At 36.6% G+C, this 72,089-nt stretch overlaps 3 protein-coding genes across 8 annotated transcripts in view; 2 read left to right on the top strand and 1 right to left on the bottom strand.

Annotated features, from left to right (window-relative positions):
* The window catches only part of LOC129266451 (ATP-dependent RNA helicase cgh-1-like), an 18,645-nt gene extending 3,481 nt beyond the window's left edge, over positions 1 to 15,164 (top strand). Inside the window, exons 2-10 of the mRNA XM_064103424.1 lie at positions 744 to 1,693; positions 2,814 to 2,874; positions 3,403 to 3,637; positions 5,019 to 5,162; positions 6,254 to 6,348; positions 6,996 to 7,118; positions 8,549 to 8,677; positions 10,319 to 10,499; positions 11,277 to 15,164. Of these exons, the coding sequence (XP_063959494.1) occupies positions 1,386 to 1,693; positions 2,814 to 2,874; positions 3,403 to 3,637; positions 5,019 to 5,162; positions 6,254 to 6,348; positions 6,996 to 7,118; positions 8,549 to 8,677; positions 10,319 to 10,499; positions 11,277 to 11,569 (1,569 nt within the window). The 5' untranslated portion in view covers positions 744 to 1,385 and the 3' untranslated portion in view covers positions 11,570 to 15,164. The remainder of the gene's footprint in view (positions 1 to 743; positions 1,694 to 2,813; positions 2,875 to 3,402; positions 3,638 to 5,018; positions 5,163 to 6,253; positions 6,349 to 6,995; positions 7,119 to 8,548; positions 8,678 to 10,318; positions 10,500 to 11,276) is intronic.
* A 6,229-nt stretch (positions 15,165 to 21,393) lies between these two features.
* Positions 21,394 to 37,905, top strand: LOC129272730 (uncharacterized). Of its 6 annotated transcripts, none has more exons than XM_064103416.1 (10): positions 21,394 to 21,613; positions 24,034 to 24,179; positions 24,942 to 25,014; positions 27,382 to 27,806; positions 30,164 to 30,367; positions 30,956 to 31,197; positions 32,197 to 32,331; positions 33,256 to 33,421; positions 34,355 to 34,502; positions 35,535 to 37,905. In XM_064103416.1, the coding sequence occupies exons 2-10, from the start codon at positions 24,056 to 24,058 to the stop codon at positions 35,791 to 35,793; spliced, it is 1,776 nt and encodes a 591-aa protein (XP_063959486.1). In that variant the 5' UTR covers positions 21,394 to 21,613; positions 24,034 to 24,055; the 3' UTR covers positions 35,794 to 37,905. The 6 variants fall into 6 exon arrangements, with proteins under 6 accessions (XP_063959486.1, XP_063959490.1, XP_063959488.1 ...); XM_064103418.1 differs by having other exon boundaries at positions 21,442 to 21,613; positions 24,034 to 24,183; positions 24,946 to 25,014; positions 35,535 to 37,189; XM_064103417.1 differs by having other exon boundaries at positions 21,446 to 21,503; positions 35,535 to 37,765.
* On the bottom strand, positions 36,661 to 48,546 carry LOC129266449 (3-oxoacyl-[acyl-carrier-protein] synthase, mitochondrial-like). The gene is made up of 12 exons (XM_064103422.1): positions 48,304 to 48,546; positions 47,145 to 47,261; positions 46,072 to 46,136; positions 45,559 to 45,666; positions 44,766 to 44,837; positions 44,056 to 44,142; positions 43,313 to 43,464; positions 42,219 to 42,333; positions 41,378 to 41,444; positions 40,488 to 40,625; positions 39,640 to 39,791; positions 36,661 to 38,236 (listed from the first exon to the last, which is right to left on the bottom strand). Exons 1-12 carry the CDS (start codon positions 48,425 to 48,427, stop codon positions 38,054 to 38,056), a joined length of 1,380 nt encoding a protein of 459 aa, XP_063959492.1. The 5' UTR covers positions 48,428 to 48,546; the 3' UTR covers positions 36,661 to 38,053.
* Positions 48,547 to 72,089: the final 23,543 nt, after the last annotated feature.

Here is a 72,089-nt window from a genome sequence, read left to right as displayed (position 1 = left end):
TTGTATCTTCAAGATGCCTTGTAAATCCAAACAAACTACAGAATAAGTCAACAGCATTGAATTCACAGATTCTAAATACACATGTATACCGTAATCAATTCTTCAGGGTTGCCTTCATTCGAAAGGGGTTTTGGGAGTGAATAGCTGCTGCATCTCCGTGCACCGCAATTCAGCTGCTCTTGCACACATTCACTTTTTAACGTGCGATGTGCCATGTCAAATCATGGCCGTTAAAATGAAACGTGGCAATACATCTCAATGCTCGTATTCTGATGGCAGGTTTGATTTAGACCACGGTCTAACTCAGCGAAAATTATGAGTAGCCAAAAATTCTGTTTATATTGTATATTTTGTATGTTTACTATTTTGTTTCCTTTATACTTCAAACTACTTCAGTTATCATTCCCAGACAATAATGGACAATTTGAGTGTCAAATAAGTTTAATGAATTGAATGTGTACTGTTAGGGAGTTGTGCCCCAATTGGCTATCCATAGTTAAACCACAACTTTAAAGCAGGGTTGAATTTAAATATGAGTTCAGAATTCAAGACTGAAGTTGAAAATGAACAATGCAATTAAAAATAGACAATTATATTGGTAGCATGTCAGGTGGTGGTCCAATTTCGTGAACAGGAAATAATGGTTTGGAGAGTAGAAATTAAATGCTAATCATGTGATGTTTATTCACTAAACCCTCCTTTGGTTTATTGAAAGTTTCTGTTCTCTCTATTTCATTTTACAGAGAAGCTGGTTTGATGGCATTCCTGCGATAGTCAGGATAGCGTTTGGACAACTTTACATTCTTTCCTTTGAACTTATGATTCTACCAGATTTATGCAAACGTCATTGAGCTATACACACATGTGAGTGAACGCTGCAAGCTTGAACAGTGATCTATCACCTTTATAGACTCTCCGCACGAGAAGTTCAAAACTTCTGCGGGTCCTTAGCCATTTGTATTGCTGCTTGATTCCTTCCTACCAAGCGGACAATCTGAATTTATAATTCAAATTCCTTGTGACGCCTCTCTGAGAGGCTTCATTGTTTATAGCAGAATATATTATTTGTAAAGGTCGTTTTATATATTAATGTATATTTGTATATTTGCCAAAGATAATTTTTTCCCATTTTGTATGGGCAAAGTTGAATGGCACTAACTTGCCTTTTTTTGTGAACCTGTACTACTACATTTCTGACAAGTTATCTCAGGAATTATCTTATCTTTAACTGAAATGTTCGTATGGACACCTGATGCAATTTTCATTGATGATTATTAAAGAGACGTAATACAAGGAAAGTCTAAAATCACCCATCGATAAGGGTGGAACTTGGAAGAATTTGCAAAAAGGGAGAACAAATACTGTGAAAAAAGACACTGTTTGCCATGGCAACGGCACCACCACAACTCAACCGCATGATGAACAACAATCACGGGGCAAGGAGCCCGAACAGAGGGCAGAACAACGACTCCAGGAGGGGCGATGGTCACCAAGGAAATCACCAAGGGCGGGGAGACAGGAATGGCCCACATCACAGAGACGGCCCAGGAGGTTACCACAGAGACGGGCATTACGGAGGGTACAGGGGAAGCGGGGGCTATGGCGGGAGACAGTATTCAAGACAAAAGGATTTCGAGAGGCCAGCACCAAAAGCAGCTGCACCAGTACCCAAGCCGACACCGATAGACATGGAGTAAGTACTGTTTCACCTACTCTCGTCATTCAGGGATAATTATGGTCGTTGTGTTCGGAACAAACATTTTTTAATTGTTGCTTTATTGGCTAACTTGTACTTTTGGGGAAGGAAGCGTATATGTGGAAATTAACTGTTATTTCACAACAATTTGTGTTTGATTTCGTACAAAAGTACTTGGCCACTGAAATCCAGTTGTTTCAGTGATGGTGTGCTTAGCTGCTATTGCTATCGCTAGCGACACTTCCGAGGGGGGGGGGATGTAAGTTCACATAGAAGGTCTACAAGTTGTTCCTACATATGGGCTATTCCACGGTTACCCACGTTACATTTGGAGACACCTTGACTCATACTTGGAGCTGTAACTCCATTATTATTGATAGGAACTAAACATCTCTTATCACAACATAGTACGCACTCTGACTATCCTTTGTATAAAAACAAAACTTGGGAAATTTCATTATGCTCCTGGCAAATCTTTGAAATGTGTCGGTTACTCATGTTAGATGATTTGGACATAAATGAAATGAAAAGTGGACATAAGTGAAAAGTGTCCTCATACAAGGCTTTTATGAAAGTTGATTATATCCATTTCAAAGAATATATAAAGTATATAAGGGAGACAAATTTGTATATAATTCAAAAAATAAAGAACACATGGTTTTTACTAGGGTGCAGATAAAGTGGTTACTCACGTTACGGTTCAGATGGGCTTTATGTACAAAGACACATTGAGCTCATGTCCACCAACCTATGGAATTGCCCATATGTAAAGTGTAATCCTCCTACTCATGTAATGTAGCTTTTTTTGCAGCTAATTACAAGATTCCAAAGTCAGTTTATCAGGGTAGGAAATAATTTTTACTTTTAATGGCTATCTTTTTTCCACATTGGGGCGATTGCAGATCTTGGGGGGACTCTAAGATAGATTGTCACCCCAAAGCATGCATTTTGGGGGAATTTTAGGGGCAATTTGGGCTGTCATGAGGCTGTAATCGCACGTCGCCCTCATGTATTTTCTATGCTACGGTTTATCAAAGGATGCTGGATCTTCAATAAAAACGTTTATGTGAAGAAGTGTTTCATTTTGTTTCATGTTTTCTAATTATTCATTTCACAGTGATCCAGACTGGAAAGAAAAATTAGCAATCCCAGAAAAGGATAGAAGAATTAGAACAACAGTAAGTATGGGATTTGAAAATGAGAAATTATCTTGTATTTTCAATTTTATTATTATTTTTTTTTGGGGGGGTAATTTTAAAGACGTTTATTTACATGTATATCTTTGAGTAAACAATTTACGTTTTTGTTCAGATAATTCGAATTAGAGGTCTGTCTATTGAATTTCGATAGATAATTTCCACATGTAACTGTAGTAGGGCACCTTACCATTAGTCAAACGTCGAATCTTGAGCTTGATGAATGCACTTAGCATTTATCACAGCAATTTTTTTTTTCAAATCCATTGATTTATCTTTGATTAAATGTGAAGATAGTGATGGAAAGATGCTTTCTTGCAGGAAAGAGGCAGCGCTTACTTTTAATAAGGTTTTTACAAGGGCACTGTAAGGAAGTGTCATTGATTAGTTACCATGATACAAGAAGTTCCATTCATGACGGAGGTACAGTCTCAGGCGATCAGACTGTTACACGTTTTTATGTCAGGTTCTTGATATTGCCATTGATCTGTGTGTTGTATCCTCCAACAGGACGTCACAAATACCAAAGGAAATGAGTTTGAGGATTATTGCCTCTCTCGCCCTCTATTGATGGGCATCTTTGAGAAAGGATGGGAGAAGCCATCGCCGATTCAAGAAGAGAGCATACCGATCGCCTTGACCGGACGGGACATCATGGCTAGGGCCAAGAACGGGACAGGAAAGACTGGTGCTTATACTATACCCCTCCTGGAAAAGACAAACCCAGACAACAATTTCATTCAAGGTCAGTCGATGAATACAAGGAGACCTGTGTCCCATTTCATAAAGACTTGTAACAAATATCTGTAACAAATTTACTATCAGCCAATCAGATGGAAGGAGTTCATTAGCTTTTAACTTCGCTCGACTGGTGACCCTTTCTCGTGCTAAGCATTATATTCCTATGTAGCGGCCTATAGCTCCTAAGAACAGGTCCCCGTCGTACGTAAAGACGCTGAGAACTTGCAAACAATCTCTATGAAATGCCCATCTTCATATATCTAAATTAAAACCATTTCTGCATGTATTTAATAGTTACAAAGTTGTTTTGAATCATGGAATTAAAAGAGCTCTTAGCAAGCACAGTTAAATATATAAAAGCTGTATTATACAAATTATGGTTGTTTATATTATTAAATGAATTCATAGATCTTGATCATAGGAATATTTCACAGTGTTAGTTTGATCTGAAAAGAGAAAGATCAATTGAATTTGCTTATTTCATTAGCTTAGATTTCGAACAGTATATGATTTAAAAAAAGTGATAATGTGCAATAATTTTGTAGCACTTAGTTCAATGTTTCTAAGCACTGCATAAGAACGGCTTCCCTGATCAGGTGGTCAATCATTCAAAGTATCCCTATGCATACATATCTATTCAGTTAAGTGGCAAATGTAGATAAATGCCTTGTCAAACTGACTGATAATTAGTTTATGAAACCAAGCCTACCTGGGGGGTGTTTCACAAAGATTTAAGTATGACTTAGAGTCGCACTTAAATGTCTATTTGCGCGCGGTATAAAAGGCATGACAGCATTGGTCAGATCATGCCAAGAAGACGCGCACTACTGCGTATTGTCCAATAAGATTGCGCGTTGCATATCATGTGCGCATTGGCATTTAAGTGCGACTTAAGTCATACTTAATCTTTGTGAAACACCCCCCTGGATTGCCCCAGTGTTGCTGATCACTGTGTATGTCAGTGATATCAGTGTCAGAGTGGGCATAGAGTAATCCCCTTGTACGTCCTGTTTTCACTGGAAGTCCTGATATTCGGATGAAGGATTGAGAGGGTACAGTTCATGAGATGGCATGATTATACAATGTATGTACGCCTGTTAGTTAAAATATGTGATTTCATGTCCTGGGGCCTGTTTCATAAAGGACTTGCAACTGTTGTAACTTTGCCATTATGGCAGCTACCATGGCAACCTTGATTCTGATTGGCTGCTGAGCCCTGTTACCATGGCAGTTGCCATAATGGCACAGTTACAACAGTTGCAAGTCCTTTATGAAACAGGCCCCTGTACTTGTGCTGGTACTGGGGTTTGAAGCACAGTTTGAATCCAGCTATCACTCGCCATTTACTAATTTCAGAATATGTTCAATCTGTTCCTATCCTACAGCTTTAGTCCTAGTACCAACGAGAGAGCTGGCTCTCCAGACCAGTCAGATCTGTAAGCAGCTATCAAAGCATACAGGACACAATGTCATGGTCACAACGGGTGGTACTAGTCTCAGAGACGACATTCTCAGACTCGAAGATCCTGGTAGGTACAACCTTCCTCTATTTGTTACCCCTATTTTTTTCCTGTAATTGGAGTTGTTATCAAGACCTTAAAGGTCGATGTGACTGACCGTAATCATTTTTCCAGGTGGGCAGCTGAATTTTAAAGAAAATACTTAGCCAAAAAATGTGATTGAATACCAAAGATGATTAAGTATTTTACCTAAGCAAAATACTGAATATGATACTTAACCCTATCTAGGCCGGGGGGGGGGGGGGGGGGCCTCCGAGGCCCCCCCCCCCCCTTCAACGAGTCGCGCAATATTTTCACCGCGCAAATTTTTTTGGCCGCGCTGCTCGCTGACTTTTTACTTTCAAGTCTTGCGCAACTTTTGAGACCAATTTTGTGTCACCCGGGTACGCGGTTCCGAAATTACGCAACGTTATGTAAGTGCATGTCAGACCAAAAATTGCTCAAAAACGTGATTTCGTGTACAAAGTCAATGTAAATTGTGTTTTCAACCAAAAATCATAAATGTATCATTATTTTTTGTTTTGCTGGTCTAAATCTATGTATTTTATGCTGTTTATGATCTTAGAAGAGTTCCCAACGAATTTCATTGAAAAAACAATGAAAAACAAAGGGTCCAAAAAACAATGAAATACATAAGAAATTGCAAAAAACAATATAATACATAAGAAATTGATCTGATATCACAATTTTTTTCATGTAAACTTGCTAAGAACACCACAAAGAGTTTCTATGCCAAAATTTAGAACATTTGGAGCTTTATTTATGAAGTAAGAGGATAAAGTATGATTTTGCATACGAATTACGCATAGATTAGCATAATTACTTAATAACAATTTGCATGAAATAAATTACGATACAATTTTGTAGATTATATCCCAGACAACCTGCATGCCAATTTTCGGCGCGATCACGCGGTCGACGGCCGAGATCTCAAGGGGGGCCTGGGAGGCCCCCCCCCCCCCCCCCCCCCCCCCCGGCCATATTAAATCTCAAAATACCCCGGCCTAGATAGGGTTAAAATTCTGTCTTTAGAATACCTTAAAGGCACTTATGTAAGTTCCTAATCATATGAATGTCATGTTTTATTTTTATTTCACCAGTACACATTGTGATAGCCACTCCTGGGCGTATCCTGGATCTTATGAAGCAAAGCATTGCCAAGATGGACAAGTGCAGTGTGATGGTATTGGACGAGGTATGTTAACCACGGTCCCTATTTCATAAAGACTTGTTATACACACTTTCTATGACAAGTTTATCAGCCAACTGAAATGTATGATTTCAGTAGCTTAAAATTGTCATTGAAATTTTTTTATTATAATAAGTTTCATGAAATAAGCCCCTGGACTGGGTAAGAGAAAACAGATGCAGAAAATTCTGTTTTCAGGCATTGTTTCGTGTTAAAATTTCACTTATCAAAATAGTTCATACAAAAGAAAGGACCAATAAAAAGTTTTTTTTCCAGTCATGCAATGAGATTTAATTTTAAATTGAGATTGATAAGAAAGTGGTTGAATTCTTGAGATAAAAAGTCTTTGTAACTCGCTATATTTTGTGGAGAGAAGGGTATTTAGCCATGAGAAGATTTGGATGAATCCTGCACATTTTCCCATTCGCATAGGAAACTGTGGTGTGAAGAACATTATTAGTGAAAGGTTGAAATAAATTTGAGAATTAAACTGGAAGTTCCAGATGTTTTAAAAATGAGATCATTAAGATTAAGTATATCTAAAGGTGGCAACTTGATGAGTAAATACATACACAGGGCTAGTTTTTTATGTGACCTTGTATTTTTGCATGTTCTGTGTAATGGTTTTTGCCTCCCATCATTTCTCATGCTAGGCTGACAAGTTACTGTCTAAAGACTTCCAGAACATGCTCGATGACATCATCAGTTATCTTCCACAAGACAGACAAATCATGCTCTACTCGGCAACCTTCCCAATCCAAGTAAAAGACTTCATGGTGAGTCTATAGTATTAATATTAGACTTTTATATTGCACTGAATACATTGAAACAATGGCCCGTATTCTGAAGTCAGGTTTAACTTTAACCCTAATTCTCCCGGGAGGGGGGGGGGCATAAAATTGCTCATAAACGTGATTTCATGTACAAATCCAATGCAAATTGTGTATTTAGCCAAAATTCATAAATGTATCATTATTTCTACTTTTACTGATTAAACTTAATTAATTTTGCCTTGTTTATGATCAGAATTAAGTCTGGAACGATTTCCATCGAAAAAACAATAAAAAAACAAAAAGTAAAAAAACAAAGAAATACATTAGAAATTAAAAAAAAAAAAAAATACATAAGAAATCGGTTGTGGTACCCCCCCCCCCCCCCCCCCCCCACTATATACTGGTCCGAAATAGCCCAGTTAAGATAGGGTTAAACCACAACTTTAAACCCCAAGTTTAAGTTAAACCTGACTTCAGAATACAGGCCAATGTCTCTATAAGCATTTTACAGGTACCCCCGGTATATTGATCTATGGTAATTGGATTCTTGCTAACCTAAGCATTATCCATGCACATTCTCCACCCCCTGGGGAGCATTCCAGTAAGAGTAATCAAACTCCATAGTCAGGCATGATACATTGGCAAATACTTACGTGATCTTGTTTCTATGAATATAAGATATGTGTCAAATGATTACGGTCGAAAATGTTTAATTGTTGTGAAATGAGCAAAATAAGTGTGGCAATGGAGCCAGGTGACTTTTTTTCCTCCATAATAATACACTGTCCCACATGTGCTAATTTGTGTAGGCGATCTTCAGTGTGATTATTCAGCTTAGATTTTACAAGTACTGTACATTATACATAGGTAGAACACAAATTGAAATCTTGTACATTAATATGAAAGTCAAGTGTATTTTAATGTACCAGGGACCTGTTGCAGAAAGAATTGCAAGTAAACACAAATATGAAATTAAATGCTACATGATTTTCAACCAGACAGAAGCGCACATTTTGGATTTGCGCATGATATTTTGACTTTCGTTTAAATGCAACTCTTTGTGCAAAGGGTCCAAGATCTAAATTCACAATGATATGGTGACAATTAACCTTGTGGGGGCGTTGTAGTCTAGTGGTTAAGACTCTCGTCTTACAGTCTAAGGGACGTGGGTTCGATTTCCCAGCCATAACATGTTTTCCTTCAGCAAGAAATTTACCCACATTGTGCTGCACTCAACCCAGGTGAGGTAAATGCGTACCAGCCAGAAGTAATTCCTTAAAAAGCACCGAAATTTGTAGACCAGCATAGCCGGGGTAAAATAGGGAATACCTTGAGGAACTAACAAGGTGGATATGTGTGCTTTACGAATCCTATATTGTTATTATCGATTTTAAAGAGGTAAAAATCTAAAATATATATTTTTCCCCCTGCAGGATCGTTACTTGACGAAAGCATATGAAATCAACCTGATGCAGGAACTAACCCTGAAGGGTGTCAGTCAGTATTACGCTTTCGTGGAGGAGAAACAAAAAGTTCACTGCCTTAACACACTCTTCTCCAAGGTAAGGAACATCAATGGATTCTTGAGAAATACTTGGGGGGCAAGGGTTAACCCAATGTAAATTTGCATCTGAATATGAAATATTGATTGTTAGAAGAAGAAAAAAGTGTGTAATTCAGCTGCTTGGCCCTCGGCAGTCCCTTGTTACAAGCATACTTTCATTTTGTTACAAAAAAATCACTGCCTTAGCACTCTCTTCTCTAATGGGCCCAGGGGCAGCGATGGGGGTATTTTGATAGGGGGTGGTGGATGCTGGCAAGATGTCCCAAACATTACCATTATGTGTACATCTTACTTGGCATCTTTTCTTGTTTATAGGGACAGTCCCTATTTGTGTCAAGAAAACAAACAATATTCACCCATAATCACGCTGTGTCCCTAATTTTGTGAGCGTTTGTCCATAGGGTTGTGTAGAAAAGTGAGATGTGTCCCTATTAATGTTGCCCCTGTTACTGGACTTGCAATGTGTACGGGTATATTGCTTGGCTTAGTCCCTTAGCCTAATTCTACGAGTATACTTTTATTTATGTTCTCATCTCTTTCCCTTCCCTTTTTATAATACATGGAAAAAAAATTGAGGGGGCAGTTTATGCCTCTCTATAGACACCTTCATGAAGAAATTCCACCTCTTGAGGATTTGACTTGGGGGGGGGGGCAGTTTATGCCTCTCTATGGACACCTTCATGAAGAAATTCCACCTCTTGAGGATTTGACTTCGGGGCAGTTTATGCCTCTCTATGGTCCCCTTCATGAAGAAATTCCACCTCTTGAGGATTTGACTTCGGGGCAGTTTATGCCTCTCTATGGTCCCCTTCATGAAGAAATTCCACCTCTTGAGGATTTGACTTGGGGGCAGTTTATGCCTCTCTATGGACACCTTCATGAAGAATTTCCACCTCTTGAGGATTTGACTTGGGGGCAGTTTATGCATCTCTATGGACACTTTCACGAAGAAATTCCACCTCTTGAGGATTTGACTTGGCAGTTTATGCCTCTCTATGGACACCTTCATGAAGAAATTCCACCTCTTGAGGATTTTTACTTGGGGGCAGTTTCTGCCTCTCTATGGACACCTTCATGAAGAAATTCCACCTCTTGATGATTTGACTTGGGGGCAGTTTATGCCTCTCTATTCTATGGACACCTTCATGAAGAAATTCCACCTCTTGAGGATTTGACTTGGGGGCAGTTTATGCCTCTCTATGGACACCTTCATGTAGAAATTCCACCTCTTGAGGATTTGACTTGGGGGCAGTTTATGCCTCTCTATGGACACCTTCATGAAGAAATTCCACCTCTTGAGGATTTGACTTGGGGGCAGTTTATGCATCTCTATGGAAGCCTTCAGGAAGAAATTCCACCTCTTGAGGATTTGATTTTGGGGACAGTTTATGCCTCTCTATGGACACTTTCATGAAGAAATTCCACCTCTTGAGGATTTGATTTTGGGGACAGTTTATGCCTCTCTATGGACACCTTCATGCAGAAATTCCAGCTCTTGAGGATTTGACTCGGGGGAGGGCACTGTCTTTGTTTGTTAATTTCCTATGATTGGGATTTTTCTGTATTTTTGTGTGACACTGATTAATAACTTTGGTAAGTTAAAATTTAACAGTTTATATATCATTTATATTTACTTCAGTTACAAATCAACCAAGCGATAATCTTCTGCAATACGACCCAGCGTGTGGAACTCCTTGCCAAGAAAATCACGGAGCTTGGTTATTCCTGTTACTACATCCACTCTCGCATGCAGCAGGAGCACCGAAACAGAGTATTCCACGACTTCCGCAACGGCGCCTGCAGAAACCTTGTCTGCACAGGTACGTTCCCCTGTAAATGATGCCAAGAGGGTGGGGGATGGGGTTGTAAAATGTCAGTGTAGTAATGAGGCAAATATTTTGAAGAGGCTGATCCAGATAAAACGGCAGCCTTTTTGAAAAATTTGCTACTGTGCGAAGTACGGGAACCTGAACATCAACATGAGTGAATTTACTATAACCAAGGATTTCATGAAAGTTGGTAATGTAAAGTTACCTTTTTAAAAACATCTCTGTAGTGACAATGACGTTCTGTTTAACGTTTTAAGAAAAAAAGTTTAAAATCTGTGTTGGTTCTTGTTTTACCTTTGCACCATGTTTTTCTGTGTATATTTTCTGTGACAAAACAATTACTATTTTAGATCTAGGTTAGAACGGAATTACAGGTTTTCTGAAACAGAAAAGACCACTCTTTGCAACAGAAAGTCACTATGAATTTGGATTTAAGCAGTTTATTTTTTAGTTCATAAAAAACTGAACCTTTCTTATTCAAAACTGTTAGTGTTTATTATGCCTCATCTATTGCTATTAGTGTTTATGTGTCAGTAGGTTTTAGTTTGTGAATGCAAGTAACTACCTATTAGTTGACTTTTCCAGAAGTCTAATATTCACCAAGTCGAAGCATTTTTTGGACCAGCTTATTTGAAACGTGTTGTGTACCTCTTCCAAGTCTTCTTATCCCAAAAGCATTGATTCTGACAGATTTACCTATACACGCTTTTTTACTATAAATTCCATACCCATTGACTGTTAACGAGTATGGTTATCTTCTTCCTTTAGACTTGTTCACCCGCGGTATCGACATCCAGTCCGTCAACGTAGTCATCAACTTTGACTTCCCCCGCGTCTCGGAGACCTACCTCCACCGTATCGGCCGTTCAGGGCGCTACGGTCACATGGGTCTAGCAATCAACATGATCACCCACGATGACAAGGTGTCCATCTATGACATTGAGAAGGAACTATCCACCAAGATAATTCCTTTCCCGTGCAAGGGGAAGGAAGTCGACAAGAGGCTCTACGTTGCAGAGTTCCAGATGGAGGAGGAACAGCTAGGGGATGGGTCCGGCTAGACTTCCACAGACGGCCATTAGCAGTGTTACAGGACTTCGCCCAATCAAGACACATTTGAATTATAACAGATAATGAAAAATCTCTGATTTTATTTTATTTTTCCTCAAAAGTAATTGACAGATGAGAATACTTCAAAAACGGAAAAGTATTGCTTGGTTTATTCTTCAGACATCAATAGGAAGATGGGCTTCAATTTGATAGGTAATGCTTAAAAAGAAAAAAATTGAGAAAGAATCTTGAACTACATCAAAACAATGAGCATTTGGGAATCTTATTTTTTATGCCAAGATGAAAAAAAATCTTGATATTTTGACAGTACACCTTATTTGAAGATTTAGATCATTAGAGATTATTTAAAAATTTTCTGATACCTTTTTTTTTTTCTTGAATTTTTTTCATTGTGACTTCATGAGCTGTCTTGGATGGATCTTCCTTTTTACAAAATATGACAGTGCAAAGAATTGTAAGTCCTGTTTCACCAAACGCCATGTCAAGTAGCAATGTACAGTGATTATCAATAGCTACTGAAATCCATCTTTCTGATTGCTTTGAAGCCAAAAACAGATGTTAGACAGTGTCTGGGGATTTTTGTGAAACAGTTCTATGATCTCTTCATGTCAAGGATACACTCAATGGTGCTAAAAATGGACCCGGTAACACAAAGTTTTATAACTGATAATACGATTGTTTGAATGATCGATTACACGTCGGTGATCGGTGCAACTCGTCATAAAAACTATTCATGCAATCGATCGCCAGGTTTTGTGTTAATGTTGCCCTGACGGTGTGTTCTGTCTGAGAGCAGAGTTGAGAAGGTACAAGTTATTTTTGAACGTTTAAGAGATGCAAAAAAATTCATGAAAGAAGAAACAAAGGCGTAGTCTCTCATTTTATATCTTGACTTGTTTTCTTTTCTTTTTCCTTCCATTAACGATTCTGAAAAAAACTTAAACTGATATGAACCTTGTGCAATTTTATATTTTCTTTTAATTTTCTTTAATCACTTGTATTTAATTTGTCAAAGAAATGCAAAAAAATAAGCGTATTACGATGGACTAAAAGACGTGATGAAAATGTATTATTTTACCACGAGATATCTTTTCTAAAAAAAATGAATTTACATGAAAAAAAAGGACCAGAAAACTTGGTCGTGATGAGAGTGCCTTCTTAGCTCAAAACAAAAAGGATAAAAGGTGTCACAAATGTTCGTCTCCTACAGATAACGGTTGCGCTGTTAATGTTCTGTTTGGTGAGGTAGAGCATTTTTAACGATTGTCATATTTTGTTTCTTTTCTGTATCACTTTGTGCTGTCCTCCCATACCATATGAAACAACCTTGATAATTGTCAGATTTTGATTGTTTTGGATCATTAGAATGACTTATTCCAAAGATGGCATAGACAATATTTTGAAGGTTTTCATCTCACCGAGTGTAAGTGTGATATCTTTTTACTTATGGGATTATTCAAAGTATTTGCACCTGTTCCGTAATAGACAAGAGAAAGTTGGTTCGTTTTGAAAACAGAAACAGAGTCGCCAGTCTCGTATCACCACTCCACTTTACACATTGCTTGTAGTGAGTGAACCTGGGGAGTGTTTCACAGAACAAATTTTAGTGACTTTCACTTACATAATTGCCCTAAGCCAATCAGATGCAAGAATATCGGTAGCTTATAACATTTAAAATTATTGACTTTGTTTCTTGAAGCGTACCCCTTGATTTGGCTTTTGGAAGGGTGTTAGCTCTATTTACAAGATTTCAGATGTTACGCTTTTACTTTTGGTCGTGGTGAGGATTCCTCACTCCTGGGGAGCCTTTCAGTAATGACTCTCACCATCAAGAGTGTTCTAAGCTACAGAAGTCCTTTCATCTGTTTGGCTGAGAGCAAGTTAATAGTGAAATTCACTAACAAAGCTGTTCATGAAACACTCCCCAAGCCCCAAGGTGATCTTCCAAGGACCATTTCTTGCAAGCATCATCATTATTCCAAATTGCTGAACACACCATTGGATAGTGTTTTGTAGAATTAACATTGTTTCTGTAATACCTAAGGAGGTATGATGCTTTCCAGAAAAAGGCTTGCGGCAGTCTTAACCTAATCAACAATGTCAATGTTGTTTCATAATCCCTTGGTTGGTATCCAATATAAACATGTGATCTTACTCCGCTCAGAGCCTGGGAGAATGTGAACATCTCCTCTTAAAACCATTTGAAAAATCATTTCTTTTTTAGGTCACAGATCATAAGGGAAAATCTATGTCACAGAAATTCTTTGAAAGTTTTCCGGAATCCAGGAAACTGTCTTTGAAAAGTCTTGAAAATGGGAATACGAAAAGAAAGCACTGGCTAGGCATTAAAATGTTCGGTTTAGAAAAGACAATACTGGTATTTATGGATTTGAAAAGCATTGCAGAAGCACAAAATATGAAAGTTAAAAAAAATTGAGAAATAAAAATGCATTTGGTAGGCCATGGAATCAAGATTGCAACTTCTGGTGTAAAAAAGAAAGAGAATTGTTTAGTTATGGTATATGACTTGACCTTAAGTATAAAAGTAATGACAAAAATTCCCACGAGGCCTGATATCCAAGAACTTGTAGCGAAAAATGGTGTAAAGGGGGATTTTACTATCTCTTTGACATTATACAATTTTTTACCCCGTTGCAATGCTTTCGTTAACAGATAATGTGAATGGGTACAGGATGTCCAAGCTGCATCCTTTGTAGTGTTTGTAATGGGTTTCCCCAGTTCTTCTCAGGCTCTGAGCAGACATTATGTTACCTGATGTAATCTTGAATGGTTTATCCTACAGCACATCGCACTGCGTTGTACTTGAGATGTATGTGTACAGTGCTTTTATTGTTTACGCTGTGTATGTGTGAGTGAAGAGCAGGGAGAGAGAGAGAGCGTGAGAGAGAAAGGAGGAGATATGTGTGACTATGACTGAGTGTTTCTGATGTGGTTTCTTGTGGCTTCAGAGCAAAAAACACAACAATCAAGGGAGATCATAAGATTTTATCAAAAAGCATGTTTAATTCAATCATTTGGCATTCCTTTTGTTAGAACAGCTGCTGATTTGAAGGGAATAAACAGCACTTTGAGGTTGCTGCCACCAGCCCTATTACAGATTGAGGATTGTGCCCATATTTCATGCCATAATGATGAGGACAAACCTAGTGTTTCGGGACTTTCAATTGGGCATTTGACAATGTAAGCAATGGAGTTATCAACATGACAGGATTGTAAATTGTACTCTGTCCTCTTTCAAAGAATATGTTCTGATAGGAATCGTCACGAGGATGTTAGGGTTTTAATATCGTAGTTAAGATTGGACTGTGCACATATTCTTTCCCCTACCAAGAAAAAAAAATATGTTAAGAGTGGGGATTGAGCTGAGAATATTAGAAATGGTTTGAAAATTGAAATTACACAAGGTCTATGCGCATATTCTAAATCCTACAAAGAAAAGCATTGTTATAGTAGGATATTGTGAAGGATATAACTGTTTCTGAATATGGAAATTTTGTAAAGAATATGTACACATTCTAACCTATGCAACAAAGAAGAAATGGCATTCACGTTCCTGGAGGAAATGGTTTGATTCTTTGGTTTTGCTCTGAAGCTAATGAATGCTTGTGAGGTGTTGGTGTCATTTTGGGTGTGTGTGTTGGGGTGTCTATCTGTGTGTGTGCTAAGTCCATCCATTCCTCTCTGCATATCTGCGCGTTTTCAAAGAGCGTTGTATGCCAAAGCACTTAAGTTTGTTTGTGTGGGGACAAAAGTCTGTGAACAGACATACCTGCCCTCGTTTTGTACTCCCTTTTGGAAAAAGATACTTCTCCCCATTGTCATCTTTATGCAGTGAACAACGTTATCTAAGTGATGTTAAACTGATTATTGATGTTAAGATGGGTAATTCAGGCTAGTCCATGCTACTCTAGTATGCTGTATCAATAAAAGGTATCTCTCTCTAAGCATCATTTTGGATGAAGGGTACTACTTGAAATATTGTGCTGTGCACCCTTGCGCTGATTTTGGCAATCCCTCCTTGAAATAGGGCGTGCAATATTTTGTACTGTGTCTGCGTGAAAACAATTACAAAGTGAGCATCCGTGATCGAACATGCAGTCGACCGAAATCTGGAACAAACTCGATAGGATGGAATTCAGTTTTGGCATCATGAATGAGTGGAACTACCGAACAAGCTCCATGATACGGTAGACATAAGGAATCAGATTTGCTATTACCAAATCATCAAGGAAGTCTTGCATCGGGAAGAACATTAGTTGAAAACTTGGAACTGGATTGGAAGCATTGGATGGTGTCCTTAAAATGAAAATTGAAAAAAAATGTGTGAATGGAAGAAGCTATTGGCCAGTGATATTGACACTTAGAGAAGAAAAGGAAACAAAATTGGAAGGGAGCTTTTGGAGAAGTTATTGGAAATGGAACGTTGGCTGGACTTCAGTATAATCGGGATATAAGTTTGGAATGTTCGTGAATCGTGATCAAAGTACCGATGGACAAGTTGGACAACAATGGAAAAAAATTTGAAGAGCTTTCCTCCAGGATGGCACTGACAGACAAGCTTATTGTGACTGCACTCGTTGAATGCATCGTTAAACTAAAGTAACATTGCAAGTAAGATGAATGTTGCATAAAAGACGGCCAGTTTAAAAGCGCTCACAAACTAGTACAACATACTAGAGTGGCCAAGCCTTCGACAAGGCGTGTATTCCGTTTAACACAAATGTAAACATGTAAATAGAGAAATACTAAGTCTAATAATTCATCATGCCGTTATGATGTTACCCGGAATACAAGATTAGCCTGAATTACTTCTTATGTACTGTGTACATTTCCACATTGTTTTGTATCTCCCCCTTTTCACTTGTATTTCTGTTCTGTCCTACAACAATATGATGAGCCCCCCTCCCCCCCCCCCCCCTTGCTCCTCTCAACCACATAGGTGTGTGCGGAGGGAGGGGGGGGCTGTCAGATGATATACAAAATGGTACGATGCCTGACTTGGACATTCTAAGAATAAAAGTGCAAGATTGCTTTACTCCATTTCTGAGAAAATGCACCAAATTGAAAATGTAAGCAGATCGACAAAGAGTGAGGAAAAGAGAACAGGTGTCATATTGATTTTGTATTTCATATTGTGAATATGAAGACTCCAGAATTTCCCCCCACGTTTTCATGATGTATCAATCTGGGGTCTTTTTCATTCACCAGCATGAGCCCTATCTCCATTTCCCTCGGTTTACTGCATACACACAACTATTGCAATATTTTATGAAAAGGATGCATTCATTCATACATGTGTGGTGAGAACATGCTTGCCATTTTATGGATAGTTATCCTGAGGTGATGAAAGCTGGTTTAATATCATTGATGACCACTTGGTAATGATATGTGAATAAAAAGATATTTATATTGTCCTATTTGCTGTGTGTATGCAGCATGCATGGTCCATTCACACAGCAGCTAAAATAATTTGACCATGATAAATGTAGCGTAATGTGAATGAATCTCGTTTGGGGAAATGAACGATAGGTGTTGATTTTAATTTTTTTTTTACTAAGTACTAATTGTATACATTGAGGAACAAATGCAGTTGATGATAATAGGTAACACTGAACAAAAAGAGCTGCGTATTGCATTTTGAGTTTTGGAAAAGGAACCGAGTTTCCTCAATGTACATGAATGGTACTCTGTTGACTTCCGTAAAGTTTTTTATCTGATGCTTAAGATGAATATTTTACTGACTTTTCAACAAACTTTTACATTTTGATGGTATTCTCAACATATTTGTAGATTCTGGTCAAATGATTTGGGTTGATGCCCGTGAAGAGGTTGTGTTAAAAAGCCTTGACAAAGGAAAGGTTAGAAGTCGTTTGATGTCTGCAAACAAAGCTAAAACCATTTTCTGAACAAATATGTTCCGATATCTATCAAAATGTACTTTTGTGCTCGAGATGTCTCTCCTAGCACTATTTAGTGGGACTGGTGAAATTCCCATCTTCATTTCTGGAACGTGGTTGTACCTATGCAAGTCTGCGTACTTGCGGTGCTTCTTAACAGTGTTAAAAGTGAAGTTCACCAGTCTTCAACCAGTGAACAGTGAAACCAAAGTGTGCTGCGTAGTTCTATTCAGGGGAGCCATTCATGAAAGAATTTTCTCAGTGATTTTTATTGACAGATGTTCTAAGCTACTGTAAAGCTGGCATCTGATTGCTGAGAGCAAAATCACTGACAAAACTTTTTATAACATACCTAGGTGGCAAGCAACATGATCCATTTTATGAAGTGTTTGATTGCTAGTTGGTTTTGGTTTCTCTGTTCATTGAAGTTATCCTGTAGAGTATAGAGATCATTCTACAGGTTAAAAAGCTCTTATTAGCCATCAAGAGCTGCAGACCACACAACACTCTGTTGGTCAAGTACTTATCAAAGCTTGTCTTTGAACCTAATCTTAGTTTGCAAAGTTGCCTTCCGTCCTCGATCGCTGCATGGTTAGGGTCGCCTGTCACAAGGACTTGTGATCATTGGAAGCATTGAAACAATGATTGGTTGAAAGCATGCAATGCACATGCATCAAATGATTCTGATTGGCTTTGGCTATATTGTGATTGATCACAAACTTTTGTGGTGGAGCCCAAGTACATGTGGATAAAGTCTTGATCTAATAAAAAAATGTCAAATTTTAATAGGATATTCTGCTGAACCTTGCAGCCCTCGATTGTTTCATGCATACTACAACTAAGACCGTCATTAACTTCATCTTGAACATATGATGACAGCATCAAGGCAACTTTGCAAACATTGTATTTCAGGAGCAATACAGCATTGGCACAGTTCTGTATTGCTCATGATATTAACTGTAATGTGATAAGACTATCCTTCGTTTTCTGTTGAAGTTCCGGTTAAAAGGTGAAAATCTTGGTATCTGAATACCCTTTCTTACATGTTATTGTAGTACAGTTGTTTTTCATTGGATGACAAGGCTGATAAATATAATACAAAAAATTTCCAACACTTATTCATATCAAAGCATAAATATTACCTTCTTGGTCTATATCAATCTGATTGTAGATTTATATGATTTGTGCTGAAATGGAAGTATTTGCAATGATTGAGACGCCACACGATTTCTGCTGACTTTTTTTATTTCAAGAATATTTCACCTTATAGCTGGAATCAAAAGGGTTCTGTAAGGATGGTCTTAGAACTTGTCTTTTAATCCCAAGGCATAACTGTCCGGGCTTCACCGCGCTGACTAGAATGCCTTTAGAATGAGAGACAAAGTCCTACAAATGTTTTCCTTCTGGGCAGATTATGGTATACATTGTATCAAGGCAAGGTTTAGCATTTACTGGAGTGGTTCAGGCAACGGTTTGTTCCGCTATTCTGGAGTCCTGGCTAACGTGGGGCCAGCAACACAGGCAATTGATAATTATATGCTTGATTTTTATGATTGATTGAACATTGTAGTCAATGCAATCAGTCATAGATATTGTTCTACGATCATTGCTATACTTTGTGTTACTAGACCTTGACTCAATGCAAGCCTTAACACATTCCATAGAATGCATTACCTTGCCATGGTTCACTGGAGTTCTAAAAATGGTCACTTCATGTATGATAACAGTACTTTGGTGTCATTGACATTCAGCTTGAGTGCTGAGCAACCATCTTGTCTTCAATGTTTTTAAGGAAGAGTTCCATAAACGAGTAAATCATCACTCGGCTAAAGCTTTTGGTTTACTAATTCTGTGATGTTATATGAAGTGATCATTTTTTGTAACCATGCCCAATGTTGGATTTTATCTTTGTTCAAGTGTCAAAAATAGTGTTTTAAGTTTCATAATCATAACCAGAGTATTCACATACTGCACCATGTTGATCAAATCTAACTAGAATATTTTTATTTTCTAATTAAGGGGAACATATATACTGTCTCCATACTAATAACTTTTTGCAGTTGACTTTATGACTGTACAAGTCAGGTATTTTGTATAACTCTAAGTACATACCATCATTAACTTCTAAAGAAAGTGTTACCCGGTAATGTTCTTAGGACATGAGTAGATGTATGGAGGAAGCTTTTGGATCCACAAGTTCGAGTCATAATCACAATTTCAAGGATGTTGAACATTCTGAAATGGAGAATGACTTTTACTGGTCACTAAAATTTAAACAGAAGGATGATAGAATTATGATTTCAAACTGATAAAACATGGTGTGGTGTGTCATTACTCTGGGAGTGACAAGTTTTGAAAAAAATATAAAAATCGTAAGGAAAAAAAATGCAAAATTATCAAAAGCTGGTTCATTATTGAGTTGTTCGAGATATCTGTAAAGGTCTACATGCCAAACTTTAAACATTGCACTGACAAGTGTGAAGATTTGTAATATATGTTTTGTCAAAAGATCTTTAAAAATAACTTTCCTTTATATTGTTTTAACTGTCCTGTTGACAATATTTTAAAATATCAGCCAGTCCCCCCCCCCCCACCCCCGATAGTATCCAAATGCGAATAATTAAAAACAACAGTCGATATTTGTTTTATATACTTATCATTTTTTTTTAGGCAATAGTAAAATCTATTTCCCTGTTCGAATCAGGCCATTCAGTATCTAATTATTTTTATCTACCAAAGTTATTGGTGGTGACATTCATGCAAATTGCACTTTTCCCCCCTCTTTCTTTATGTATTTTGTCCTGTCTAGAAAGTCAATGTATTGATTTGTATATTCTCAGACAGGGTAGTTTTGAATTTGAGTAACATTCCCAATCAATTACAATGCTATATCTCGATTATTATTGCACAAGTAAGATTTCTTATAGCTTTTGAGGCATAATAATTGTTCTAAGATTGTCTGATTCATTATTACCTTGGTCAGGGTATTTAATCGGATGTACCCACTCATTCTCCATTCCCTAGGGAGTACAATTTCAGTATGGTCCCATAAATTACCCAATAACTCTTACACATTAGTTACAATTTCATTCACTTATAAAGTTGCTTGGAAGATAGATAATGTAGCATTTTATGAATCTCAATATTTCTGTCTTTGAAAGAAATGTATTCCTTGAAACGATAACAATTAAGCATTGCTTGCGCAGTGTGAGTGATATGAATTCGATTTAACATTTTGTTTTCCCATTATGTTCATACTGTGATATTCATTGTCCAACTTTCAAGTACTTTTCATATATGAAAAAAAAAATACCCTTGATGACCAATGTTTCAGACTTGGTCAGATTTCACCCAGTATTGTCATTCTTTATTCTAATAAACCAATTATGTAACCAGCAAATATTCAGTTTCTATTTTCTTCTTGTATGGATGTATAGGGGTGAGACTCGTGAACAGAGTGTTTTGTGCAAGGCTGGGCTGACTGAGCCAAGGGCTCGTCAAAGGAATTCAAGCTTTCAGAGCCAGCTCTCCAAGAAAGATGGGAAGGAAGGGAGAAAAATAAAGAGAGGGGGAGGGAGAGAGAAAGAAAGAGAAAGAAAGAAAGAAAGGGAGGAAGAAACTTGGGAAACATGCAGACAAAGAAGCTATGAAAAAGAAAATAATTTAAAACAGAAAAGAAAGTAGATTCTTAGATAACAAATAAATGAGGCAAGAAATAACAAGAACCCCGCCTGTTCTTTATTACCCTACCTTTATTTATAGTTGCCCCACATCTATGGGTCGCCATTTTCAGATTACATGCATTTATCATAACTTTTTGCATAATTACAATTCTTTATTTAGCTCGCTTCTCCGATTATTGAGTATAAATAATGAATTTTGCAGTTTCAATAGATAATGGTCACGTCATATTCATTACGATTCTATTAATTATTTTTAATTAAAAGTTCAAACGGCGCTTCATAACCGATCTTCTCCCTTCTGTTTCGCTGATCTTCTGTTTTGGGTGAGATCATGGACCTAGATCCTGTTCGGTACATACATTTCTAGCGAGAAAACCTACTTGTAAAAGAACCACAATAATCGGAACATTGTCAGGGGATTGTTCTTCTCTTCGTGAGTTATGGATTGTTTTTTTGGGGGGACCGGGTATAGCTATAGGTTGTGGTAGTTTTTTTTCTTTTAGGCCTAATTTAGACCCCGGCCGCGCCGTGTTGACCGGCGTGGTTTCCAGTATGAGTCCGCTCGACGACACACACCGTATCCGCTCTCAGCTGCTGTGCCAAACTGCCATGCCTGGCTGAGCCTGAGCTGTGACTCAGTCCTTGGACTCCTAGTTACATTTCTTACTTAGGATACTTAGGGAATATACTGAACGAAGTCATTATGACTCTGTATTCAGTTCCAAATTCTTTCTCTTTACGTTTTAGGTTGGCCGGATCATGTCCTGGTGGGTCAGCGTCGAACTTGAAGTTTGAACTTCACTACAGTCATGACAGTACAGTACAGGACACTACTGTCACTGGTTCACTTCTCCATTAATTTTAGGCCCAAGGCCTACCCAGTTGTTGTGTGTCCGGACTAAGTTAGTCTTGAGGACGCAATGATGATGACTTTTTAAATACTGTCATATACTTCTTCATCATTGTATCATTTTTACCGTAGATTTTTTTAAACCTTCCTACGCATTAGGTGTAGGAAGGTGTAGAAATCAATAAAATTCATAAATTTAAATTCATTTATGTTTTAAAAGATGGATTTCCGAGCGAAATCCATCTTTGTTTTGGACCTTCTCTTATGAGACTATGGAGAGAGTGTCAAGACGTCAATGATGAAGAAGTATATGACGGTATTTAAAAAGTCATCATTGCGTCCTCAAGACTATGTCCGGACAGGTTGTGTGTCCGGACGATCAATTTTAGGAAGTCATTTGGAAAAATTTACAAGGGAAGGTTTATCAATTTTTAGTACAAAATGTTAGGAAATACCCGGTATTATAGAAAACAAAATAGAAGATAATTACAACTATTGAATTCGTATTTTTAGTGTAATCCAAAGACAAAAAAGAAGGCTTCAAAAATATAAAGTGTCCGGACACCCGACCCCCCATCCTACTGTTGTTTGGCTTAACTTAAGTTTTAAATGATCAATTGCATGTTTGAAAGTTGGAAATCTTCACAGAGAAAATTAACATGGTGGGCATGGCTGCTAAGTGAGTCAGGCCAAGGGTAGGTCAGGGTCAACAAATTAAAGGTCAAGTCCATCTCAGAAAATTGAGTTGAATCAATAGAGAAAAATCAGACAAGCATCTTTTTCAGATGTAAGATAAGAAAGTTGTGACATTTAAAGTTTCGCTTATTTTTCACAAAATAGTTAGGCCTACATGCAAAATTTAGTCACATGCAAATGAAAGAATCGATGTCACTCATTATTTATTTTGTTTTTTATTGTTTGAATTATACAATATTTAACTTTTTACACTTACAGATTTGAAAATAAGGACCAACTTGACTGAACCATAAAATGTTAAACAATGGTAATTCCACATGATCAGGGAGGAATAAAACTTTGTTTCACAGGATAAGGAGGAGAAAATTAAAATATTTTATATTTCATATAATAAAATACAAAAGAAATAGTGAGTGAGTGATATCATTATTTAGTTCCCTCATTTGCATACCAACAGAGATGTGCATAGACCTATAAAAAATTGTAAACTTAAGCAAAATTTTAAATGTCATAATTTTCTTATTTTACTTCCGATTTTGATGAAATTTTCAGTGTTATGCTTGATGGATTTTTCTCTTTTTATTAAAATCAACATTTTGTAGGGGTGGACTTGTCCTTTAACAAATATAATGCCAGTTTGGGTTTTTTTCTTCTGAAATCATGCAAAATTGCAGATAATTATGATACCAGGGATAGGTATTGTCAGTTTACTTTCACCTTTTGTGTCATGTGGGTCAAGGTCAAGTCATTTCACCACTTCAACCTTGTTTTCATGTTCCATGCCCATAGAGCTTGTGAGCAGAGCTTGAGTATCGACAATTAGTATTTGAGACTTTGAGTAAACTTAAACATGTTAAACGTTGTTATTGTTGTTCGTAGTTGGTCATTTCCACACCAAAATTAACTACTGATACTGTCACAAAGTTAATGAGCTGCTAGGTACAGAAAGGTCCACCCTATCAAGAGAAAGAATTGGATGAAAATAGAAAAATTATTATAAAAAAAACATGGTTGTATTATCAAAAAGCTCAGAAAAAAGCTTGTTTTTAAAAATATTGGAATATTGGCAACCTCACTTCAAGCTTGTTCTGATCGAACTGCCCTTATTACTCTGTTTTTATTAAATTTGAGATAAGGTTTGAACACCCTGGCGACATAATGATTTATCTTTTTTTCCAAACTTTTCAAAATCAGTGATTAGTTATTGAGAAATCTGTCAATGATCAACCTTTCTGACCTGATTTATGATTAGAAAGTTGATGATTTGAATTTGGAATCATTTTTCAAGTTATTCTGTTCATTTTCAGGTCCTAGAAGTATACCCAAACCATGGCTGGAAAAGAACCATCTGAGCCAAGAGGAGAACTCACACTCGAAAGAAATTTGAAACAAGAAGTAAAAGGAGAGGATTTATTTCAGCAATTCTTATATGAACGTCTTAAAGACCAAGGAGGTAGGTAGCGTTCTTGCAACTATGTTTAGAGACAAGAAGACATCTAACCACAACCACCATACTTGCCAATTTTAAAGTAGTCCATGTTAATTACTGAGGAAGTAGGAAATATTCTTGCAGAACTTGCATTTGGACAAAGAAAAATCAAAAGAATATATGAATTATATTTTTGGATGGGGGGGGGGGGCAATGGGGGCACTATTTTTCAATTTAAAATTAATTACTATTTGTATGTAATTCAATGGTCAATGGTAATTTACTGGGATTAGTTGGCACGATGATTTTGCACGAGATGTGGGAGGTGCAGGGGCTGTACTAAGCCCAATCAGGTAAAACCGACGACAGTGCACATACTGTAACAATAAAAATATCATTGTACTTGTTTAGGGGGTCAATTCAGGGAATCTTGCCAAGAGTATTGTTTTGTTTCTAATACTTGTTAAGGGTAGGGTTTCACACGCCAATACTTGTTAAGGGGTGCATTTTCAGAATATGGAAAATACGTGTTTAGGGTGCTTTTCGAGACCCCATGGTCACACATGGTATCCACTCATCAATGGAAGTGCCCCCCCCCCCCCAGGGTGTTTCATAAAGATTTTTATAATAACAAATGCACAATTTCTGTAGCAAGATTACAATCAGCCAATCATATTGAATGATTTCAGTAGCTTTATACTGTTAATGCAATAACAAGTTTTATGAAATGGGTCATTGATGGGGAATGAAATATGATTGGTCAAATGGATATCAATATCTTTTCAGAAAGTACTTTGGAAGAAGGAAGTGATACATCTCTAGATTTGCCTGTGGATCAAGGACCAATAGAGAATCAAGAGTAAATAATTATATCATAAAGAATGTATTAAAGAAGAAGTTCATCATGATAAGTTGGTTTTAATGAAAGAAAATTCAATAAAAGTATTGGTGGATGTTTGATTAAAGTCTGTTGAAAAAGACCAAACAAAATTGTATTAATTTTTAAAGTTTTGATTTTGTGATATCATAGATTAATATTCTCCTCTATATGTTGGGTAATGTAAATCCTGAAAAATGCAATTTTATATAAAAGTTGAAAGTGATTTTACTTTTTAGGCGACTGTATTATCATTTCATACCCCTTCCTAAAAAAAAAAAAAATTATGTTACATGATATATTGGGGAGCTGCTCGCATATGCCATCACATGCTAGTAATTTTAGAAATTCTTAACTCTGATTATTGATACATGTATGGATTTTCATAAAACATTCACCAAAAAAATAGCTTTTAGATCCAACTTAGTGTCAGGGTGAACTTTCCCTTCAAGTAGCTTGTATTCTATCTATACTAAGTTTTAATTCAGACTCTGGTCTAAAGATGTGGTTTAACTGTGGCTGGCCAATTGACCAGTTCGTAGTTACTTCATGGACAATTTTGGTCAAATGACCTTGCATTTATTTCATTATGATAGGCAGATTTCAAAGCAAGATATTATGTATGCATGCCTTACATAGCAGGATGAAGAAATTGAATTATACCAGGTGACTAGAATAGCACACCAGTGAAGACTCCATGAAGGTATTTGTTGTATTTCTACTCTGAATGCATATTATAGCATGCTGTACAATGTACTTGACAAACTGTAAAATACCATACCAATATCGTTCGTGGACGCATTGTTGTTCTTTGTGGATGTGAATGAAAAACACAATTCAAAAGAATAACTGAATAATCAAGAAATCAAAGTTGGTGCTTATCTCATTAAATTTTAAACCACCATGCACTTTAGTACCAATGACCTTCCTCTGATCATGCGCAGAATCTTCTGATCATGCGCAGAATGGAACTACGAACTGGCTTATTGTGAAACAAATTTTTAATGTAGATTTAATATATCAGCTCACTTGACACTCAGATCATTCATAAATGAAGTAAGTTTCTTCATCATTTCATCTTTCAATAGCCTTAACACAACTTAGACCTTTGCTTATAAAGTTAAACAAGACTTCTGAATAAAAATACTGGTTGATTTATAGCTTTAAATTCCTGCTGGTGGTAAAGCATGTCATAATTAATCCTGTATGATATTGGCAAGAGATTCAAGTTTGAATTTATTACCAGATGGAGTATATTTGTATAAAAGATGAGAATAAACGGTTAAGTGTAAAATGTGATTTTTGATAAATTACTGGTTAAATTTAGTTTTATACATTATGCCCTTGGTCTACTACTCAAGCAATCTTAATACAACATGGGTTAAACACATTTGGTCTACTATTATATTATAATATCCAAGTCCTTTGGAAGCGCATAGGGACGTTATGACATAATGTTATATGCGCTATACAAGAACTGCGTTATTATTATTATTATTAATTTGTTCTAATTGCCATTTGGTCTACATTGCTCTCTGTCAAAAAGCCACTTAGTCTAATTGTCATTTAGTCAACTGGCCAGTTGATCTTTTGTACACTTCATCTTCAATTTGATTTGTAAACCATTCAGATTAAGTTGTGTTAGATCATGTGGATATTAGACAGAATGATGGCCTAAGTGAAAGTCAGATAAATGGTAAATGTTCTATTAGTATTTTTGTTACACCAAGTGGTTATTTGAAAAACTGGTTTTAGACAAACTAGGATAAGATCATGTGGGATGAGACCAAACTGAAATAAGACAAAGCAGGTACATGTATAGACCAATCAACAATCTAACAAACTTGAGTCAAATTGTCAGAATTGAAAATGTAAGTTGATAACGGAAAAATTACACAAGGGCTCAGGGCGAAATCAGCCCAGAAATGCTAAAAAGAACCCTGAAAACTCCAAAAGTAACCCTGGAAATCCCCATTCATTGCAATGTTAAGCTTATCAAATGCTGCAGATGTAGGCAGTAAGTAGTGGTTGAATATAGTCCAGAGGATCCTTAAACCTACTTCTACTGTTCTGCTCTTGTCACAGCTGTAAACATTGCTTATTCAACATCTACTGAATAGAGACAAACGGTACAGAGACCCATTGATAGTCCTGGTTGATAATAGTCCAATTAATCTGCATTATTGAATGTTTAGCAGGTTTGCATAGATTTCAATGCCATGAATTTCCTCTATTTTGTATAAAATGCCTTTCAAATGATCTTTCCTATCCCTCATTGAATTTAAATTATAAGTTTTAGTTTTCATAGTTTAATCACAGAATTTTCTTTACATATTTAATTTTGATCAGGTTGGCAAGGGTTTCACTTGCATTACGACAGCTCGGCGATGAACAAACTGTAATAAGACGAGGGTTTCTTACACCACTATCCAGTGTACCGGGAAAAGGCAGATCAGCTCTTACACCACAATTAGGTGTAGAGGACGTAGGTCTATTGATGTATCTCTACTACCGTTACAAAATCTGGTCAGACAATAGAAAGACAGAGGGATACAGCCTTGATGACTTGATTGATCAGTTTGCTTCTATCGAAACATCAACAGAGAATTTCTCGCTCCTTTTCTTGGTGAAAGTTTTCTATGGTCTGCCAATCCAGAAGTGTGTCATGCATATGGTAACATATTTAATGGTTCAGTGGCTACTGTTCACAAGTCAGAGAGAAGAAAGGAGAGCAAATCAGAGAAGAAATACAGAGGTAGAAAGAGGACGTATTGGTGAGTATTTCTCACAGGAATTTGGGGGATAGATGTGTTCTATTGATTTAAAAAAATCATTTACATAAAAATTTATGAATTAGGTTGATGGTCAAAATCACGGTGATTGTGAGGATGTTGATGATGATTATGATGATAATGGTAAAGATTATGATGATGGTAAGGATGGCAATGATGATCATGATGATGATGTAACTTCTGAAGGTTTCCATGGCGAAGAAGAGTAGTGGTTTCACCCAAACTTTATGTTCCGACTGTTCTTAATTACCATCTGAGAAGAAAAAGACTTTTTCAGGACCAACATATGCCCACATTAAAATACATGGTGTACTTCGAAACCACTACGCTCATGATGATGATGATGGTGATGGTGATGATGATGATGATGGTGATGATGAAGATGATGATGATGATGGAGATGGTGATAGTGATGATGGTGACAATGGTGATGGTGATGATGATGGAGATGGTGATGGTGATGATGATGATGGAGATAATGATGATGGTGATGGTGATGATGATGCTGATGATGGAGATGGAGATAATGATGATGATGACGATGGTGATTGAGATGGTGGTGGTGATGATGATGATGATGGTGATGATGGAGATGGAGATGATGATGATGATGATGGAGATGGTGTTAGTGATGATAATGAAGATGATGGTGATTATTTTCATATTCAGATAATAAACATAACAACAAACATGTATGATACATAATACATAAAGCAGAATAAACGTCATAAATAGATACTTCAGTTACAAATAATAAACAAGAGTGATCGGTAGATAAGTAAATCGTAGTTTCAAAACACGTTTTGATAATTAAAAATTACAGGTCATAGTTCATTATGAAAATTAAAATGAGGGACTTATTACAAAGCAAAGCTTTGGTAATAAATTGGGATTTTAACCATGGGCAATTGAAAGTTTTTTCTTAAAGTATTTAAAATGGAAAAAAAATCTAAAAGTATTTATAGTTCAGGTTCAATATATATCCTCAATAGGCTCTATTGTATTTTTCTAATTTTAAGAATAGAAATAGAAATAGTATGAGAAAAGTGAGGGGAAATCCCCTGCATTAATAAGAAATGAGCACAATCAATTGATCAAAGAGTAAATAGACGTAGGCGGAAAGAAAAGAAAGTCTCATATAATGTCCTCAATCTATTAGTACATTTATTTCCGGGAGGGATAGTGGATTTAATGATTTAGAAGTCTTCCTAAAAAAAAACCACATCTGCAAAGCTGACATTTCGGAGGCATTGATGGCACAAGGATTTTTAAACTTGGTACGTTTTGGAAATGGCGGGATAAAGCAAAAGATACTTGGGTGGAAAATAAAGATATTTATAATGTTTATAAACAAGTGGAATGCCTCTGGCTGTCTCGCCTGCATTACGCGATTCAATATAGCAACAGTGCTGACTTTGAATAATTATTCACAAAAAAACACCATTCACATATCATTTATATAAAATACTACATTCATTGACCCTTAATTCGACATTGATCATGACCTAATATTCATGCAGAACGATCAGTGATACTTGATTACCCTACATGTATGTCCACGTTTCGTGAACTAGATCCATAAACAATTTCTAAGTTATTTTTTTTAATTTTATTTATTTATTTGTTTCTGCATGTCATGACAATGTACATAGTGTGACCATCACAAAATTGATTACATTAAATTTTACATGATACTAATGTATGATTATGATGATTAACATAACATAACTGATTATAACAAGGTTGCAGACATGCAGTGGTATGACAAAATAAGCAGATGCTTGAGCTGTTGTCAGACCTTTGGATATATGAAATACATACATGAATATAAAAACAATACGATTACACAAAGAGGGGAAAGAAAAAAAAACAACTAACAAACAAAGAAAGAAAACCAAATAACAAATTATTATGTTCCACAACTATTTACAAATATTTACAAGGAGTGTGTGAGGCGTAATAATAATTGAAATTATATCAATATTTAAGTTTAAAATATACAGTACAACAAAATTACATCTTAGAGACAAGTATGCGTTTTACCGCACTTTTGAAGGAATGCACTGATAATATATTCCTAGTACTAGTAGGTATCGAATTCCAAACATCAGGTCCATAAAGTCTGATAGATTTGTGAGCCAACAGTGTGCGAGGGTTATACAAATGCATATTAGATGCTTGTCTTGTGTGGTAGGTATGATTGCAATCATGATTTTCTTGATGATAATGATCATAATATGGTCTTCATCAAGGTGACAGTGAAGATGACAATGGTGCTCGTAATAATAAACTTTATATAAATATAATTTTTCCTCTTTCTCCGACAATGTATATTTCAGATGTTAATGAAGCTCAATGGGAATTCATAACAGACACTCCCCGAGAGCTGGTCCTCCAAGAGAATGAAGCAATTATTTCATCAGGGGTCAAATTCTCACCATCCGGTGCTAAACTCAGCAAACCTCTCAAGGTCACATTGGACCACAATGCATATTTCTCTCATCCAACGCGTGCAGAAATTGTCTTCTACACACGCAGCAATGGTAAGAGTGATAAGTACTTTATTATTATAACAATAATACATAGAACTGAGAGCTTGAGTGGAAAAGCAGGGCACAGGGAGATGGGTGCTGCAGGCGATTGCCAAATGTGCACCATCTGAAACACAGCTTTCGCTGCATTGCCAATGACAGCAGTGCATTATTTGTTATATAAAATAACACTGAAACCATGAGTCTTCAAAAAGCCTTTAAAGTACAATTTTGGTGCTTTTTTTCATCTTCTGGATAGCGCCAATATGCTTGGTTTTACAGTACCACTTTTTTTTTACTTAGTGGAATTGGTTACATCTTAGCTGACAGGTTGTGACCAATTGCCATGCTTGAAATATTTTATTTCTAAAAATATATTTCACTTTTATAATAGTCTAAGTACAGTATATATGGGATGGCCTGATATGCAACCCGTAAAGCATTTTCATGAAAAAATGTAATTATTTTTGCTTGAATTAATATTCATTACTATGATACTGATTTTACAGTTAACTTCTGTTCCACGTAAATTTTTTTGTCATCGTTCATCAGTTAATCTTGTTGACAATTGTTATCATTTTTCTACTAACATGCTTGTAGATTTGGAACCTTTTGAAAGAATCCCTTCATCTGTCAACGGTTATCCACGTTGTGAGGTCAGGACTAAGGACTTGGATTTCTTTGTCGATCATTTCTCAGAGTGGTGGATCGTCGCTGTTTTCACCCGCTATTTTATTGGGAAGAGGATCAATTGCACGCCATTCTTTCGCCCACCTGCAAGAAAGGGTTTCTCTCATATTATGCTTCTCTGCTTGTATGATGACCTTACAGAAGTAATTAAGGTAACGTTAGAGGCAGCAAAATAAATGATTGGATTATTTTTTTAACGAAATGAGAAAGAAATGAAAGAAAGCATGAAAATTAGTGGAGCAGAAAGGCGAACGTTTGAACAAAGTTTGTACAAATTCAGACAGACAATAAAGCTTTGCATACAAACTCAAGGCATAATTTAAATCATAAAGACATCAAATTAAGTGAGTCCTGGCATCATAATGAATGATGTCATGAGTTTGTGCTATGTTTTTGTTTGTTTGAGACTTGTTCTTTTTTTATTATACGATACGTATGTCTTTATTTTCAGGAGTGATATGAATTGTTCCACCATATTCCATCTATTCAAGACCTTCATCTTTTGCAGGGAAAAAAATTACACAGGTCTTTGGGTTAGTTTGCCCTAGACATGCCCCGAAAAAGCGGGGGGGGGGGGGTAGGGGGTGTTACACAAAGATTAAATATGACCAAGAGTCGCACTTAAATTCCAAGTTACGCGTGGTATAAAAGGCAGTTAATATTAAGCGGACGTGCGCAACTGCATATTTATCATGAAGATTACGCGTAACATATCACGTGCGTATCGGTATTTAAGCGCGACTCTATAAGTCATACAAAATTCTTTGTGAAACACCCCCCCCTAGGAAAACTGAAAAGGAACCCTTTAAAATTCATGAAGAGGCCAATGTATAGTGTAATACAACGTAGCAAATATTAATTTTTCACTTTTCACAACCTACTGTCTAAATCTGCTGAATTGAATAAGCTTTAACATGGCAGTGAATGGGGATGGGGGGGGGGCTCTTTTGAGTGTTTGGGGGCTAATTGCCCCAAGCATCCAGGTATTTTTTTTCCCTGGCTGTTGAGCTCAAAAAGTAGCCCTGGAGAGTGTTTTATAATTGATTTTTCATCTGCTTTATTGACATGCTCAAGGTGTGCTGAAGGGGTGACTTTATTTTCAACTGTTTTTTTGTCTCTTCACCACCACTCCCTCCCCCACCAATATACAGAAAGTAAAAGAAGAAATGTCAGAATACAGAAAGCTGTTTCCTCCCCAACCCATGTTCATAGAATGGAAGTGTGGAGATATCAACATCGAGCTGTTAGATGGCCCGAAGGATAATGAAAAGAGAATTGACGAGGCGGTACGTACGATATTTATTGAAAGCAAAATTTATGAAACCAGTAAACGGATAGAAAACAGATAAATGGAAGAAACTATTCAATGAAACTCTGACAAATTTTGGGGAAAAAACTTAAGCACTTGAATGTTGAGACCAATAATAGTATGGATGTTTTTCAATTGGCAATGCAACAAAATGTGTGATGTCATACTGGTACAACTGCTCTGTTATTTTGGTACATGAAAAGATGGTGATTATTTTGAAAAATAGATTAAAATGAAAACTGAATATAATAAAAGCAATAACACAAAATATATGTGCATTAAGAATGCAGAGAAAAGAATGGGAGCAGATAAGCAGTTGTTAGAATTGATATGCATTATATTATTCTTAAGTGTATGCTCAATTTTTACAGTAACCAGATGCGTAGATAGCTCTGGCCATATTGCATCTTTCTTTTTTTTAATTTCATACGACAGCTACAGGTTGGCAGTTGCTCCAGTTGGAAATTTTTTTTTTTTCCATGAATATATTTTGTTGAAGAAGGGTAGCATCAAATAGCATGTAGATTTCCAAGATTTGGTCCAATAACTATTTGGTCCAATCATCACTTTGTCTAATCACCATTTTGTCTATGACCATATTGTCTCATAACCAGTTGGTCTAATATCCGTTTTATTTTCATTCATTTTGCCCAATTAACAATTAACACTTAGTCTAATTAGACCAAATGCTATATGGACTAAATGGCTATCGGACCAACTGGTTATTAGACGAAATGGTGAGTGGTCGAAATGGCTATTAGACCATGTGGAAATGGGACGAACTGATGGTAGACCAAATGCTAATAGACGAGTTGGAATTTGACGAATTGGCATAAGACCAACTGAAAATAAACCATCTCTGGTAGTGCTCAAATCAATGTTTATTTTCTCTTTCAAGTAGCATGTAGATGAACAAGATTTTCAACGACTTGATAGAAGACAACTTACCTTCGATGTCATGTCATCAGTGACGGACCCAAGTCAGAGGTTCTTTAGATTCAAGTTAAAACAAGTCAGATCACTCTCATCATCTCCTACGATGCTTCGATTCATCTTGCCATATGATGGTACGTAGTGCGTGCTCCATGTCCTGTTTTCAGGGAAGGTCATCCTGACAATAAGTTGGTTTAAATAGAATCAGCAAAATTAGTGCAAAATTTTGCTGATGGTTTGATGGAAATCCGTCAAAGAATAACAGTTTTTTTTTTTTTTTCGTAGGATGCCACAGACGAGCGGCTCCTCCATATCTGTTGTGTGATGTAAATTCCCCAAAGTGTTATTTTCTCTAAAGATTGAAAGTCATTTTATTTGTGCTGGGGATATAACATCAGTGGGATCATTTTGTACCCCCTTCTGTAAGAAAATATATTTATTCATCATACTCAATTTAAATTACATGATATATGGGGGAGCTGCTCGCATATGATGTCACAAATTGACAATGTTTTAAGAGTCATCATATTCTTTCATGGATTTTCATCAAGTCTTTACCAATAGTTTTGCTCAAAGTTTTCTGCTTTTATTAAACCAACTTTAATATTGCCAGGGTGAATTTCCTCTTTAAGAATCACAGGGGTCAGTTTCATAATGCTGTTCATTAGTTACGCACAACTTTAATAAGATGATTGATGACTTGTTCTCGGACCAAACAATCTCCAGCAATTATTATATACTATGATACCATTCTATAATAATAATTATTATTATAACATTTGTATGGCGCTTAAAGCAGGTATTTCCAAGCGTTCAATTTGCTGCCTGTTATAAATTACTGAGGAAAATAATAATGCAATCTTAATCAATGAAGAAAAAAAAATGTAAAGAAGCAAAACTGATAAGTGAACCTCCATATAGACCAACCCACAACTGATAGAGTGGATATATCTAGACATTAAAAAGGTGGGTTTATGCAGCTCTACCATAAAAATGCTTGACTGACATCAGACTTTTGGACTTATCATTGAATATCTTCAATGTAATTCTTTCCTTCTTGACTAAAGATCCGGCAACTACTACGGCAGCAGCATCAACGAAAGTAGCAAGAGCAAAACCAGCAGCAATGACATCAGCAATAACAACGACACCAGCAACAGCTTTGACTACAGCAACCACTGCTGCAATGGTAGCAGCTGCAGCAACACCTGCAGAGTAAGTTTGAATGAAAATTCCACCCTGATGTTAGGCTGTAATCAAGGCGGACGGAGGCTGTAGCTACTTATCTCATAAGCTAATTTAAGAGGTGTCTCTGCTCTGGAGAGAATACAAACAGTGGTTGTGAAATAACCATTGCCTATACCATCTGTTTTAATAGCAGCCATTTTATTTGTATTGACTATGAGCCAGGCTGATTTTTTTTGTGTGAAAAACTGCCACGGGACTTTCATTGATTATAAAGAAAACCATGACTAAAGCTAGATGAGAAGGAATAGACGACTGCTCAGAAGCCAGTGTTTATAGTCTCGGCAAATAAGATGTATTTGTTATGTTAAAGATTTACCTCATAAATGAGTTGCAGCCTCTGCTTAGATTATAGGCTCCCCAGTACCCTGTTGCACAAGTTACCATTATGGTAACTTTGCCATCCAGCGGTAACTTGCATGGAATCCTTGATTTTGATTGGCTGTTGTCCATTTTTACCATGGTAGTTACCAGTGGATGTTAGTATAGTAACTTCTATGCAATGGGCCCCAGGTGTCTTATCAGAAGCATCATTTCATCCATTCATTTTTTAAAAGGGCTTATTCTTTATTAGCTCACAGAGGTACAGTATGTCTTTTCAAGAGACGCTTTTGCATTTCACTAGTGTATGTCCTGAATCTTGTTTTCTCATACTCTCATGATGAAAAGAACTTATTTTTTAAAATCATTTCCAGAGAGGTACAAATGATTCGAGTGTAAAATGAGCTGATAGATTTAGTCAGCAATGTCAGGTTTATGCAACATCTGACTCTCCACAAATAAACCACAACTTTAGACCAGAGTGTAAATTGATCTTGAGTTCAGAGGGGGGGGGGGGGGGGTAAAGGTGATTGCTGCAAGTGTGAGGTGAATCCGGCCATCCCCGTTCTTGGGGGGGGGGAGGGGAATGGATTTATAACTTTGATGATGATGATGATGATGATAACACAAGCCATTGTATTAAACGTCTTTTAAGCCAAAATGCATATCATCCTTTTGTAGGTCTGATCTGAAAGCGGACGCAATACTGGACAGACTAGCCAAATACGTACCTGTTGATGCCTACACAACGTTGTGTATCAACCTTGGTATTGGGTTCAACGAAGCTGAAGGAATCGCAGATAGGTTTAACAGGGACTACCAAAGAGCTATGAGGTACTGCTTTGCCCAGTGGAAGACAAAAACAGGTGGTGATATGGAAGAACTCAAAGATATACTTCAAGAGGCTGAGATTGGGGATTTAGTGAAGTATATATACTGATGGTACATGGTTTCAACCGATGCAACGATTTCAAGCAGTATATAGAAGATATAGAAGAGCACAAAGACATGTACTTCAAGAGGCTGAGATTGGGGATTTAGTGAGGTATATATACTGATGGTACATGGTTTCAACCGATGCAACGGTTTAAACCGATGCAACATGCAGTGTCCCTCAGAGAACTATGAGGTACTGCTTTGCACCGTGAAAGACAACCGGTGGTGATATGGAAGAGCTCTAAGTTATACGTCAAGAGGCTGAGATTGGGGATTTAGTCAGGTATACATACTGATGGTGTTTCAAGCAGCACATCGGTGTCAGCTGGTGCAACATGCAGGTACCCCCAGAGAGCTACAAGGTACAGCTTTGCACAGTGGAAGACAAACAAGCGGTTAGCTCAAAGACATACTTCAAGAGGCTGATATTGGGGATTTAGTGAGGTATATAAACTGATGGTGCTTACGGTGTCAACCACTGTCATGTTAAGGTGAGAAAAAAAATAAGGATGAGGGTATCTTATGGTACATTGGTCCAAGCCTGTGTCATTGGACAAAAGTGGACTAAATGTCTTTTAAGAAGGTTTCAACTGGTACAGCATGTGTGATGGAAGATTCATAGAAGTAATATGTGCTTATGGTGCAAATATTCTGACGGGTGGAGCGTGCAGAGATTTAATTTTAATTCAATGAGGAATTAAAATAAATGCCTTTAACAAGGAGATGGATGTATTTACTTCTTAATTATTTTGCACTTTCTGGAAAAAATCAGTACTTCAAGCCTTTAAGCTATCATAAATAATGTAGGTTTGTATGTTTGATTTAGGATGCAGATGCCTATTAATCTGAAATTCACCTTGTACTTATTTTTGTGCCTTGTTTTAGAAAGGGTTAATTTATTTTCAAAATGCAAATTTTAATGTACACAGTAAATAATTTTTTTGCATTCGTCATTTTTTATTCATGACCAACTGCTCCAATAGTCTCTGTATAAGAATTTTGTTTAATGATAATATGAATATCAATATTAGAATCCTGAAAAGCACCACTAACATGTACACACGAGAGATTTATAGGTAACTCTACCAAAGCCTAGTTATTGGCTTACAAACACCAGCAAACAGAGAATACTAAATAAACCAATAATGTGTAATTATTAAATATTTATCAAAATGATATATTGATGTTTTATTAAACAAGTATATTGTAGTATGCTTTTTGCAATTCTTAAAAAAGATTGAGTAACGATGTATACAAACAGACCAATAGTGTATTTTTATAAAAATAATCATGTGATACATAATTAGCCAAACTGTGAATATAACCATATAAATCATGAAAACTTCAATTATAATGGTTTAATGATAATGATTTAACATCCTGCAATTGTATTATGAGTTAATTGACTGAACTTAGTGTTGTTTCTTCTTGAGTTTATGTTGGTCCTGGAAAGAGCTGTGTTGTTGTCGACGTGTTCAAACATCACAAGTTAGTGAGCCATCCACAAGAGTGATGATGGACGGTCAAGTAGTTTGACACGTTATGCTCGGAGTCCAATGGGCTCGGGCCAATTCGCACCAATTCAAAGCAGCTGTGGCGCGTAGTGACGTGCAGTGGCTCTACATGTAACTGCCCCCCCCCCCAACTGGTGGTGCCAAAAATTCAACGAGATGTTTGAAATTTTTGTCACGCCAAATTTATTTTTTGTGAAATTTTGTCGCTGTTAGGAGCCATTTTGAGCAACTGCATGCAACTAGGCACCTTCTGGCTGGGTAACACTACATGTAGGCTCCACAGCCGCTTCGCATTACACAAACTGGCGCTGTCCCAGTGGACTCCTATAGCATTGGACGCCTCATCAATTTTCCTCTCCATTGCACATTTCCCCATTTACAGCTTATCTACCTATTGGTGCCAAGGTTCTCAGCTACATATATTATTATTTAGATTCCAGAAATAAAAAGACTTGTTTTTCCACAAAAGTTAGTCGTCTAAATTCTGAATTTGAAGCTCAAAATGACTAATATGCCCATTTACAGAGAACCTTGCTTGTGCACTTGCATGTAAGAGGCATCGCAAGAAAGTTTTGTTTAATTCCAATCAAGCATAAGTCTCAAATTGATTACGTTCAAATTTGTAATTGTTTTGTGTTCAGCTTCAACTCATCTTTCTTACGACACCCAATCTTGACTTTTAATCAAACATTAAGTTTCTTTTACGCCCCAATAGTTCAGGTTTTGAAGTGGATGATCACATATCTCCTTTCACGATACACTTCCTATACACAGGCAGGCGTTGGTACCACCGAACCCAAATGAGTTGGTCAGGGCGACCCGTCGTGTTGACCCGTCACGTGTCGTTTCCCAAGGTTGTGAGGTCAGGGGGACATAGTTAAGATCAAACTCTGGGGTCGTTGAAGTTAGGTTGATCGTTGGTGGGAGTTGTGCCTGGAGCAAAGAAAATAAAACACTCTAAAATAAATATTAATGTTCTCGTAAATATGCATATTCAGACATGCTGTTCCTTGAGAGATAATTCAATTCTTTATTCCATTTCCATTCAAAACATTATACAAAGTACATGTAATATAAATCATATACAATTTTACAGATGAATATTCTTTGTAAAAAAAGGATAAAATTGAGCATAAATGGAAATGAGGGGGGTCCACTAAAAGCAAAGCTTGTAAAGTGTGAATCCCCCTTGGAAATGAAACAAATATTGTCGACTTATTCATATATGCGTGTATATACAAGAAAGAAAAAGAGAAGGAACAAAAGGATTGAAATCAGATAATGGGATCCAGGGGGGGGGGGGTACAGCCGGTCCGTGCCCCCCCCCCTTTAGAGAGGCACAACTAAATTTTTTATGTGAAAATGCCGTTAAAAACAGAAGTGTGCCCCCCCCCCTTTTTTTGGGAAGTGAAGACCCTTTTTCTTTTTTTTTTGCTTGGTTGTCAGAAATCCCCTTAATTTCGGGTTAACCCCCCCCCCCCCTTTTTTTTTTTTGCGAAAAATCCTGGATCCGCCCCTGATGGGAGGATATGAAATTTAGTTGTATTAGAATAAAGTAGAAGTTTGTGGCTATTGCAAGCCTCAAGTTCGTAATCGTATATACACATTTGGGGCCCATTTCATAGAGACAACTATTGTAACTTTGCCATTATGGCAACTACCATGGTAACAGGGCTCAACAGCCAATCACAATCAAGGTTACCATGGTAGTTGACATAATGGCAAAGTTACAATAGTTATAACTCTATGGAACGAGCCCCATCTAGCAATGTTATGTCAATTTGAATCTTATCTGGACTATTTTAATTCAATATTGACTGGTTATGAGGGCAATAGGATAACTTTTGTCTTGAACTGATTTTCAACTAAAATTCAAGGGAAACTCTTTATTAGTCTCTAGTTCATTGATGAATAATAGACTATTACCTGAATAAGAGCAGTCAACATTTGTTTTATAATATATCATCTATTTTTCTGGATAGGGCAATAGTAAAAATTATGCCAATCGGTATATATAACAAACCTTGCATCTGATTGGCTCAAAGCAAATTTGTCAGTGGAAAGCACTATTTGTTTCATGAAACTTTATGAAACCAAAGATTCTCAATAATTTAGATTGATTCCTAATTGGCATCTTTGGGTGAATGATGAACCTATTTTTGCATGCTGAACATAGTTCAATGAGCACAGAATCTGCACAATCTCTGGCATTATAAGGGCCTTCCTTTTAACAGGTTTGTCATTCGCCCGAAGTAGCCAGTCGATAATTGGCAAGACGTTGCAACTGTGTGTTGTACTTCCAGATCTTTAAATAAAATTTTGATAATAGACCTTACCGTATGACATGCCATGATGGTAAAGACAGCTTCTATTGCTCCAGCTGCTCCTTGCAGATGACCTGTTGCTCCCTTCGTGGAGGATACCGCTGGAAGATGGTCACTATGGCAACCAAAGAGCTTCTTTACTGCCATGTTCTCAATGGCATCTCCTGTGTAGAGAGGAAAATGATAGATGGATGAGATCGAGGATGGTCTCGATTGCGAAGGGACTGACCATAATCAAATATCTTGATTGTTATCATGGTGATCTTGATTTTTTTATTATGATGATGGTGTAGCATTGAATATTTAGGCAGTGGTAATGATGATGAATTGAGTTGAAGGAAGTAGTGATGGTAGTGGTGAGGGGGATCATGAAGGTAGTGTTGGTGATGATAGGGGTGGTGGTGGTGATACTGATTAATGTGATGATGGACGTAATGGTGATAATGATGTTGGTGATGATGATGATGATGATAATAAATGTGCTGGTGGTGGTGTTAATAATCATGATAAAAAATGAAGATAATGATGATCGAATTGGTGGTAGTAAAGGCAATGGTGACTCATGAAAATTACATAATGAAAATGATAATATAGGTGGTGCGGTCGAAATGATGATGTGTGTGGTGGTAACTAATAATACTGTTGAAGACAGGTGTGATCAAGCCGGATTAGAAACATAATTATGAGAGGCCGGCTATTGTGCAAATATATTATGGCCTCTGATATGATATTGTGTCTAATCCAGCTGGATCCGCGTCTGGCTGTTGATGATATATGATGAATGTGATGTTGACATTGATGATTGAGGGGATGATGACTATGATGGAGACTATCACAATTAAGACTAATGATTAACAGACCTGTTGGTGTAGATGTGGCGTGTGCGTTGATGTACGTAACATCCTTCAGACTCATCTGAGCATCACGCAGGGCACTCGTCATGCACAGCTCAGCCCCAACACCATTCTCACTCGGTGATGTCATGTGACTTGCATCACCTGACAAAAATCAAACATCACATATTAAAAGCAAATTACATGAGCAAAAACATGTTCTTTAACATATACATTCATGTATGCTGACATAAATTACATTAGGCATGTATCCTCATTACAAATTTTTTTAACGCATTTGACAAAAAAAGTTCAACAAGGGATTTCCTCCATTGAATTTGTACAGGGGTTATCTACAAGATTCAATATTTCAATTTCAATTCCTGTCAAACTATTAAAACAAAATCAACTGAAATATCAAGAAAATTGTGTTTCAAATGAAAGGATAACATGTCATGTATCAAAAATCTGAATGATCAAGTCATGATCATCGGAGCATTATGTAATCAACAAAAAGAATGAAAATGAAATTAATTTGCTGCAAAAAAGAAATAATAATAATAAATAATTAATCTACTAACTAACTAAAATAAAAGAAAATGATTAATTGATTAACTAAATAAATGAAAAATAAATAGATAAATAAATAAAATAAATAAATAATTGATTATATAATTAAAAAATAAATAACATAAATAATTAAATCAATAAATGAAAAATAAATGAATAAAATAAATAATTGATTAAATAAATGAAAAATAGATAAATAACATAAATAAATAATTCAATAAATGAAACATACATAGATAGATAGACAGATGGATGGATGGATGGATAGATAGATAAACAAAGACTCAATTCATTGCACTGAAACATTATTTTCATCACTTTGCTGACATTCTTAATCAAATCATTACCTGAGAGACCATAACCAAGGATTTCAGCCAGGATTGTAGCATCTCTTGACTTCGCATGCTCCATTTCCTATAAAATGATATTATTCCATTAAAACTCCAAGAATTCATTGCTTCAGAGGCTTTCACATTCCATATGCTCCACTTTTTTAAAGACTGCTCCAAAAGGTCTTTGGCGTCGCAGATTTTTACATAGGACTACACAAAACTTAATAGTTGAGAGCTTTTCTCTCATGACCAAAAATGCTAATCAAATTTGGTAAGCAAAATTACTCAAATATATACATGGGTCTTTCCATAAAGTTGGGGCACAAATTGTGACATTTAAACATAACTCAATACTAATTATAATATACATTTATTGTTTGTAGGCTTTACATTTGTATTAAGACCATACATTTTACTGGAAATTTGGGGCCATTTAAACTAATTATCCATGAAGTTATTAAGCAAAACAGAGTATAATGCTGTTTAGTGGACACAGTGTCCGTGTAGCATTTGGGATATATTTACATTTGGTCCTAAAAGATAAATTAATGCAATTAGACAACTAAAACTTGAAACAATACATACATTTACTTTTTAAGTCAATTAGCTAAATACCTCAGATTTCCTATGCATACATTGTAGTTTCAAAAGAAAATTTTGAAATTGTCATGGTGTCCATGCAGCATTGGACATCACTGGAATCATTTCAAAGACATTTTTTGTTGTACATAAAATTGGAGAGCAGTTTTAATATGCCTATCATAAGAATAGCTTTGTTATATAATTATTATCATCATTACCAAGACTATTGTTCATTTGAGCAAGTGGCGCTCAAGTCTCATATATATACACTCACTTCGAGAACTACTACAGCAGCCCCTTCGGACATCACAAAGCCATCCCTCTCCTTGTCAAATGGTCTTGATGCTTTCTCAGGTGAATCGTTGAACTTTGTGCTTAGCGCCCTCGCTCTACAAGGGTGAGAAAATTGGATAGAGTAATCTCAATTAAACAAAAAAATTGCAGCCATCGTAATTCTCTTTCATGGAGTGTAAAGGAATATGATAATCGACCCCTTCAAGTTCTCCTTCTATCTAAGAACGATAAGGAACTGGAACAACCTAACCAGCTCAGCTGTCAACACCAAAGGAATGTCCAGTTTCAAGGAGGCTGCTCTCCCTACATCAGAATGATGCAGCCTCCTGTTGGATCCCAAATGATTTAAAGTCAATAGCTAATTGGTTTTTACTTGCACTCAACATAGTATTTTTTACTGTATATACAAATTGCTATGTCTATCCATCACCATTTCTACACTTCATGATGCTCCTTCCAGTGGCTCAATTATTCATCATCCCAGTATAGCTTCCTGTATGAGCTGCCAAAGGGATTACTACATCAAGTATCAAGTATAATGAGGCACTGAAGTATACTGGTCACAGTGAAGGTAAAGCATGGGATTGTTGATATGACAGGCAAACCTCAGACAAGTTGGAAAAGGAAAAAAAACATTGCCAACATGAGGAGTAAAAACTTGTTGATACCTGAAGCAAGTAGAAAAATACCAAACTCACCAAGTAAAACCAGCCAACTTACATGACATATACAAGCCTATGTTGCTCCGGCTACCATGACATCATCATGTGCCAACTTGAGGATTAAAAAAGTTTTTAATAACTGCAGTAATTTGGTCATATTATACATAAAGCTTGGAATTGTTGATTTGACAGGAAAATTTGAAGGAAGATGAAGAACAAAAATTGCCAATTTGAGGATTAAAAATTTATAAATGTCTGAAGCAAGAATATAAATACTAACCTCATAAAACCCAGCCAACCCTACAGGATATACTCTGTTGCTCCAGCTACCATGACATTGATATTGCCAATTTGAAGATTAAAACTAATTATCAATACCTGAAGTATTAAAGGGTGTAAATACTGAACTCACCGAGCAAAACCAGCCAATCCCACAGGACATATACATGCCTCCGTTGCACCGGCTACCATGACGTCGGCATCTCCATAACGTATAAACCTTGATGCGTCCCCCAGTGCGTGAACCCCTGTAGTACAAGCCGTAGAAACACAGTGGTTTGGACCCTGGAAGAGATTTTATTAAAAATATGCTTATCAAACATTCCACCTATTGCATAGATCTTAGACTATTAAGGTTACTTTAATAAAAACCAACAAAATGACCACCAAAGTGTTTGTATGAAATGAAAATAATGTGCCAAATGACTCGGTAGAATCTATGTAATTTTTTATGAATGAGCATGGTATTTTTTGCCTGGTGACATTTAAAATATACAAAATAACATCTAAAGTTGTACAATTCAATTCAAATTCAATCCAAATTTTATTTCCACAAATTTACTAAAATTAAACATCAAATATCATCCAAATATATGTATAAATAGACATTAAAATATGTGAACTAATATATGTAGAACATCTGAGATTTGTCCAATGCATGTATATGCTTTTCTAGATCTGTGTCTGTGAGCGGTGCAAATGACCTTCAGAAGATTTGCACTTTGACGATTCCATTGCTTTTCAAGCAAACACCAGTTCTCAGGTAAATTACAAACTGCCTTCCACAATAACTTTGAGCAATATCCGACATCATTACAACTTTATAAAAATGCTTCAAACTTTAATTGCAAACCATGATTCATAAAAATAACTTACTCTCAGTTTGTGTTTAATGCTGATGTGACCAGCGGCAAGATTTGGAAGAATCTTTGGAACAAAATATGGACTAATCTTCTTGTAGCCCTGTGAAGGTTAAAATGAGAGAAAACCATGTTACTGAAAGCCTAAAATAATATTTTCATCAGAAATATTCAGAGCATCTTAAGCTGTTCTTAATTTAATTAATTCTGTTTAAGATTAGTCATAACTGATGGATCATCGATGTCTTTATTTATAACTTACGACATTTGGAGCATTAAATATTGCACACAAATAAATGTGCCATCATTGTCATCATCACAATCACAATTTCTGTGATGATTATCATCATCACCGTCATGGTCATCATCATCACCACCACCACCATCATAATCTTTTATCATCACCGTCATCATTATAATCATCATCATCACCATCATTATTACTATCATAATTGTCATCATCACTATCACAATAATTAACATTATAACCATCATCATCATCCTCATCATCCTCACCATCCTCATTATCATCATCATCATCATCATCATCATCATCATCACCACCACCATCATCACCAACATCAACACCATCACCATCATCATCATCATCACAATCCCTATCATCATCATTACAAGCCCTATCATCATCATCAAAACCATCATCACTATCACCAGAATTATCATCATCATCATCATCATAGCTTTATTCCATTAATTATAACAAACCTTATCTTTTAGAGTCTGACCGGTATCCACAATCTCTTGTAAATCTGCCATGCCCATCCCTATGGCCACACCCTATCTGACACATAATACAAAGAAAAATGTAAACACTTAATCTGCAAATTCCTTATTTTGTCACTATTTTCAAAAGAATTCATAATAGCATATTTCTTTGAGCATTCTAATTTTGCCATCAATAGCGATAGCTCAGTCGGTAGAGGGGGGTTTCGGATTCCGGTGAACCAGGTTCGATTCCCAAGTGGTGCGCTAGTGCCCTTTGGAAAGGCATTTATCCTCATTACCAGGTCCCTTGGAGAGGACCTTAAGACATCGGTCCTCTGGTTGCTTGCTTACAAGCATTCATGCTTTCTTTAGCAATCAGGTAAAAACTCACCACCATTCATTAATTTTGCATTGTCAAATGTAAATGGTAAGGTTTTTTTTAAATCAAATGCAATCGCCATATTGTGTTTAATGCCATTAGAATTGCATTAAAATCATTCTAATTTGAATTCTCCTTTATTACACCGCAGACCTGACATATAAATATAGTAATTACCAGTATTATTAATGAAATGTAGACAGCTTGATTTTTCTTTAAATATTACTGTCAATATAATTTTGCACTTGACCGCAGTTTTAATTATAGATGGATGCAAAACACAAACAGCAACCAAAATAATATTTATGTCAAACATCAAACAGAGTACACACATGGTTGTTATGATTGAGGTCAAAGTGTTCCATATTTGTTTTCATCGGAAATTAATTCACAAGAGACAGAAAATTATAATACCGTTTTGTTCTTCTCTTCGTCACTCTCCGGTTTCCATCCTGCTTGTGCAAGGGCTTCCTGTGCAGCAGCAAGAGAAAAGATGGTTGCCTGACTCATGCTACGAAGGTCCTTCAAAAATAGAAATACATAAACTCATTTGTACCACAGAATTTTAAGCATTTATTACTTCATTTTGTCTTTATTCATGTATTTATTAATTTGTTTCCTGTTAGTAAGGCAACTCCAACAGAAGTTGACATAGCCATGGAGACCCGAAAGTATAACTACAAACATATGAAAAATAAATAACATATGTTAATAATGAGGTAGGTATTTTAAAACAGGTGAGAAGAAGACACAAAGGGCCAGGTCATTGATTAATAAGAGTAAATGAAGAAACTGAATAAGACACTTCATCATGCTGCCAATTTGAAGGTTTTAGTGATTATTCAACAAGGCAAATAACAATATGAAGTAACGCTTACTTTACTGAATTGATATGTCTTTAAAGGGAATGGAATACGGCATACTCACTGATGATGAAACATATCGGAGTGCATCAAATTCACCTTCCCCAGTGCCTTTTGGAACAAAACCAGCTATCATGAAAGGAAAACAATAGTCAACTATTTACCTTTTCCCTGCTACGGCCAACTACCATCACCAAGCTAGATTGCTTCCATCATCTCTAGAGATGTCATATCAACAAATACATTGTGCCTATGGTGTTATTCACAATTGCTCTGTAATTCTATACATTTTATCACACAGCTATTTTGTTTCATTGCTTACTTAATTATTGTTATTATTTAATTTAGAAAACCCCCATCATTCCATGGTTGGCCTATCCAAATTTGAACACAACCTAACCCTTTACATGGGTTAAAATGTGACATTAGATGTGGGGTTCAAATTCCACCGCAGCACTAGCGCCCTTTGGCATAACGTTTATCTACATTTGCCACTCTCGACCCAGGTGTAGTAAATGGGTACCCGGTAGGAAGGAATTCCTTGAATGCTCGATGCGCCCGAATAGGGTAGCCATGCTAAAGCCGGGGTAATAGTATGCAGCACTTAGAAACATTTGTATTAAGCGCTATATAAATGTTGCATATCATTATTATTATTATTAGAAGTCATGCTGTGGGAAATAAGTTTCAAACTTTCCAAAGCTGTTAGTGTTTGAAGTTACCCATGGAAACGATGACATTTGACATCATGACATCAAATGACATATCTCCCTACCCCCCCCCCTTCTCTGCTTACTCATGTTTTTTTTTTTATTAAAGTGAAATGCCCATCCCCTTCTATAGTCTTTCTATGATTTTACCATCTTTTCATGATTGTATATTGCTTTACAGAGTGCAAGTCAAAAAAAAAATCCTCAGCATGTTTATACTCGAGGCTATTTTTTTTTTGTACCTGCAAAACATATTATTTCTGAATAATGGGTCCCGTAACATAAAGCTTAGCAATTAATCGCATGGCAGATTTTTGTTACTGATCATACACAATAATCAACTGAATCAATCATAGAAATAACCAGTATGACCAATCACTAAGTTATATGTTACAGGGCCTTGTTTAAAAACACTTGGGTAACTTACCAACTTGGCAAGGGATGCCTTTGAACTGATCCCCTGTGATCTTGGTGATTCCACTCTTGCCTCTAAGAATCCGAGGCCACACCACATCAATACCAACTCCTAGGGGGCACACCACACCTGAAGAGATAAATTAATAGTTATGAGTATGGAAATTTTTTCACATGACTGGCCACAGACTTACAGATACGTTTATTTGAAAAATTGATTGCATTTTTTATGTTAAAGGGCTTGGGGTGGGTTAACATGAGATATGATCAATATTTACAATCGATTGAGAAAGTTTGTACATGATTCGCCACAGACTTACAATAAGGTTTTACTGAAAATTTGAGAGTTATCTTTTATCATGTCATAAAGAAAAGGTGTACCGTAACATAAAGAAATACTATACATATTTTTAGAAAGTCAAAAGGGGCCTAAGCTTTCGATCCTAGCAGAATCTTCGTCGGAGGCATATATAAACATTTTTGCCCAATTCCCTAAAACATTAAAATGTTGCTGATTGCCAAATAAAAACATGCTCAAAATATTTATTTCTATCTTGCATTTATTAAGAACCTTCACACTTTTTCTTGATACCATTTCGCTTTGTCGGATTTTGAATTCTGTATTAATTCTTGCATTTCCTATCGATAAGTGCAAGATGGAAAAATTGAGCACGTCTTTATTCAGTTCCATTTTTTAAATTCCTTGTAGTTGTAAAGTAAGTTGTACTTGTAGGTCGTCCCCACACAATAATTTTCTCTCCCTTTATTTTGAGCCGTATTGAGAAGTATAGAACTTGGCAGAAATAGAAAATCAATAACCCTTACCCACAATTTTGGTTAAGAAATATTATTAACATGTTTTTGTTTGGCCTAAAGCCCCATTAACTTTTTAAATTTAAATTTAATAAACACACACACAAACACAAACAAAACAAAATCACAAAAATATCAGAATTTTCCCCCTCATCCCATCGTGGCATTGCATATCTATCCCGACTTGTAAGTACAGTAATTCATGTTATCTTTTCTTTTGGTAAAATTACGAGAACAGAACGAAATAACGCTGGGAAATGTGATTTGAATTTGAACCTCTTGAGTCAGACTGGAGCTGGAGCTCCACTGACTAAAAATAACATGACATGAATTACAGCAGGTGGGACAGTGTATCTTACCAACGCCAGTAACGACGACTCTCCTGCGATTCAAGGCAGTCACAGAGCTGGAAAAACTCTTCCTTTGAATTTCAATCATTGTTGTTCCCTTCATTGCAGACATTAATTTGAAATTGTATGCCATTTTGGGGATTTTTCAAAGGTCGAAAAACTATGTTTTCTAATCTTTTTCAAGCAGAAGATTCTTGGTGTTGGAGATAAGACAAATCTAAATTGAAAAAGTGACCAAGTCGCCCGAACAACATCCAACAACATCCTACCATAGAAGTGAATAAAATAAAATACTCCATCTATTACATGCTTAATACACAGGAGCTGCCCCCTCCCCCACACACACATTTTTTTTTCAGTGACAATGCACAAAACGTGGATACTACCATGATACTTCAGCCCCCCCCCCCCCCCCCCCCCCACCTAACTTAAAAAATCGTTTCTTTCACGGCCCTTGCATGTTCAGTCTGCTCAGCTAACTTGAGAAAAAAAATCCGGAAATTCAATTCCTTCCCCCCCCCCCCCCCTCGATGAAATCTGAACAGTAGTTTAGCCAAGAACTTGAAGAAGTAAAGTAACCTGAATGGAATTAAAAATGATCTCTAAGCGGTTTGGATTATCATAACATGGGGGGAAAAAAATCTGGACTGGGAGAAGTTAAAAGAAGGTTTACAGGTATAGTTATTTATCATTTGAATTAGTTCACGCATTAATGTCCTTTTTTATTCGGTATTATCGAACATCTTATTTTCATCTCAATAAATCTTTGACACGAATGTGGGGATTTCAAATTGGTCGCATGCTATCATAATGTCATTGTGGTGAAGGGTAGAGAGGATACCTATTTACCTCTGCACAAAATTACTCAGATTTCTTTTCTTTATTTTTTTTTAAAAGAAATTGTATTCAATTTTTTTTTATTGTTTCAGGCGGTGGGCATTCCTTGAGGAAAATAAATGAATCGCATTCCATATAACAATAGGGTGATATTTTCTTATGACCAACCCGAGTGTAATGTTGATAAAAGGGGAAAACCACGAAAATATTATAATCAATTAGAAGTCAAATGGGAAAGTAAACCAGTCACGATTTCCTCGCCATAATGTTAATTTAGTCTTTATTGATCTCAAATTTCTCAAATATCATTTTTTGGTCCCATTTTCAACTTTCGACATTCTGATTTATATATTTTTTCTCTTCACGCACAAATTGATTTATTGCCAAAGCAAAGTTAGTACAAGTCTGGTTGGGTTTTTTTCGCAGGACCTATTTCTAAACCTGTATTATAAGGATGTATGTTTTTTTAAATGATGTTTGATAGACGCTTAAAACGAATACAAAAAATGCAAATGGATGGGAGTTGTCCACGGGATTTGGAAAGACATCATGAAAACAAAATAACTGAGCGAGAGGGAAAGAACATTTCAGCTGAAAGGGGGATAGAGGAATAGAAAAAAAAATATGAATGTGTTGTTTAGAAATGATTATATTACGAATTGTGACAATTCATAGAAATGATTATATTACGAATTGTGACAATTCATATAAATGATTATATTACGAATTGTGATAATTCAGTTCAGGATATCATTGATTTTTTGAAGATCAAAATACGAGCATTAGTGTTCGAGCGCCATCTAATGGTTAAAGTTTATTTCTTCTGTTTTTGTTTGCGCCTTTATTTGGTTTAGAGAGAGTTTAAGAAAAAATTGATTGCATCTTTCATTCAATGCCCGTGATTACCAATAATAGATATAAAATATTAGCATTGTCACTTTGAATAATTTTGCCAGTTTGACTCAGTAATATATACGATCGGATGCATGATTTGTGTTAGTTCACTTCGTTCAAATACAAGATAGTTAAAGGTCAAGTCCACCCCAGAAAAACATTGATTTGATTAAACAGAGAAAAATCAAACCAGCATAACGCTGAAAATTTCATCAAATTCGGATGTAAAATAAGAAAGTTATGGCATTTTAAACTTTCGCTTATTTTTCACAAAACAGTGATATGCACAATCCAGTGACATGCAAATGAGTCAGTCGATGATGTCCATCACTCACTATTTCTTTTGTTTTTTATTGTTTGAATTACACAATATTTCATTTTTTACAGATTTGACAATAACTTGACTGAACCATATAGTATCAAACAATGCTAATTCCACATGTTCAGGGAGGAAGAAATTGTTATTTCACTTGACAATGAGGAGAAAATTGGAATATTTCATATTTCATTTAATGAAATACAAAAGAAATAGTGAGTGCATTTGCAGGTTATTGTGGTTACAGCCCGATAGACCGCGGGTCCGATAGACCGCGGGTCCGATAGACCGCGGGTCCGATAGACCGCGGGTCCGATAGACCGCGGGTCCGATAGACCGCGGGTCCGATAGCCCGCGGGTCCGATAGACCGCGGGTCCGATAGTCCGCGGGTCCGATAGACCGCGGGTCCGATAGACCGCGGGTCCGATAGTCCGCGGGTCCGATAGACCGCGGGTCCGATAGCCCGCGGTGTGTGTAAAATTATGGTCAGGATATAGTGAGATCCAATGCCATCAAGAGGTCAAAAGGCCAATGATACGAGTCCATTGGGGTTCTATAACGATGACCCAAAGGACAATCGCCCCCTGACATCTACTTCAAGGAAAATATTATCCCCATATTTTATCGTCAGGGACTGTTACCCCCCCCCCCGGAAATTTACCCTCTAGACGCCATACGGAGCCATCGACTTGACGACATGGCGAGATACCTTATCTTGCCATGTCGACTAAATAATGGCGCGATACGTTATCCTGCCAAGTCAGTCCACTTATAAAAAGTTATATGTCAACATGGCGAGATATTTTATCTTGCCAAGTCGACTTAAATAAGTTACATGTCAACATAGCGATATATCGGGATTCTCGCCGGGACTTGTACACTCCATATCTCGCCATGTGGACATATCGACTTGACAAGATAGAATATATCGCTATGTCGAAATAATAAGCGTATTAATTACTTAGGCGGAGGAAGCGGGGGGGGGGACCTTTCCTCCTAAATTTGAGGTGGGGGACGGTCCCCCCTAGATTTTTAGTTGAGAACCTTTTTTTTTGCTTGTCAATTTGTTTTCTACGTCCCCCCCCCCCTAAATTGAGGTGGACCCCCCCCCTAAAATCTTTTTGTCCCCCTAATTTTGGTTTATAACCTTTTTTTTTCTTGTCAAAATTTTTTCAAAATTGGTGGTCCTTATAAATTTTGGTTGATTTGCTTGTCAATTTTTTTACCTGTGTCCATCCCAAAATTTCAGGTGGACCCCCCTAATTTTTTTTGCCTTCCGCCGCCAATGATTAATTAAGACATGGCAAGATAAAGTACCACGCCATGTCGTCACGTTAATGGCATTTTCAAGGCTCCATACTAGGGGTAATTATCCGGGGTAATTATCTGGAGGGTAAATTTCCGGGGGGGGGGGGGTATCAGTCCCCGCCGGTAAAAATATGGGGATAATAATTTCCTTGAAGTAGTTGTCAGGGGATGATTGCCCTAATTGGGTTATTGTTATAGAACCCAGGCGCGGATCCAGGATTTCGTGGGGAGGGAGGGGGGGGGGGCAAATTTGACCTGATTTTTGGCGCCCATATGTGTACTTTTCGAAAAATGGCGCATACTCCCTCCCGGCCAGGCTAACTAAAGTGCCTTAAATGGATTTTGAATTATCTTATAATCACATTTAAAAAAAACCAAAGACACCTTTTTCATGTGTTCTTGAAAAAAAAATCCATGAATATATAATGTAATATCAATGGGAGCGCAAAGCACGAGCGATTTTTTTTTTGTTTTGTTTTGGGGGGGGGTTCAATTTGGTTTAACTTCTAACCAGAGTAGGTCCTACTAGAATATTCTGTGAACGGGAGCTGTACTTTCTGTACTGTTGTGTTAGAATACCCTTCAATAATGTTAATGATAACCTCTTGGGAATAATGCAATCGACTAATTCTCCTCATCAGTGGCGTATTTATTCAGCATGGGTGCACGGGGGGGGGGGTGGGTGGCGAGGGCACCAAGTTAAAAAAATAAATGAAATGGGGGAGGGGTAGACGTCAAAGAAAATCTGATATTTCATTCTTAAAAACAAATTGAGGTATCTCACAAGGCCTAAATAAATAATGAGAACGCGAAGCGCGATCTGATTTTTTTTTTATAGATTTTTCATGTATTATATCCTGAAAGCCTAAGTCAGGGGCGGACCCAGCTTTTGCCATTAGGGTGAGGGGCCATTTTTTCACCCATATTTTCCCCGATCGGCCGCTCAAAGTTGATTTTTTTTTTTGGTTTCTTTAAAGGGGTTGTCCCAGTGCCGTAATAAGCCAACATTTTCGAGGGGACTCGATATGGTGTATCGCATAAAATTAATAAGAAGTTGCCAGTGAGCGAAGCGAGCAAGCAAATATGCTGACATTTTTATTACAAAAATACAAGGTTGTGATAGATTTTGACATAATATTTGGAAAATAATATTATATTTCATCCTAATCCCTTTCCTTTTCTCTCTATATTTTTTCTTAGTCTTGATTCTCTCTTTCTTTTTTTTTGGGGGGGGGCAAAACACCCATGTCCTAACAGTCATTTCCTAGCTTTACTTTATAAGCAACATAAATGTGTAATAATCTCTTAAGCCCTATGTAATCTAAAAATGAAATTTCATGTATTTTGTCCTGAAAATTGAAAATTTTGGGCAATGTTTGTGAACCTGAACAGCGTATGTAACTATAGATAATTACCACGAGCGCGAAGCCGAGCAGAAATGTTAAATATTCGTTCTGGCCTGGTCGAAAAGGGACATGTTAAGGATGTTTTGCAGTTAGCCATTAAGACGATACATATTTCAACGATTAAATAATGTGAGCGCGAAGCGCGAGCTGAACATTTTTGATATTCCAACCTAAAAAGATGAGATTTCAAATCCCCCAATGGGACATTCGATTCATGTTTGTCAATCATGAAAAAGGATGGGTAATTTTTGGTATCTTCCTACAATAATAATGCGAGCGCAAAGCGCGAGCAAAATTTTTTTTATATTCTGATTCGAAACTGGATAATTTTAGCACGTTTTGAATAAGATCAAGCTTTGTATCCTAAAAACATGCGTGCGCGTGTTTTAGAGTTAGACAGAATCCTGGCATTTCTGAATACATTTCATTTTTCATCATAAAAATCAATAATGCGAGCGCAGAGCCCGAGCTGAAAATAATATTTGAAATTCCGATATGAAAAGGGTCAATTTAAGCACTGTTTACAGCACTGTGTATATAGGGAAATTTGATAGCACTATATAAATAATGCGAGCGCGAAGCGCGAGCTGATATTTTATTATTTATTTGACCTAGGATCGAGACATTTTAGGCCTAAGGACATTTTGTCATCATATAAGAATGATGACTATCTTCTCTTTCTTTTCCTAAAACTTGTTGATATTTATTTCTGAAAAAGGGACAATTTAGTTATAATGAATTTATACAAATTTTATTTCATATTTATTAATCTGTTAAGCCTAATGAGTCTGTAAAGCCTAATGAGTGTCTGATATTTTATTATTTATTTGACCTAGGATCGAGACATTTTAGGCCTAAGGACATTTTGTCATCATATAAGAATGATGACTATCTTCTCTTTCTTTTCCTAAAACTTGTTGATATTTATTTCTGAAAAAGGGACAATTTAGTTATAATGAATTTATACAAATTTTATTTCATATTTATTAATCTGTTAAGCCTAATGAGTGTGTGAAATTTGTTGACAGTGCATGAGGCCTGAAAACTGGATATTTTAAGTATTTTTGTAATCATGAATAGGATTCATTGGTTGATATATTTTTAGCAAATAATGCGAGCGCTAATCGCGATCCGGAATTTTTTAATGGGGGGATTTACATGATTTAAGTAGTTTGTTATAAAATTAATATATAGGTATACATAACTCACCAATCAAAATGCGAGCGCACAGCGCTAGCTCATAGGCCTTTATTATTCTTTTTACAATCGAGACACCTGAAAAGGTATATTTAGAGAATCTTATATGAAATATAAAAAGACAATACGTAGACCTACTTGGCATATAGTGCGAGCGCACAAAATGTTGCAAATGATGATTCAAACCATAAAACTGACATTGTCCAGAGCACTTAAAACATAAATTGGTAAATAAAACAAAATAATGAAAGATCGATGTCCGAGCTGAATTATGTTTTGTATGTTGATATCAAAACTTGATATTTTAAACTACATTTCAGCCTATTGAGCAAGATATGTATCTCATCGAACAGGCAATGTGAGCGCGATGCGGAGCGAAACTTTAATATAGTGACATTAAATATTTTTTTAAATTGTTTTCCAAGTCTTCTTCTGACCTTATTTTATTCACTCGTCTTCCACCTTTTATGTTTCGTCTTCTTTGTTCTCCTTTCTTTCCCCTTTTTTTTTCTTCCCCCGTTTTTCACAATTTATTTGCTCTGTCAACAGGGGGGAGGTTGCCCTCGGGCCGCCTCGATCCGCCTATGTTAGTAGTTGTTATGATGAACACGATGCATATCTATTAAGAAATGAATGCGACCGCGAAGCGCTAGCTGAAAACTTTTATAATGATGAAATGAAAAATACATTTTCAGTTGTCAGGTTAGAATATCAAATATTTTCAGCTTGTGCTTCTCGTTCGCATAAAAAACTGTAAGGTCGGGATGCGTATAATTATAACTAAACAATTTATTGATGCCAGCGCGAAGCGCGAGCTCAATTTTTTATATACTGACTTAAGAAGGACTAAGGTATAATTCCTATTCTAATTGCTTGTCCTTTTCTCTTCCTTTTGTCTGTTTCTTACCCCTTTTTGCGCCACCATGGGGGGGGGGGGGCAAAATCTTTGCCCCCTGGATCGACCTATGTATGTTGACTTGAAAAACACTAACACTTACATGTGGGATTGAAGCAGAGGATGCATACCTCATTAATCAAATATTGCGAGCGCGTAGCGCGAGCTGAATTTGATAATAACCCTTTTTTGTGACCCTGAACAGGGTAACTATCTCGCTAAACAGACTTAAAACTCGAAAACATTTTTTTTTTCTTTTATCGTAAAACGGGATATTTTAATTCAGCCGCATTAATTGAAGTTTTTTAGCAGGACATATATTTCACTATAAACAGGCAATGTTGCGTCCCCGGTCGAAAATGAATTTGCATGAAGCCCTCTAAGTTCAAGGTCAATTTGGCGCCCTCGGTTGAACATAAACTTGGCGCCCCCATGTGAAATATAACTTGCCCTCCCTCCCCTCTCTGAAACATGTATTTGTCGCATTATGGTCAAAATTCAAATTAGCGCTCCCCTAGTTCGAACATCAATTTGGTGCCCCGCTAGATCGAACATCAATTCGGCGCCCCATAGTTCGAACGTCATTTTGGCGCCATCAAATCGACGTCCAGGTCAATATCTCCCTCTTCCGTTTCCCATCTCCTTTTCTTTCTTTTATCCTCATTCCCCTTCCTTTTTTTCTCTTTCTTTCTCTCTTTCTTTCCCCCTCTTCATTTCCCCCCTTTCTTCTGTTTCCCCCCATCTTTTCTTTCCCCCTTTTCTTCTCTTTTTGCTGTCTTTTCTTTCCCTCTTTTCCTCTCTCTTTTCTCGTTTTTCCTCTCTTCCCACTTACTCTCTCTCTTTTTTCTTCTTCTTTTCCCACTTTTCCTCACTCCGTTCTTTTCTTTTCTTTCTTTTCCCTCTTCCACTTTTTTTCTCTTTTCCCCTTTACTTCTCCCTTTTTCTTTTTCTTTCCTTCTCCCTTTTTTCTCTTTTAATCTTTTTTCTTCTCTCCCTCCCCTTCCTCCCTCTCTCTCTTTCTTCTCTTCTTTTCCCCTCTTCCTCTCTCTCTCTCTTTTTTCTTATCTGTCTTCCCATCTTCCTCTCTATTTAAATATTCTTCTCTTCCTTCCTCTTTTTTTCTTCTTTTTCCTCCTTTTCCTTTCTCCTTTCTTTTCTTCTCTTCCTTTTCCCTCCTCTTTTTTCCCTCTTCTTTCCCCTTTTCTTCTCCCTTTTTTCTTTGTCTTTCCTTTCCCCTTTTTCTTCTCTTCCTTTCTCCTTCTTACTCTCTTTTCTATTCTCTTCTTTTCCCATCTTCCTCTTTTTTTTTAATTCTCTCCCTTTCCCCCTCTTCCCCCTCTTTTTTTTTGAGCTAAGGGACGGTGGGGGGGGGGGGGGGGTGAGGCAGTTCCCCCTCGGCCCTCCATGGATCCGCACCTGATAGAACCCCATGGCCTCGTATCATTTGACCTTTAGACCTCTCGATGACATTTGATATATCTGATCATAATTTTACACACACTGCGGACTATCGGACCCGCGGTCTATCGGACCCGCGGACTATCGGACCCGCGGTCTATCGGACCCGCGGTCTATCGGACCCGCGGTCTAACGGACCCGCGGTCTATCGGGCCCGCGGTCTATCGGGATGTCCCCCATTTGGATACCAACCAGGGTGTGCAGATAACTGTTTTGTGAAATTAAGCGAAACTTTACAATGTCATAACTTTCTTATTTTACATCCGAATTTGATGAAATTTTCAGTGTTTTGCTTGTTGGATTTTTCTCTTTTTATTCAAATCAACTATTTGTTGGGGTGGACTTGTCCTTTAAGCAACATACGAAGTGGTATAGCAAGGCATCCTCAAAGTGTTGTTTTTTTAATTGCTAAATATTACTTTGGAAGTACCACTTTCCGGTAAGTTGTTAACCATCATTATATCCTGTCATTTTGTTTTTACTTGTCAAAATGTCCTAGGAGAAAAAAAAAAATATGAAGACCGATATGGAGTTGTTGTTAATATTTATTTTGATTGCTTGCTTGTTCGCTTGTCTCATTTTACCCCCGATCTTTTGATAACGAGATACCCTAAATATTCACTGGGTCCCATCCTGGGTCCCATCCACTAACGAGCTTGAATACCTTTTTTTTTTTTTTTTTTTTTTTTTTTTTTTTTTTTTTTTTGGGGGGGGGGGGGGGGAGGTGTCATGATACCTCTGTGATTTTACTCATGGTTGTACAGGTGGGGGGGGGGGGGGCTTTTTCACGACAAAAAATAAAGAGAAAGGAAAGAAAAGGAAAGGGACTCAATGGTGATATATAAATATATATATATCTTCTGAATATTATGTCAAAATCTATCACAAATTTTGATTTTTGTAATAAAAATGCTCACAACTTCTTCTTAATTTTACATGATGCCCCATATCGAGCCCCCTCAACATTTTTTCCTCATTACGCCACTGACTTCACTATTAACCACTTAAAAAATAAGTTAACTCTTTTAAACAATAAATGTCCGAGAGAATATAATCATGAGAAGAAAATAGTGAATATCTCAAATGCACTATTTCTGACGATTGTTGTTTGGTTTAAACTCCTCCCACTGTTAATTTCTCTTATTCACTTCGATTGTATCCCACCCCTGTCGAATATTACTACAGCACCCCACCGTCAATCATAGATGCACCCTTACCCCTCCAAAAACAACAACAACAAAACAAACAAAACAAGTGTTTTCAATATCACAATAAATAAAGGAAGAATCTAATCTGATAAAAAAAGAAAAGTACAATAGTATTGCCATATTGTTAACAAGACATCATTAATGCATCATTGAAATAAGCTGTATTTCATGAACTTTTAATTTCTTCAAAATTCGCCAAGGTCACCAGCTTCTTAGAAAACCAAAATGCTGACAAAAAAATCCAGGAAGTATTTAGCCTTGCAAGCATCGCACTTGTGCATGTGTAATGCAATGTATACTAAAGCCAGCCATGTTCGTGACCGCATAACTCGCGGATGAAAATCTTTAAAGTTAGAACTGGTAAATAACTTTTTATTTTGAGACATTGTTGATAAACAAAAGACATTGAACTCTCTGATCAATACAAATTCTGATTTAGGAGAATAAAATGATGTGATGGAGAAATTTCCCTAAAATTCCAACTGAAGTTAGGACTATATTTCATAGAGCGCAACCTTTTAAAAATATAGAGCTGCAAAGTAGCCCATTCAGAGAGCAAGCTTCGAGTCGAATCGAGGGAGAATTTCACGATTTATTTCACAATTTCATTGGCGCTAATTGTCTATATCCAACTGGACTACTGTACTGGATTTTATCAAGAACATTTTGCTATTTCGTTGCTATCTCTATGCCTGTCATCTTGTAGTCTGTGGTAATTCAGAGGTGATTTTTGCCAACTTTACTGCCACTAAATCGGTAAGTTGTGACACCGGTATGATGATAATTCCTGCACGCATGAGAGGGCTACCATCGAAACCTGTGTGTATCTGACCGGGCTCAACCCCGTCAATAGAGCAGCTCTGCGCTGTTGTGGGTGGTGGACTTTCGACCCTGGCCTGGCTCTGGGGCGGAGTTCTAAACATAACTCGGAAAGTCCAAACGTAATTATGTCTTTCTGGGTTAACAATAACAGATGTGGTATGAACAAAACGTCAAAATTATAAAATTGTGACTGTTCCACTGAAACTTTGACAGAAGAAACTACTAGTAGTAGAAGTAGACAGCTAGCAGCCGTCTGTTTCGAGGAGTTTTTTAACTTTTTTTTTTTTTTTTTTTTTCTCCTCGTACACAGACGGCTCGCTAGCGTGCAGCCACCATTAGGGGACTTGCAATGCAAAATCCCCCCGTCGGGGCTCTTCAATTTTTGTCTTTAATGAATAAAATTTTTGAAAATTAACGCGACCAAAATGCAAATTAATATTCCCTCTTGGCATTAATTGCAAAAAAACGGAGAAAAATCAAGTTAAAAGGAACAAAAACAGTGACTTACCTCGGCTGTCGCGCAAATTCCCTTCCCCGTTTTATCCAATCTTAAGTACATAAACATATTGCCATTGAGTCCCCTGTACAGATCGCGCTAGAACTTCGGTCTCTGTATTTGGTGAGTGAAGCCACGGAGTTCAGCTGAACAACCAACATAACAGAGACCGAAGCTTTTGGTCTATAGTAGAAGTAGATCTCTACCGAGTACCGGTAAAGTTAGCGAGACTGTGATGTGACTGTGTCTGTGAGAGATTGACTGAGATCATTGACGATTGAGATGAGACGTACATTGTCTTTGTGATAGGACCTAATGATGAATGACAGAGCTAGACTAGAGTAGAGAAGTCTAGTCTGGAGAGATCTAAGTCAGAAGATGAGCTACGACCATGATGACAGTTTAGACAGCTGGCAGTCGTCTGTTTCGAGAAGTCTTTTAACTAAATTTCTCCTCATACACAGACGGCTTTCGATCGTGCAGCTGCCATTGGCATTAATTAGGGGGTTAACAATGCAAAATCCCCCCGACCGGGCTCATCGATTTTTGTCTTTATTTTACAAAAATATATAAAAAGAACGGGACCAAAATAAAGATACTTATTCTGTTTTGGCCTGAAATGCACCAAAACGGGAAAAAATAACTTAAAACTACAATGACTTCGGCTGTCGCGCAACTCCCTGGTCTATCCGAACTTAACACATAAGCATATGGCCATTGAGTCCCTGTTCAGATCGAGTTAAAACTTCGGTCTCTGTAATTGGTGAGTGGAGCCAACGGAGTTCAGCGGAACAACCAATATAACAGAGACCAAAGCTTTTGGTCTATGACAGTTTGAGATTGGTTTCAGAGAAGTGAGAGAACTAGATCTACATCTAGTGACTGTAGAGGTCTATCTTCCATGATGTATAATTCACCTGGTTATGGTCCTACTACTGTACTAGACCGATAAATAGGTCTATTTCTGTCACTGTCGGGAATGTGCTCCGCTGAGACTTCGTCTGGCTCCGCGGCATCCCCCAATGGCCATTGGGCTTGTAATGGTGGAGCAAACAACTGCCGCTTAACTACAGCGTCTATGGAGAAAGGGTGAGCTTTTGTACCCTTCTTGATTACTCCTAAATTTTGCTTTTTGATGGGGTAAAAGAGAAGAAATAAAGATTAATTTATATTAAATACATTCAGCTTACCACCTTTCTGAAAAATATGCCGGAAAATAGCAAATTTTGATGACAAAAAGATCAGATCCGTGCAGCTCCAGCTAGCTGACAGCGGTCAAAGAAGAACCTGGCTGATCCCATTCTGTTTGTCATCAAAATTCGCTATTTTCCAGCATATTTTCAGAAAGGTGGTAATCTGATTGTATGTGATATAAATTTATCTTGATTATTTCTTCCTTTTTCTCCTGTCAAAAAGAAAAATTTAATAGTAATCGAGGAGGGTGCAAAATCGCACCCTTTCTCCATAGACGCTGTAGTTATGCGGCAGTTGTTTGCTCCATCATTTCAAACCCAATGGCTGTCATCCGTCTGTGTAGGAGCAGGACAAAAAAAAGTCAGAAAATGTTGAAAAACTCCTCTGAAACTGCAGATGTATCAGTCTAGTCCTATATTAATTTTTTAGTTTTAATTTTAATTAAAATTAAACAACTTCAAAACAAGGAGCTACATGTACGCTGTGTGCTGCATAAATTAATAGGGGGGGGGGTAGTATGGCAGTGGAGCTTATAAAGATTGTAGACACAAACGTAAAAATTAGCAGGGGTAACATATAACTTTTCCCTAAATAGCTTGAAATAAAACAAAAATTTCAATTGAAATCTCAATACCACCATCATGAAAACATGAATCTATTTGATGATCTTTGTAGGTTTGCATGGTGGAGTTTATAACTTGGACTCGTGGAGAAGGTTTACAGTTCACCATTTTTTATATGAAGAAGGGAAGGAAATACAGGCAGAAAGATTGAAATGGAAAGACCAGAAAGGATGAAAAGAGGAAATTAGAACTTGTATTCTTTTCTTGAAAGTGAGTGAAGTCCTGAAAAAGACTGTAAACCAGATGAGATGAGCTGAATATGGCTTGAGTAGCGATAGTTTTAAGTAGTAGTAGGATGAAGTGAAGAAAGGTTACTCGATGGGGCAGGTTGACTGTCCGACTTCAAGAGTGATGTGGAATAGTATAGAATGGTCAATTTGCTCTTCTTTTTCATAGTCACATTAGGAATGAGCATCTAAAGAGTTACATCTTGTTGCATTTCTTCCCTGGATAAGGTAGAGTACGGTAGTGTCAGAGAGGAGATGCACTCACCAGCAAAGCTTGCGTGTGAAAAATTAATACTAACATTTTCAAGGGCTACATTTTGAACTCGCCAGCCAAAATATATGATAGTTTACATTGGACCCTATGTGATTTTCAGTTGCTTTAAAAAAAAAAAGTTTTCCATGGCTATTGGGGCTTTCTGGAAGAATTAGCCCTGAGTCCCCATGTTATTATTTCCCTGAAAACTTGTGTGTATGTAATGTCATCATGAACATTTATGGAGTACACTGACTCATGGTATTAAATATTCAGTCATTTTCACAGGCTATTTTGCCCTGAGCTGATTAGATTCAAGACTTTCTGTACATAGTCAGTATGTGTACAGTGTATCTCACGCTGGTATTGTACATGTATATATTGCAAATCTTTATCCAGAGTAGCCTGTTCAGTTCTATAAAAAAATATGTCAAATTACACCATCTATGTATTATTAATATATTTCTAAAAAAGTCTTCCACAGGGCTCTGCATTATTATATCCATACATAAACATAATTCATGACATGAAGAAATAAAACTTAACATTTCAGTGTAAGAATAATCACAACAAAACAACCAAAGACATTGTTTATAATATGTGACTCAGAATGAGAAAGCAAAAGAAAATCTGTTTTCCTCTCTCTATGGTGCTAGGTTCATACAGACATACATGTATCTACAATGTACATGTAGGCTGACATGATTATAGTAACTGCCTCTATTAAAAATGTAAGTCCATGATTACTTTGTATGAACTATGTACATGTACCATGACATTCTTAATTTTGATACTGTAACAACAATGACATCAGTCAAAGTTTTTATTTTATTTATTTTTCGGGGGCTACTTTTCGCAACTTACTGTCTAAATCTGCAACAAGTTTTAACATTGGAGTGAATGGGGATTTTCCAGGGCTCTGTTGGGCATTTCGGGGGCAAAATTGCTCTGAGCCCCATGTAATTTTTTCCCTGCATCATCACCACTATCTCCATAACAAAAACAACAACATTCATATACTGTTAATAATGTGCAATTCACATCAAGAGAAAAGCAGTGTAAAATAGCAGTGCAATTTAATTACAGTAGTTGATTCATAATGTGTACGCCTGTACAGTATTATTTTAATTTATTTATTTGACATTTTTATAAAAAAGCAGAGAAACAATACAAACATGCAGAGAAATGTGGGGGCTGCAAGTGGGTCAGGGGGCACAAAAGTGAAAAGGCGGTATGAGAAAGTTTACATCTGATCAGAAACTCTGCAAGTACAACGCTGCATCCACAAAGTGCATAATAACCGAGGAGGTTCCACATGCATTTGCATGACTTACAGTTGAACATGCACTGTAGATGTTGAGTGAAAACAGACTCCAGCTTGGTGACCTCACAGCATGAGGTCACCTGAGCAATGCAGGCTCATGGGGCATGGCAGTGCAATATTAGCCTTTGACACAATCCTACATCCTTCTCTTCAATGAGAAATTGTATAGCTGTCTGTATTGTGTGTTGTTTAATAGTACTGTGTGGTTTTCGAGTCCTAAAAGTCTCTCTGGCAATGCCAGGGAATACTTGGTACATGTAGACTGCAAATTTTTTTGTGGACCTTTGTTAAATGCCCAGAGTGATAGATAATCTTACCTTGAACAGTTTAAAATCAGTTGATCTATATTCTATGTACTTGTACATTAACCTGTACTGTAGGTTGAGTACTCACAAATCAACTTAGCCTTCCATGTACAATACATAGGCATTATAAGTTATCGTCCGTACCCTATAATGCAGGGTCTAGTTGACCTGCTTCCAGAATGCCTGTATGTTAAAGTAAGATAAAGATTTTGGATAGGCATTATGTATCGTATGTAGACAGGTAGACCTATTTTCTCTTTGAGGTATACAAGAAATATAGGTAATGTCATTTTCCATCCATACACAAAGTATATCCTTGACCTGTATGTAGTAAGTAAACAATGCAGCTGCACATGTAGACCAGTACATTTATTGATTCAAATGAATGAAGGATTGCAGTCACACTTTTAAATTGAATTAGAATACTGAAAGATAAAAACAGCGTGAACAGAGTGATATCTTTAAGATGGAGTCGGTAGTGTCAAAGTAAAGTTGAGTATCGACTTATCGGACGCTGTGACATTGGAAACTGGTTTAATGATATCTGTATTGATCTAGTCCCATTATCGTACAACCCGATGTACAATGTAGGTTGATTGGTGGGTGTATGTTGGTCAGCAATATGAAAATTGCATGAATAAAAGGTCAAACATATAGACCTACATGTGTACACACACAGCCACCCATTACACATGTCTACATGTTCAATATGTATGTTTAAAATCAGGGTTCTTGTATCTAGCCATTTGCATTCATTCGCATTAATAATAATAAAGCCAATTTATGACGAAGTTTAATACAAAATTTTGTTGTTTCTGAATTCTGATGCACACATTTCCTACATGTAAAATTCATCCAAAATACATAGAGGACTTCAACGTATTAAAAAAAAATGCTACTCGACAGTAGATCTTTACATTGCATCAGTGTCCTTTGTTCCATGTTTGAATCCTTTGTTAAACTGGAATGCTTTGAAACTTCATGTCAAAATTATTAATTTTATGCCAATGGACAAATTTCTAACTTTAAAAATACATACAAGTATTAAAGGCATCAAAACAATGGGTTAGATAAAAATGCACTGTTGCAAAGTGTGTATTATGGTACATGAAGGCTTACTCATTAATTGTTTACTTTTTGTGAACTTGGTACTGATTACATGTGTAGGAGCGAAAATGGCTGTACGTACTATACTCGTAAACTTGCAATGTCCTGTTTGTCTTGTATAAATTTCATGACCGTTCTAAGCAATAAGAAATGATTGTTCATCACCTTCTAGTTTCAAGTTTCCAATAAAAGACTTTTACAATGTATTAATATGACCCTTGTTTTATACCTGCCTTGCCAAACTTACACTTTCATGTACTATTGTACATGTAGTGAGTGTGGAGTGTGGGACTTAAAATGTATTTTTTTGTTTTTTGTTCAGGTAAGGTACTGGTACACATACTCTTCTTCTTGATAACCCTGCATTTTGTAATCAATTTAATTTTCAACAATTGCTAGAAGGAGTCCCAATATATTTAACCAGAGTGATGGTTGTTGGTTGTTTTTATTTATTGGTGCTTGATACGCTTGTGTCCTGTTCACCAATTCCTGAAGAGATCTACCTAGCTGTTTTATTGATTCAGATATGTTACAAAACATAAAAAAAACCTTATATTATAATGGTTCTTGAAAAAAAAGTGTAAAACTATTAAAGCTCTCCTCATAGGCCTATTGTACATCCAGTAGCACATCTGCAGCCCAAATGCAGAAAGAGTTGTACACTGTTTTGTTAAAGTTGTTTATTCTTTAGTATAATTTTTAGCCAGATAAATTTGTTTTTTTTTAAAGGATGCATCTACATTTTGTTAAGATTCTAACCTGTTCCTTTAAACTGGAAGCTCACAAGTGTGCAATGATACTTTCACATGCCACTTTCACAAGAAAACTGGCCATCAGCCACAGTGACTGCTTATATTGTTTTTCCCACTGGGCACTGTCAGGCTATTATATTGAACTGACCCCCTAAATGCCGTCATCAGCTCATATGCTTTTCACACCCAGCTTTGCTCCCCATAGTACAATCCTAAAAAGCCCCATACTACCGTACAGTGGCGTTATTATTATTTTTTTTAACCTTTGAGCTTTCTCATACTTGGGGGTCATCTCATAATTAATGCTCAGCTACAGTGTAGGGTTAAACAGTTTCATGTTTTTACACTGAGCATTATTTGATCTGCCATGAAGATAATTCTCTACATGAAACGTACTTTATTTCTACTTTGGGCTCCTTAGTCCCATACTACTGTATCTCTTTCCTGTTTGCATGAACATGCTTAGCATTAGCACCATGAAGGGAGTAGTATATGTATTTCTGTGCAGACCAATTTTATTCTGCGGGGTATGTCCACTTTAAAAGTGGAGTCTTATGAAAAAGAGCTCGGCTTAGCGTAAATCTGGGAAATTGGTGGGGCTAATTGGTTGACTTGAAGCCCAAGTCCAACCAATTTTCGGGGGTTAAGCAAAATTATGCCAGTGTGAAAAGCGGAAAGCATCTTGAGGAAAATCTCTTTAACGTGATAAAGGACAGGTGATGAAACTAATAAGATCATAATCCCTTGGAGCTCTTAATCCAGTTCTGTCTGCTCAAGTTCATCTTTATGACAGTGATGCTACACTGCAGTGCAGTCACACCTGCAAAACCGGTCCCAAATCAACCGATGATGCCATTTGAAATAACTTGATCGGTCTGGGGTCGGTTACGTTGGTGTGGCTGTGGTATGAGATTATGGGAAACATTGAAGCAATCTTCTCTTTTTTTTTTAAAGGGAGGTGGGGTTGAAGCTACATGTACAATGTGTACACATGACTTCCTATTACCCACCTCCTACACCATAAAAAAACCTGAATATGAAACATCGGCCTACACTGGTATACATGGTCGCATTTCATAAGTTGGGTATGCAAAAAGGGTGGCGTATGAACAATTTTCCACACGGTGCCATGGATAAATTGTTGCTACATCACAGCATCTTGACCAAATTTATTGAGTAATATTTCATTTTGAAGCTAGAACTATAGGCTAAATATATTACTATGAATTAGATCAATACAATATCAGGAACAAAAACTATAGCACATTAAGTTTGAAGTAACAGGGGTGGCGTAGCCGGTGGATGCGGTAAATGATAAAATATTAATTAAACCTAATTAACAACTTCCTATAATATGTAATATGACTGTTATCCTCATATTTCTGGGCGTTTTAAAGCAGGGAACAACTAAATGTCATAAAAATTTGACAATTTTGAAAATATGCAGCAATGGAATACATGTGTATGTCAGCTCTGATCTGCAACCTACATGTAATCAATTAGTAAACCGGAGAGATTTGGTTAATTATCTAATTTGTAATCTTGATTTTTAGTACAAATGTTGTGTATCATTGCAACAAACATTTCTACCCATGATGTTGTCATTTTGCCAAGCATATGAATACAGTGACAGGTATTTTGGGGGCAAAAATGTGAATTAAATACTGTTGATTAATTAGTATAATTAATATGCATACAATAATAGATAATTATTCAATTTTTGGTTCAGATTAAATTATTGATGTTTCAAGATAATCTGCAATTTACTAGGGTGATCCAATGTTGCATTAACTTTTGACACCATTTTATGTGCAGCAGGTCCAATTTGAGAAAAACACATTTCAAAATTCACATTTACATTTACATCTATGTAATAATTAGCTGTTAATTAGTCATTTTAAGGAAAAATAAAAGTATTCAAGACTTAAAACTTTTCCATTATTTAGAGAATGGTAATAGCTATAACATATCAAAAAATAATTTTTTTGACAATTTTTACCCTGTTCGCGAAATTGGACCACCTTATGACATGCGACCACATGTATTTTGTCTAGCGGTTTTTAAGCTTGCTATCAAATGAAGGATCTCATGAGTTCATTTTGCATGTTACAATTTGGAAGTCAATTGAATGAGTTGTATTGTAATATTATGATTATTATTTCCCTGTAAATCCTTTGAATTGAACACTGGTTATGACTGAGATCTTTGATAGACTTTTAGTCTACCCCCTACATGCATGTACTTGATTGGTACTCATTCTGTTTAATAATAATAGCCAATGCAATAACACACATGCAGGATCCTACTTCATTGTAAACAGAAATTAATTCTTTAGCTTTGCCAGTATTGACTTGTCTTCTTAGTGCTGTTGGTAAATTAAACAGTGACAAGGCCTTTGAAATAATCCAGTGAAAATAACACTGATCTCTACAGAATAGTCTGCTGTATTAAAATGAAGCCATGCAGCCCTCACACTGTAGCCCTATACGTGTACATGTACAGTATGTACATGTAGGTATAAAAGTCCTGCATTGAATAAAAATGTAAACATGTATTGGAATTGGACCTTAATTTACATTTTGACAATGCTACACTTTTTAGCTATCCATTTGTTCACTCTTAAAAGAAATGAACATTTTGGAATGCCTACTACCTGTACTATGAAAACAAATTAAACAATAACACTTGATGATTGAAAAAGATTTTGATTGTTTTGCCTTTTACAGTAGTGTAGGTTTGTATGTACTGTACCTGTTTCCAAAACTAAATTTTTTTTGTAATTTCTCATAGGTAATACCATGTTTTATCAATCGTGGGCCTGGAACACAAAGCTTTTATATAGCAATCATTGTAGATCATGTTGACAATTGATTGCATTGACTACAATGTACTATCAATCGTGAAAATCAAGCGTATGATTATCGCTATCTTTGTGTAACTGTACCCAGATTAGTGTAGAGTTTAACCTTAAAATTTCACTCTCCTGCTACTGCTCCAAAGACATTTACCCAGGGCTTGAATTCAAATATCTCTGAATCATTTTGTAACTTCCATGATCTGGAGCTGTTTCACAGGCCAATGGCGCAATTTTCCCAAATGGAGCCCAACTTTATTCCTTTTAATATAATATGTTCTACATGTACATGTACCGTGTTGGACAATCTTATTTTACCTTGCATACATACATTTATACTGTACGTGTACAATACATGCACATTTAATACAACATGCATGCATAATACATTCATTGTGTTTTGACTATGAAGGTCTGGCAAGGAATAGTAGTACCACTCAGGACTTGTTACATAATATAAAACAACAATGGTGCTGTCTTTAAAAGTAAAGAAGCACAGTTTGTGTTTTAATGAGAGCAATTAAACTTGCAATAGCACAAAGGCTCTGATTATCTGAATGCGATTCCCTGCTAGTCTATTATCCATTATCATATACTTGGTTCTTTTCTGGAGTCATTTCACAAAGCTTCCTGTAATAGTGACTCTGACATTGTTTTTTTTTGTTCACTGGCAAATTCGCTTTCAGCCAATCAGGTGCAAGGATTTTCCATGAAAATATTGATATTGAAGGCACTCAGTAGTTACATACATGTAGGTCTACATCATATATTTAAGGAAATTTAGTAACATACATGTACATGTACATTGTAGGTCTACATCAGGTATTTAAAGGACAAGTCCACCCCAACTAAAACTTGATTTGAATAAAAAGAGAAAAATTCAACAAGCATAACACTGAAAATTTCATCAAAATCGGATGTAAAATAAGAAAGTTATGGCATTTTAAAGTTTTGCTTCATTTCACAAAACAGTTATATGCACATCTCGGTCGGTATGCAAATGAGGAACTGATGACATCACTCACTCACTATTTCTTTTGTATTTCATTATATGAAATATGAAATATTTTTATTTTCTCGTCGTTGTCATGTGAAATGAAGTTTCATTCCTCCCTGAACACGTGGAATTCCATTATTTTAACATTTTGTGTTTCAGGCAAGGAGGTCCTAATCGTCAAATTCGTAAAAATTGAAATATTGTATAATTCAAACAATAAAAAACAAAAGAAATAGTGAGTGAGTGACATCATCGACTCTCTCATTTGGATGTAACTGGCTCGTTCATATAACTATTTTGTTAAAAATAAGCGAAACTTTGAAATGTCATAACTCTCTTATTTTACATCAGATTTTGATGAAATTTTCAGCATTGTGCTTGTCTGATTTTTCTCTATTGATTCAAATCAACATTTTTCTGAGGTGGACTTTACCTTTAAGGAAATTTAGTAACATACATGTAGGTCTACATCATGTATTTAAGGACATTTACATTTATGCTCTACAGTATGTCGGCCTATGTTACAGCCTGAAAGGACTGCTGATAATGGGATGATATCAAGACTGTACTAATTTGTGTTATCATTGTATTCAATCTACAAATGAAAACAAACACAACTGTCAGATAAAACTGTATCAATCATGACCAGTAGATAGGCTTCTCACAATGTCAGATGAATTGTACAGAGAGTTGTATGCACCTGTGAATACTGCAGCTGTTTTATGAAGGTCTGAGAAAAAGACTAGAAAGAGGTTGTAATGGCCACACCTCTATGAATGCAATGGGGTGTGAGGGAGAGACAAAGGGCTATTATTCTTCTGTCATTCATGGCTATTTTATCTGGAGTAGAATGAATGAATCCACAGCCTGTCAGTATTATTTTCTCTTCATCAAAGGCCTAGGCCTATATTTACCTGTGCACACAGAGACACAGTTCTGTATTTATGCCTACAGTACATGTACATTCCGGGAATAATTTTCCTGGTATTGCATCGCAATTTGCTCCATATTTTTGAAAGACTGCTATGCATAAAGTCTTTTGTGTTGCATACATGTATTTTTACATAGGACTGTACATTAGTTTTTAATAGTTGAGAGCTTTTCTTTAATGACCAAAAATGCTATTCAAATTTGTAAAGCAAAATTATTCCCTGACATTTAACATTTCTGCTGAATTTGGTACCATTGTTAAATTGGTATAAAAAAAGAAGAAGAAATTGTAAGTTCTTCTCCACTCTTACTGAGCTGACCAGAAAATGCAAATTGTTCACATTATTTTTGGTGTTTTTGGGGTTTGTTTTGATTTGTTTACACTTTGAGTTCATGGCAAAATGTACTGCTCCCTCTCACTTGTAGGATTTGTATGTGTATGCATCCTGTACTCACATTGTTAGCAATGTACATTGTATAGTATAAAACCAGCAAATGCATATTAAATGACCTGCATGTATACAGAACAATGTAGATCTGGGTATATGTTGTAGATTTTTGAGTGATTATATGGTATGCTACATTTCATTGTCATCTGTAGGGTAAAAAGGGCATATTCTTCAAACTATTTCACAACACACCTGACCCAAAGCACTTGAATGCAATCATATACATGTAGGCCTACTCAAAAGTTATTGAAATGCAGCTGCTGTACTTCTGTGAATATACATATACATGTATGAGTTTTATAGTATGTATGTACATGCCCTGTATACTAGTGTACCTGCCTTTAATACTGAGCATTGTTCACAAACATGTACATGTACTTTGGTTTAATCGGTACAGTGGAAAATTTTCACAGGGGCTGGACTTTCTTAATTTTGAGGATGATCTGAATTTAGACCATTCTGAGCTCTTTTTATCCTTAATACACTTGTGGGGGAAATGCTATTCCCATTCTATACATTTGAGTAAAATCAACCCTCCATGTACATTTACTTTTCCATTACTTTGGGACATCCAGATACCGTTTTACACAAGACAGAGCTGAGTCCTGTGTACATGTATATGGTGTGTACACTACACGTACTTGGTATAGTCAATGCAGTCAACCATGTACAATGTACATGGAGATAGTTCTCCATTCAAAGTTCATTGTACCAATACCACCATATCATAACAGGTCGACCACCAGACCTATGCAGCACAATGCAGAGTATCCTTATAGACTGAAAACCCTGGCACGGTGTACATAGTACATTGTAGGTTTGCAGTGTGTACAAAGGTCTGTCTCGCTTGCAGACACCATAGACCTCTAGTAGTTTCATGCAGACACTAACACAGAGGCCTAGATTTGTCGAAACAAGCAAAAATGGTCGGAATCTTCAGCCTGCAGTCCTGGGCTAGATTTAATCGTGTACCAAACCCTGAGATACAAACAACAAGTAAGATCTTATGTTGGGGTTGTTGCCAAGGCCCATCTGTTGATTAAAGTTTACACCAGGGTCTGTGTGTGTGTAGACTAGGTTCTACCAATCTGAGGATAAAGATCTTGGTAAGGAGTGTATTGGTGGCCTTTGACCTCACAAAGTTCAAGATGTTGGTTAGGTTCTCTCACACCCCCTCTATTAAGAAAATACCAGGTCCAGCCCCCCCCTGTCTTACAAAGAGTTACAATTGATCAATTCAATCGTACCCGATCAATCGTAACTATGGAAAGCCAGCAGTGTCTACACCTGAAATGCATGTTTGTTCAAAATGTTTTCTAGATATGACGAATAATCATGCATCATGAAAGTGGCTTTCATTTTATTTGCTGTTTTAGGCCCATAGCCAGGTAAAAAAATTGACAAGCAAAAAAAAGGTATTAGCAAAAACTAATTCCCAATTCGCCCTCTGGTCTCATCCCCTATTTTTTCTTGCTTTTAAAAATTTAGGGGGTTCAATCTAATCCCCAACCCCCCTGGCTTTTGGCTTGAATTTATTATTTGTATATCTTAAAATTTGTATTATTATTGTACTTAAATCAAAATACATGTAGGATAAGTCAGAGGTGTGTCCACATGTAGGGTACACGTCGGCCTTTGTATACAAATTTACATTCTTTATAGTTATTTTTATTGTGTGTGCAAAGAGTTGATTGAATAATATCGTTTCGCTGACCTACAGGTATAGTGCAATCATATAGTGTATTATGACAGCAGCAAAGTGGATTGTAGAAAACAGGAATTGTCCTTCATATATAGTGAATGGGGAACTGTGTTGTTAGAATGAGAGGAAACTAGTAGCATAATATGACAGTATAAACAATATCATCACCTATTCAGACCAGGGATTTTTTAAAAATTATGTACATGTAAGAAGGATCAAAGTAAAAACGATAATAATGAC

The sequence above is a fragment of the Lytechinus pictus genome, chromosome 8 (assembly GCF_037042905.1).
Source record: "Lytechinus pictus isolate F3 Inbred chromosome 8, Lp3.0, whole genome shotgun sequence".
In the NCBI taxonomy this organism is placed as follows: domain Eukaryota; kingdom Metazoa; phylum Echinodermata; class Echinoidea; order Temnopleuroida; family Toxopneustidae; genus Lytechinus; species Lytechinus pictus.
This window is presented reverse-complemented; position numbering and strand designations above follow the sequence as displayed.

Coding starts and splice junctions, on each gene's coding strand:
- LOC129272730 (XM_064103416.1), top strand. CDS start 24,056: ATGGCTGGAAAAGAACCATCTGAGCCAAGAGGAGAACTCACACTCGAA. Junction 33,422..34,354: donor ATTCATCTTGCCATATGATG/GTACGTAGTGCG, acceptor TCTTGACTAAAG/ATCCGGCAACTACTACGGCA. Junction 34,503..35,534: donor GCTGCAGCAACACCTGCAGA/GTAAGTTTGAAT, acceptor ATCCTTTTGTAG/GTCTGATCTGAAAGCGGACG.
- LOC129266449 (XM_064103422.1), bottom strand. CDS start 48,427: ATGGCATACAATTTCAAATTAATGTCTGCAATGAAGGGAACAACAATG. Junction 45,667..46,071: donor TCCGATATGTTTCATCATCA/GTGAGTATGCCG, acceptor CTATTTTTGAAG/GACCTTCGTAGCATGAGTCA. Junction 42,334..43,312: donor GGATTGGCTGGTTTTGCTCG/GTGAGTTCAGTA, acceptor TCACCCTTGTAG/AGCGAGGGCGCTAAGCACAA.